The 72,089-nt window shown below is 38.2% G+C and overlaps 1 protein-coding gene across 1 annotated transcript; it reads left to right on the top strand.

The window, feature by feature from the left end:
• The first annotated feature begins 36,255 nt into the window (after positions 1 to 36,255).
• Positions 36,256 to 60,392, top strand: SPRYD7 (SPRY domain containing 7). Its single transcript, XM_016205468.2, has 5 exons — positions 36,256 to 36,396; positions 47,877 to 47,993; positions 50,441 to 50,607; positions 54,673 to 54,775; positions 58,524 to 60,392. The coding sequence occupies exons 1-5, from the start codon at positions 36,291 to 36,293 to the stop codon at positions 58,619 to 58,621; spliced, it is 591 nt and encodes a 196-aa protein (XP_016060954.1). The 5' UTR covers positions 36,256 to 36,290; the 3' UTR covers positions 58,622 to 60,392.
• The last annotated feature ends 11,697 nt before the right edge of the window (positions 60,393 to 72,089 follow it).

The raw sequence follows: 72,089 nt of genomic DNA, 5'->3' as shown, positions 1-72,089 counted from the left end.
ATGTATTGAATTTCGAGTCCCGCCTACGGCTGCCTTGGCAGGGCCAGACCAAATGATTTCACAGGCCATATCGAGCCCGAGGGCTGGACGGTCCCCGCCCCTGGAACAGCCATCACAGCAACCAAAGGCGGTGGATATAATTATGAGTGAGGGCCTTTGACAAATCTTTAAAACAGTTACTATAGAGGGTGCAGCTCAGAAAAATCTATGCAAAGGAAGAAGGAAGGGAGGGAGGGAGGGAGGGAGGGAGGGAGGGAGGGAGGGAGGGAGGGAGGGAGGGAGGGAGGGAGGGAGGAGAAGAAAGAAAAGAAAGAAAGAAAGAAAGAAAGAAAGAAAGAAAGAAAGAAAGAAAGAAAGAAAGAAAGAAAGAAAGAAAGAAAGAAAGAAAGAAAGAAAGAAAGAAAGAAAGAAAGAGAAAGAGAAAGAAGAAAGAAAGACAAAACTGGAACTTCGTGAAAGTAGAGAAAAAGCAAAAGCTGAGAAAGAAGAAAGGAGTTTAGGGAAGCAGAGAAGGATACGAACTGAGTTCGGGCGGCCGTGGGCAGGGGCTGCGCCGTCGTGGACATCTTATACTTACAGTTAAATTTAAGAAATGCATGTCTTTGAAAAAAGCAGGTGGAAGAAAGCAGAACTTCAGTGTTCTTACCCTCCTCCAAAAGGTAAATACGTGAAAATTCAGGCAATACAGAAGTGCACAAGGTAAAAAGTGAAAGCCCCTCTCCCCAGCCCCACGCTCACAAATACAGGCCCACTCACTAGTGAGAGAGGTGCCAGGGAGGGTGCAGGCGGGGGGCTGTGCACACCTAGGAAGAGCACCCACACGCTGAGCTGCCGAAGGCCAGCCCAGGGCACTTGTGGTTTAAACCAAATGTTTTCAGCTAATGGCTTAAAAGAAAGCCTTTAGACCAGCTTCCTGACTGGACAATCCTCACCTAATCCTCCGCGAATGTGAGACCTATTGCCAAGAACAACAACCAAAAATACCACCCCCCTATTATAGCTGATTGGCAAAAACAAATACAAAACCTATATTTTCATGCATGCCTGAAATGTCAGGAATGTACCTCTAATGACCGAGGTCAGCTGACATGTAGTAAAAGCTGACCAGAAGACTAGCCCCGCTATGTCCTGTTTCCGCCTCTCTTATCTGTCCTAGCTCACGACGGTAGGGAGAGGGAGTGAGGATCAGGGTGGAGAGTAGCAGGTGGTGGACTAGTCTTGTGCCTGGAGAGAAATTAAGGCGTGTTGAATTCCCACAGGTATGCCAGTACTTCACATGTCTTGTAGAGAGATTTAGACAGTATTTCTCATACAGCTTTAACATAAAATAGTTAATCTTGAAAAATAATTAACATGTAGCACTTTACCTATTGTATAAATGATAATAAATACCATTTATGTAACAAACAATGAATAATAAATATTTATGAATAATAATAGACTTTCAAGATAAAAGAGCTATGATGTGTTATTTTATTAATAATCCTTTATATAATAATTCTTTAAGAATTATTAAAGTATTAGTTTGGCCTTTAACCTGAATATCTACTAGGTTTTAGCAACGTAAGGACTATACAGTCCTCTTTGTATCTCCCATGTAGTACCTTGTTTGTTAATTGGTTGGTTTATAGCATACTTTGGTTCCACAAGGGATTTAAGATTCCTCTGTGCCTTTCACATCAGAAGTGCTAAATGGCATTCAACTGATAAGCTGTATAGAGAGAATGTGTACCAATTAGAGCAGTCATAATGTTAGATACTAAATACCAAAACTCATGGTAACTGAAACAGGTTTCACACATACACATGCATGCACTCATACATACACATGTACACTTCTTCTTTTTTTTCTTTTTTTACCTTATAGCTTTTCTGAACAGCAATAGAATAAAAATGCAGAAAATATAAAGCCATCCTGCGGTAGATGCTATGAAGTGAGTTCTTTGGGGTCTCTATCAGAGAGATGGATTTCAATCTTTTCATAGTTATCTAGATTAACACAACAGAACAGAAATGGGAAGACTTGACTCAAGAAGATTCAGTCATCTCAACATAGTGATTTTTAAAGAGCTGTCATCAGACTCCTTTTGAACCTAAAGGGAAAGAGCTATGCACACTGTTCTTCTGAGGGAGCTAGTCTTCTATAGTTATAATAGTCAAGCCACATAGCTCTTTACATTTATGGTGTTGTAATTGTGCAGGGTAGAGGTACCAAATGTACTCAATAGATAAAACACACTTTATTAAAATAGAGAAGGATTTCCTGGGGGCACAATAAAATCAAGAATGTCATAGTAAGTTAGTGAACCATTAGGTATAACTGCCAGCCAATAAAAAAATATTTCATAATGTTCTCATTTTCATTAAATGGTTCATAAGGCATTGTTCTGTTGCTGGCTTTGGTTACAACAAAGTCTTTAAAACCAAAATCCCATATCTGTCAGTATGTACTAGATGGGAATCTTTATAATCATGGAATTTTATGTGCAAAAAGCTATCTAGGTACCAGATGGGTGTGCAGGGAGCACAAGACACAGGAGCATCATTGTGGATCAAGGGCCCTAAGAACTGGGTTGATTGGGTCTTACCCTAGGGGCCCTGAAATAACATAGATAAAGGTGGACAAACAGAAGCCAAGGTCTCAGTTGGCAAGATGGGCCTTGCATGGGGTCAGAGAACAAGTAAAGTTAACGATGGGAGGACAGTAGTCGGTTAGAACCTGGGAGTTGAGAAAAAGATAAAGCAAGGCTTCAGGAGCCCTAAATTAACTAGAACAGCTCAAAACTAAGGCTGTGGATGACAAGATGGGCCAGAGTATTCCCCACCTCGCCTTTTTAGTCACTATATTACCAACTTAATTAATACTGAGAAATTTATGGCTACACACACACACACACACACACACACACACACACACGTTTGCCTGAGAAACTACTGTTACAGGAACCAGAAATACTAAAAAAAGAAAAATGCTGCATTTTCTCTACAGACCAACATGCAAATCAGAATGTGGCCTTGTGCAGAAAGAATCAGCCTGAGAGAGTCCAAAGAATAAGTTGCAGTGGCTTCAGGCTCTGATCGTTTGGGCATCCATCTGGCTGTTGGAGTATCCTACTCCCCTACAGCATCAACATTACAGATAGATTTGCCATTGGGACCAGAAATGCTGACTGGCAGTCCTACAGGATTCAGAGTTGTGAAAGGGGAGAATCAAAGGGGCTAAGAGTTCAGTTTCTACAGCTTAAGAGATGTATAGAATTTTGCAGTTTCCTTTTTGTAAAGTGGCGATTATGCTTTCAAACACAAAACATTTTTCACAGACCCCCCCCCCAAAAAAAAAGCTCCTAAGCTTTGGCATGGAGCCTATAGTATTCTATAGTCTATGCTATGGATACAATGGTCTTGTCAGTTATAGCCACAGCCAAAGATTGAGGAACCAAACAAACAGAAAAGTTGAAAGAGTTTTATGGTCAACACCGTATACTTACAATCTGGATTCTACCATTAACATTTTACTAAACTTGGTTTATCACATGTCTATTCATTTCTCTATCCATTCATTCATCAATCCATCTTATTTTTTGATGCATTTCAAAATAAATTGCACGGATCAGTTGATATCCCCCTAAATAATTCAGGGTGCATATCATTAACTAGAGCTAAAGATTTGTTGACTTTAAAAATTTTGAAATGAAATTTACATACAATTAAATACAAAATGTTAAGTGTGAATCATGAGTTTTAACAAATGCCTACATTTAACAAGTACGAAAAATAATAAAACCTTGCCATTTGCAGCAACATGGATGGACGCAGAGGGTATTGTGCTAGTATCTAAAAAGTCATTACTATATACAAGGCCATCTAGATTTTTTTCCAATGTTATCTTCTAGGAGTTTTATAGTTTTCATTTTACATTTATGTCTATGATCTACTTTGAGTTAATTATGAAAGATGTAAGGTCTGTATCTAGAATTATTTTTTGCATGTGGATATCCAGTTATTCCAGCACCATTTATTGAAAAGACTGTCTTTGCCTTTGCTCTGTTATCAAAGATCAGTTGACTATACTTACCTATTTCTGGGCTCTCTATTCTGTTCCATTGATCTAAGTGTCTTCTTTCACCAATACTATACTGTCTAGATTACTGTACTTAGATAGTGAGTTTCAAAGTCAGGTAGTGTCAGTCCTTTGACTTTGTTTTGCTCCTTCAATATTGAGTTGGCTATTCTGGGTCTTTTGCCTCTTTATCAGCTTGTTGATATCTATAAAATAACTTGCTGGGATTTTTCTTACGATTGTGTTAAATCTATAGATCCAGTTGGGAAGAACTGATATCTTGGCGATATTGAGTCTTCTTATCCATGAACATAAACTATTTCTCCAATTATGTAGTTCTTTGATTTTTTTTTTATCAGAGTTTTATTGTTTTCCTCATTTGGTTCTGTACATACTTTGTTAGATATATAATACCTAAGTATTGAATTGTTTGGGTGCCATTGTAAATGGTAATGTGTTTCTTATTTCAAATTCAACTAGCTTATTGCTGGTATACAGAAAAGAGGTTGACTTATGTATATTAACCTTATATTTTGCAATGATATACTTAGTTTCAGGAGATTTTTATCAATTATTTTGGATTTTCTACATAGATAATCATGTTAACTGTGAAAAAAGACAGTTTTATTTCTTCCTTTTCAACCTGTATACTTTTATTTCCTTTTCTTGTTTTATTGCATTAGCTAAAATTCCCGTCCGATATTGAAAAGCAGTGGTGAGAGAGGATATCATTGAGTTCTTCCTGATCTTATCAGTAAAGCTTCCAGTTTCTCATCATTAAGTATGATGTTAGTTTTAAGATTGGAAGACTTAATATTGTTAAAATGTCCATGCTACCAAAGTAATCTCCAGATTCAATTCCCATTAAAATCTGAATTGCATTTTTTTCCCCAGAAATAGAGAAAAAACATCCTAAAGTCCATATGGAATCTCAAAGGGCACTAAATAGTCAAAATAGTCAAAACAATCTTGAGAAATAAAATGAAAACAGGAGGTCTCACACTTCTTGATTTCAAAATATATTACAAAAATACTATAATCAAAAAAGTATGACAGTGACATAAAGACAGACATATAGATCAATGGAATAGAACAGAAAGCCTGAAATAAACCCTCACACATAGTAAAATTATCTTCAACAAGGATGCCAAGGTGACATATAAGAAGGAAACATAGAGGAAAAGTGTTATTACAGTGGATTTGGCAGTGATTTATTGACTACGACACCAAAAACACAATCAATAAAAGCAAGAATAGACAAATAGGATTATATCAAATTTGAAAACCTCTGTATAGCAAAAGAAACCATCAACAGAGTAAAAAGGCAACCTATGGAATAGGAGAAGATATTTGCAAACCATGTATCTGATAAAGGGTTAATATCCCAAATATATAAAGAACTCTTACAGCTCAACAACAACAAAATCCAATTCAAATATGGGCAAAGGACTTGAACAGGCAGTTCTCTGAAGAAGATATACAAATGGCCAAGAAGCACATGAAAGGATATTTAACATCACTATTCATCAGGGGATTGCAAATTAAAACAATGAGCCTGGTCAGTGTGGCTCAGTGGTTGAGCATCAACCCATGAACCTGGGCATCATGGTTCGATTCCCGGTTGGGGCATGTGCCCAGGTTATGGGTTCAAACTCCAGTAGGGGGAGGCAGCCAATCAATGACTCTCTCCCATCACTGATGTTTCTATCTCTCTTTCCCTCTCCCTTCCTCTCTCTGAATCTATTAAAAAACACACATAAAAAACAAACAAACAATGAGTTATCAACTTAGACCCATTTAAATGGCCACTTATTGAAGAAACAGAAAATAACAAGTTTTGGTGAGGATGCAGAGAAATTGAAACACTTGTGCACTGTTAGTGGAAATGTAAAAGAGTGCAGCTACTATAGAAAGCAATATGGAGACCCCTCAAAAAAATTAAAAGTAGTATCACCGTATTACCCAACAATCCCTCTTCTGGATATATATCCAAAAGAATTAAAGCAGGATCTCAAAGAGATATTTGCACATCCCTGTTCATTGCAGCATTGTTCACAATAGCGAAAAGGTGAAAGTAACCTAAATGTCCACCAACAGATGAATGGATAAAAAAAATGTGGTGTGTGTGTGTGTGTGTGTGTGTGTGTGTGTGTGTGTGTGTAGGAACACTATTCAGCCTAAAAAGGGAAGGAAATCCTGTCATATTCTACAACATGGGTGAGCCTTGAAGACATTACACTAAATGAAATAAACCAGTAACAAAAAGACAAATAATATATAATTCCACTTATATGAGGTATCTAAAGTAGTCATACTCTTGGAAACAGAAAGTGGAATGGTGATTGTCAGGGGTTGGGGGAGGGAAAAAGGGAAGTTGTTGTTCAATGAATACAGAGTTTTAGTTTGGCAAGATGAAAAAGTTCCAGAGATGTGTTGGGTAACAAAGTGCATATAGTTAACACTACTATGCTATACATTTAAGAATGTTTAAGATGGTAAGTTTTCTATTATATGTTTTTACATATGGTGGTGCCTAGGAACTGGGTTTGGACAGAAGTGGTTACTTGAAAGATGCTCAAGGTACAAATTTATCAAAACATCGTATTTTCCACAAATAGATGAAGTCACTAGGCAAAAGTGTTTTAAGCCCGCTGAAAGTATTATGATCAAGAGAATACTCCTGAAGCATACTGCTATGAAGCAGTTGTCATAATTCCCTACTCAATATCCCCAAAGCATATTTCTACCATGACTCTGCATCTTTGGGGACTGAAAAACAAATGATCGCTCACATGTGAATGAAAAATGAGAGATACTGAAATGAGGTCCTCAGAGTTACAAGCCTGCCACCGCCACTCTCTAGCTGTCTCACCTTGGACAGCCACTGATCTCTCTGAAATTCATTTGTAAATGGAAATACTGGTACCCGCCCTTTACAGGATTGGTGGGAGGAAGGGGAATCAGGCCCATGGAGCACTCAGCACTATGCTTAGCAGTCCTCAAAAAAAAAAAAAAAATGGTGATAACGATTTGCCTCTTCAGACTCCAGGCCACTTTCAACACACTTAATCTTGCATATGGCCTGAATAGCTTTGTCTGACTTGTCTGGGATAAGGGCATTTTTCTTTCCCATTTCCATTACGTTAATTAGGCACCAGGAGCCTCCATCCCCAAACTCAGTTGGGATAAGTTAATTTGTGCACTAAAACAAAGTGATGGATAAAGAGGAGCAAGGTGACTCTACTTTTTGTTTGTTTTTCAGGGAGTTACTCCGTTTTTCCACTAGAGATTGTTAAATTAATGAGAAGACAAATGAAACCAAATTAATAAAAATGTAGGTCAAATGAACTTCTGTTACCTATTTTTACTCAACTGTAGTTGAGAAATGCAGTGATTAACTGCCAGCAAACCAAAAAAAATAAAAAAATAAAAAAATCATGTGCTTCTCCTGATGCCTAGGTGGTTTTGGTTAAACTACATATGGTGACCGAGACTGTAACTACTTGGTGACACTGCCTATGTGGCTTAACCAAAGTAACGGTGATCCCAACCAAGTTGAACAACAAATCCCAAAGTGGAGTGACCTGTGCTCCCCAGGTTATATTTTTGTATGTGGGAAAGTGTGGGCCATGCAGTATCTCTCTGTTGGGGATGGGGTTGCTTTATGGCCCAACTATTGCACTCTGTAGATCAGCAGGTCAGTCTAAACTCCCTTGTGTGGGTCATAATGGATTGTGGCTTCGTCTTGGACCTTATCTTCGCTGTCTGAAATTGGACCTATTGATCCCCTTTGGGACCTATTCATCGCTAGCTGAGTCTGTGCCCTGGGCCAGGAGGGGTGTGATTGAGGTAAAGATTGCAAGATGACCTCATCCTGCTGCTTGGAGTCCTGTTGATACTAGCTTTGATTAAATGCTAATGAGCCTAATTAAATGAGTTTTCTCCCAGTCTCTGTGGTCAGATTAATCAGAGTGGCTAATGCAGTGGTGTACTCCTAAAAAAACCCCAAGTTCAGCCAAGAATGTTTTATTGTGGGCTGAGGGATGGATTGTTGAGAAAGGCAGTCTGCCACGGGCACTTAGTGTCCTTGCATGTTCCTGCTGGCTATGCCATGAATGCAAAGCCCTGACCATTCTTTACGGGGGCCATTTCTCAGGGCTGTGTTTGTAGCAAGCAATCTTGAAGAATGGGGTAATGTCTCCTCCAGACAAAGGGCAGGCTGGCTTTCACTTACTATACAAACAGGAATCCCTCAAGTCTGTGTTTCTTTTCTTTAATGCAGCCCACTGCATCCCCAGGTGTTAGGGCTTGTGTGGCACGGGGAGCCAACACAAAGGAACATGAAGCTCTGAATAGTACTTTTGTTGTGAGCAATAAAGTCCTTTGTCTATGACTCAGAAATGTTGTGTCTTCTGCCAGTATCCACGAAAAGGAACAGGCTAACTTATTAGCTTGTAAGCAGGGTGAAATGCCAGGCTTTGCACAGGCCTTGACAGTCCTACATCTGGATTTGGCCGATTGCTCTCTAATGAAATCATTTTACTTGTTCTCTGTGACTTTATTTCCTATAGACTGAAACCCTAATCTAGAAGTTCCATCACATTCAGGTTCGGCGTTTAAGGCGGGAGACTGCACTGGTGCTGTGCTCCTCCTATTGCACCACAGTAGAGGACATGACGCGGGGTCTCCCAGCTTTAGTGATACTACATTTGTTCAGGGCTCCCAGTTGGTTTTAGTAATTATGAAGTTCCCATCAGCATTTGCCTAATAGGTTTAGCATTCATTGATGACCATCACCTAGATCTCTTATTTCATTCGTGTTTTTTTAAAGGGTTACATTTTCACCATCCTCCCTGCCTTTATCCACTGCAATTCTTTGGCAAAGGAGAACTTTCTATCATCAACTATTTGTTTGCCCTAAAATCACTTCAGGCTTTGACCCAGACAGCAACGGCTTCTCTAGGACCTTTGTTCCAGGGGCCCCTACACTTTGGAGTGCCTCTCTGAAAATTTTCTAAGTCTCTGTCAGTATCTGGAACCAGCCAGGGGTAGCAGGGCCCTCCAGGTGAGGTACTCTAAGCCCAGGGTATACTTCAACTTCATGTACATAAACTTGGGTTCATTTGTTTCAGTTTTGTTTTGCTTCATCTTGTTTTAGGGATACTTTTTTTGTTTTAATTTTGCTTTTAAATAGATAAAATAGTTCCATGGTTGCCAAGTCAAAACTATAAACTACCACACATTGACAGAAGCCTCCCTTTCTTCCCAGCACTCTCCACTTTGCTTCTTCCTTCCTCCTATAAGTAATTATTTTTATTAGTTTTGTTTATCCTTTCATTATTTCCTTTAAAATGCAGTCATATATATTTATATATTCTTATTCCCATCACCCATTTTTCACACAAAAGGCAGCATACTTTACTACCCTGCAGCTTGATTTTTTCATCTAAGAGTGTATCATGAAGTTTGCATCATTTTAGTATATAGGAATGCTCCTCATTCTTTTTTACAGCTGCATAGTACTTCCTTATGTGGATGTATCGTGGTTTATTCAATCTTCCCATATTGATGGACATTTGGGTTGTTTCCATCCTTTTACTATTACAAATAATGCCACAAGAAAGAGCTTCATACATACATTTTTTGTAATTTTGCTGGTAGATCTTCGGAGTAGAGTTCCATAAGTGGAAATGCTGAGTTAAAGGGGATGTAATATCTAAGTTTACTAAATATGGCCAAATCCTCTCCCACAGCGATTCTACCATTTTGTGTTTACATCAGCAATGTGTGGCAGCAATTGCTTCTCCAAAAGAGTGTATAATTGAAGTTTTGGGGTTTTGGCAATCCAATAGGTAAAAAGTGGTATATTGATGTTGTTTTATTTTTTTGTAAGCTATTCTAAAAAACGTTTTAAGTATAAAATTTTATATAATTTTAAATTTTATTTTTCAGTTACAGTTGACATTCAATATTATTTTATGTTAGTTTCAGGTGTACAGCATAGTGGTTAGACATTTATGTAATTTATGTAGGGATCCCCCAAAAGTCTATTACCCACCTGGCACCCTACATAGTTATTACAATATTATTGACTATATTCCCTTTGCTGTATTTTACATACTGGTGACTATTTTGTAACTACCAATTTGTACTTCTTAATCCCTTCACCTTTTTCACTCATCCCCCAAACCACCCTCCCAGCTGGCAACCATCAGTTTGTTCTCTGTATCTATGAGTCTGTTCCTATTTTGTTTGTTCATTTATTTTGTTCTTTAGATTCCACATATAAATAAAATCATATGGTATTTGTCTTTTTCTGTCTGACTTATTTCATTTAGCATAGTACCTTCTAGGATCATCCCTGTTGTCATAAATGGTAAGATTTCATTCTTTTTTATGGCTGAGTAATATTCCTACACACACACATATACTACTTCTTTATCCAATTGTTTATTGATGGGCACTAAGCTTGCTACCATATCTTGGCTATTGTAAATAATGCTGAAATTGAACACAGGGGTGTATATAGCTTTTTGAATTAGTGTTTTGGATTTCTTCAGATAAATACCCAGAAGTGGAATTGCTGAGTCTTAAGATAGTTCTATTTTTAATTTTTGAGGAACCTCCATATTGTTTTCCACAGTGGCTGTACCAATTTGCAATCCCACCGACAGTGCACAAGGGTTCTTTTTTCTCCACATCCTTGCCAAAACTTGTTTGTTGATTTATTGATGACAGCCGTTCTGATAGGTGTGAGGTGATAGTTTACTGTGGTTTCAATTTGCAGTTCTCTAATGATTAGTGACATTGAGCATATTTTCATATGTCTATTGGCCATCTGTATGTCCTCTCTGAAGGAATGGCTTTTCAGGTTCCCTGTTCATTTTTTAATAGGATTGTTTGATGTTCAGTTGTAATCCAGGCTTATTTTTTAAATCAAGAATAAACTCATACACAGGGAAAGATTTCTTGAACAAATACAAAAAGTATTTACTGTAAAAGAAAAAATTTTGATAAACTGAATCTTAATACAATTAAGAACTTCTGTTCATCAAAAGACAATGCTAGCCTGGCCGGGCGAGGCTCAGCTGTTGAGCATCAACCTAGGATCCAGGAGATCTTGGTTCAATTCCCAGTCAGGGCACATGCCCAGGCTGTGGGCTCCATCTCCAGTGGGGGGCTTGCAGGAGGCAGCCAATCAATGACTCTCTTATCATTGATGTTTCTACCTCTCTCTCCCTCTCCCTTCCTCTCTCTGAAATCAATAAAGATATATTTTAAAAAAAGAGACAACACTAAAAGAACAAAAAACAAGGCCCAGGTGGAGAAAATATTCATATCTTATGTATCTTATGTCTGACAGAGGATTTTTATCCAGAATATATAAAGAACTTCTACAAATCAACATGAAAAAGACAAACAGTTCAATTTTTCAAAAGGGCAGGGACTTGAATGGACACTTCATGAAAGAGGCTATACAAATGGCCAATAAGCACATGAAAAGGTTCACAAAATCCTTGCTCTTCAAAGAAATGCAAATTAAAACCACAACATGTTACCACCATACACCCACTAAAATGGGTAAAATTAAGAAGACTAATAGTTTCAACCAAATGTTTGCAAGAATGTAGATCAACAGGAATTCTCATTCATTACTGAGGGGAGTTTAAATTGGTTCTACTACTTTATAATACTGTTTGACTAAAACTGAACTTGCACCTATTCTGTGATCCAGCAATCTCATTTCTAGTTACAGACCCAACTGAAAACTACCAAAAAGACATGTACAAGACTTTTCATTTCAACTTTATTCATAATAACCAGAAACTGCAGATAACTAAAATGTCCATCTATAGGAAAATGGATAAATAAATTGACATATGTAATATAAAAAATACACAGAAATTTTAAAAAGAACAAACTTCTAATACAACAACGTGAATAACTCTCACAGACATTGAGCAAAAGAAGCCAAACACAAAAGAATACATATGGTGTATGATCCTATTTATAAGAAGTCCAACAACACACAAAACTGATGGATGGTGAAAGAAGTCAGAATAGTGTTACCTCTGGTGTATGAGGAATTGCCTGGGAGGGGCAAAAGTAACCATCTGGGATGCTACAAATTTACTAGATACTGATGTGGGTGATAATTACACAGGTCTATATGTTTATAAAAACTCGAGAAGCTGTATACTTACTACTAGTGCACTTTATGTATGTTACTGTATGTATTAGTTTCCTATGGCAACTGCAACAGATAACAAAAACTTTAGTGGCTTAAAATAACACAAATGTGTTATCTTACAGTTCTAGAGGTTAGAGTTCTAAAATGGGTCTGCAGGACTGCATTCCTTCAGGACATCCCAAGGGAGAATCCATTTCTTTGCCTTTCCCAGCTTCTAGAGACCACTTGTATTCCTATTCCTCGGCCTACATCATTTCAACCTCTGTGCCCATCATCACATCTCCTACTCTGATTCTCATTCCCTTACCTCCTTCTTACAAGGACCTGTGTGACTAAACCGGCCCAATTGGATAATCCAGGATAACCATCCCATCTCAAAATCCTCAGTTTAATCACATTTGTAAAATTCCATTGACATGTTAAATAACATATTCAGAATTTTGGGGATTAGGACAAGGACATCTTTGGGGGCCATTATTCTGCCTAAAAGATATGAATAATAATTTTTTACCTCAATTAAAAAAAAAAGAAAATTATATATGATATATGATAGATTGTTTCACAAACTGCAATGATAATGGGAAAAAATTGAAAACCAAATGTCTTTTCCAAGCACAGAAATAAGAAGCTTTGCCAATGGAAAATATTTGAAAAGACTTTGTTTACTATTTTACACTATCATAGAATTTTTTGATTCAATGAAAACTTAAACATTGAAGTTAAAGTACTGCAAAATTATATGATGTCTTTTTAATATATTTGAAAAATCAAATGAACCCTTTTTAAGTTGAAAGAAAATGAGAACAATGTCACTAAAGGGAAGGATATTATTAAAGATTTTAATGAACATTAAAATACCAAACTGGGTGATTCATATATTTGAAATGAATGTGGACCATGTTATCCAACTTTTCAGGAGCATAAAGATTTTCAGGGACGCCAAAGAACAATTTAATCAATCTAATTATAAAAGATTTCAGATGCAACTAAAACGTTCATACTTTCTTGTAAAAAAGCTAAATTATAGTATTTCAAACTATATAATTAGTTGAAAAGGGACTCTGCAGTTACTATAAAAGCATCAAAACCAACTGAAAACACATAACAAAGGAGATTACAGGGTCATATTAATAGACTCAAAACCAATATTATAAAATTAGTTGCAAGTCTATATACATGCAAGGATTTTATTGAATTTCATTAACAAGGTTGTTTTAAAAATATCTCGTACTACTGCTATCATAAACAAGGGTGGGCAAAAGTACGTTTACAGCTGTGAGTACATGAAACAGTTTATTCTTGTATTATTATTGATTATTGTATTATGTCTTTTTCCATACAAACAACTGTAAACCTACTTTTGCCCACCACTGCATATAAATATAAATTTAATTTTTAGTGTCATGATAAGAACATTATTTATTGAAATTATTTCTTTACTTCAGCATTATTATTTGACTTGTTTTTCACCCTCAAACGAACACTGTCCTGAGAAACCTACTATACAACTTTTTAGCCTTTTGTACTAATTTCTGTTCTCAACCAAGACTCTATTCTCTGGTAGTATAAAAAAATATGATCTCTAAGACATTGTTAAGCACAAAGGACTGAATGCACACCTCTTTATTTTATAGTAAGGGTATGATATTGATTTCTTTGAAATTTCTTTGAAATATATATATCTATAGATTGCTTTTCAGGAGAGAAAAGGGGACAAAGTATTAGTTATATAAATGGAGGCCTGAGGTCTGGTGAGGATGAGAACCCATGAGTTAAAGGTAGAGTTCCTAATGAGGTAAAGACCAAAACCAGGGTGATGAAACTAGAGAACTGGTGAGCAGAGATGGGGTGGGAAAGATGAAAACTGACAAACGGGAGGCCTGCCTGAAGGATCAGGAGGAAATGCAGTCTTGCTACTCACTTTTACAGAAGTAAAAAGCGAGTAGTCAACATAAAAACTCCCAGTAGTCTTTACAACCATAAAGTATGCACAAAGGCATTTTAAAAATCTTGGTATTTGCCTTCTGACTACCCATATTCATTAAGATTAAACCAAGCACAATTATTTCCTGTAAAACCAAATAAAATCTTTGTTATCTGGGTTATAAAAAGTCCTGTATAATTTTCAATAAGGATGCCAAGACAATTCAAGAGGAACAGAATGGTCTTTGCAACACGTGGTGCAGGGACACTTGCATATCTTTGTGCAAAAAAATGAAGTTGAACCTCTGCTTCATGCCACATACAAAAATTAATGTACAATGTATCGAAGACCTAAATGTAAAAGCGAAAGTATATCTCTTAGAAGAAAACAGAGGAGTTGATCTTCTTGGCCTTGGACTAGATATAACACCAAAAGCACAAGTGACAAAAGAAAAAAATGGATAAATTGGGCTTCATCAAAATTGTTTTTTGTGCTTCAAAGGACACCATCAGGAAAGTTAAAAAACAACCCACAGAATGGGAGAAAATATTTGCAGATTATTTAATCTGATAAAGCCTTATATTCAGAATACATAAAGAATTTACAACTCAAAAAAAGATAAATAACCCAATTTTTAAATAGGCAAAGGATCCTAATAGACATCACTCCAAAGAAGATATACAAATAGCCAGTAAGCACATGAAAAGATGCTCAACATCACTGGTCATTAAGGCAATGCAAATCAGAACTACAATGAGATACCACTTCATATCTATCAGGACAGTTAAAATAAAAAAGACAGACAATAACAAGTTTTGGAAATAATGTGGAGAAATTGGAACCCCTGTGTACTGCTAGTGGAATTGTAAAATGATGCAGCCACTTTGTTAAATAGTTTAACAGTTCTTCAAATGTTCAAACATAGAGCTACCATATGAACCAGTAATTTTACTCCTATGTATATAACCAAGAGAATTTAAATATATGTTCACTAAAAAACCTGAATATGAATGTTCATAGGTGCATTATTTATAATAGTCAAAAAGTGGAAACAACCCAAATGTCCATCAACTGATGCATGGAAAACCAAAATATGGCATACCTGTTACACTGGAATAGTATCTGACCATAAAAAGGAATGAAGTACTGATACATGCTACAACACAGATAAACCTGGAAAACATCATGCTAAGTGAAAGATGCCAGAAAAAAAGACCACATATCATATGATTCCATTTATAGAAAATGTCCCAAATAGGCAAATCCTTAGAGTCAGAAAGTAGATTAGTGATTGCCAGGGGTTAGGGGGAGGGCCAGTGGGGAAGTGAGTGCTTATGGGGTGGGGTTTCTTTTTGGGGTGATGGTAATGGTTGCACACCTCTGTGAATATACTAAGAACCATTGAATTATACACTTTAAAGGGTTGAATTTTGCTGGCATATGAATTATGTCTCAATTAAGCTGTTATTTTTTTTTAAATTCTGTTTATAGAGTTCCTTTATATAGCAACCTCCCTTACTGTATTTAATATAGAAATCTCTTTCTAAGAATTTGGTTTAAATGCTACTTTCTGCGCTTTAGATGAAGTTAAGTATAACTACAATGTATTTATTTCAGGGGCTTCATTCATTTGCTGTTATTATAAACATTTACAGAGTGCTGATGAATTAAGAACATATAAAATGGAATTTTATTATTTTTTTTCCTGAAAATTTGGGGAAATTCAAGTATCTTCCTAACTTTTCTATTCCACTCCTTTTCAAAACTTTACATCTCTTTTTATAGAATGTATTAAGTACTTAATGTGGACTGGGGTTTGCATTAGATGTTAGACATGACACCTACAAACACATATTTTAAAAGAAAAAATATATAATCATTTTTAAAGCATCTGGTTAAAAGTTTGGAATGACCAAAATATGAAAAAAAAATTTCAATCATACTCAGTTCTTTACAGGTCCATTTTCCTACAGAACTTCTTACTGAAGTTCTCTTGGCCATAACATATCTCTGGAGCTTTTTTTCATTGTTGGTATTTCAAATTTATTTACTCCAGAGGTTTTGTTCTTTTTGTTTTTGGCAGTTTTCAAATATTGCGGAGTTTTATAAACTTTCACCAACAATTTTAAGTAGTCTCACACTCCCTGTGATTTAGTCTACCAGTGCCTACTAGTTGTGCCCAAAACTACACCAGCCCTACCCATGACAACATATACAATCACAGACACACATGCCCTAACAGATGGAGGTATAATAGCGTCCTCTCAACACAAAAATCTAGGTTCCAACAACCCCTGCACTTGAAATATGCATGTGCAGGATCATCACTGAGGAAAATAGGCTTATAGGTAAAAGCTTATGAAAAACTTTATATTTTTACATTCATAAAAATAAAACCACAGACATTAAATGACATTGTACATATCTTAAATTAATAGTGTTGGGGACATTTTAACTAATAATCGATTTCCCTTCCTTGTTACTAGAAACACTTTAGGATCTTCCTCAAAATTTCAGCAAGATATGTATAATTTTGTGGGGTTTTTGCAGGTATTATATTTACCAAGAAGTATTTTTTTTTCTCTCTCTGATCCTTTTGCAAACATGAGGTCCCTTTCTGATTTCATAATTTGGAGCTGGCATCTTCTTGTTCCCTGGCTCTAATGCAGTCCCAAAGCACAGAATCTTGAAGGTCTGTGATGCTTTGGGAAACTTTTATTTGAAATATTTGGCAAAACTAAGTGTTTTCCAGCCTCTCTTTCATAATACGGATTATGTAGCCTTATCTTTGGCCATGGAAACTTCATACAAAACACTTATCATCAGCCTCTTGAAGACAAGTGGCAGGTTTCGGTACCCTATGTTCCACCAGACAAGGAGTGCAGATCCAAGGGCTGACTGCTTTCCCTCACCTTCCTTTATTTCTCCTGGGAATGAAAAGCTTACTTCACTTTTCATCTTTTTTTTTTTTTTTTTTAAATCCTCAATGTCCCTTTTTCCTCATTGTTGCAGCATAGTACTCAGAATCTAAATTGGTGAGGAAAAGGTCTTTAGAAGTACACTGGGATGCTTGCATTTTGAGTAAGAGAACTTGAGGTTGGGGAGGGAGTCACAGAACTCCCCTCGCTTTATTACAGCCCACCTTCTCTTCCATGAAAGGGAAGGAGGTTAAGGTACAGTCCCTCCAGGTTGAAAGTTTTTGGCAAATCATTTTTTATTCCCTGGGATCTTATTTATAGAGCAGCTGCTACTGGCGTCTTTTTCTTCCTTCTCAATATTAAACAGTTCTGCTTTATCCTTTATTATTCTTATTTTTCTGTACCTCTACCAGGTTCCTTCTTTTTCACCCCATGTTCTCTTTCCTTCCTTATGCCCGATCAGTGTATTTTCCAAGTCTCCAAGCTGGCTTAACTGTTTAAGCAACTGAAAGTACTAACTATCCTATTCTTTGGGTCATTCAGAGACACCCGTGAAGGTTACCCTGCGGAATGTTTGATGGTGCAGCTAACAGAGCAGAGGTGTTGCAGTAGAAGGTTCTCAATGTACATAAAATACTCCATTGATCCGCAAATCCACATTAAATTTAAATGTCAATTTCAGAGGTAAAAAGAAATAAGGAAACAAATAAAAATTAAGGATTTATTCTTTTTTTAAAAATACATCTTTATTGATTTCAGAGAGAGGAAAGGAGAGGGAGAGAGAGATAGAAACATCAATGATGAGAGAGTCATTGATCGGCTGCAGCCCACAACCCGGGCATGTGCCCTGACCGGGAATCAAACCCTGATTGCCTGGATCCTAGGTTGACGCTCAACCACTGAGCCACACCCGGCCGGGCAGGATTTATTCTTAAATGTAGCACCCTAAGAAAGCAGTTTGCAAAATGGCTAAGAACACAGGCCCTAGAGCCAGACTGCCCCACCGTGTTTGAATGCAGTGTCATCTCTGATTGACTATGTGACTTTGAGCACCTTTTTAATCTTTTCTTTGCCTCAGCTTCCTCATCTGTAAAGTAGACGATAGTTTTGTCTCAAGGGTTTGTTACAAGGATTAAATTAGTTTATAAAAACCACTTAGAACAGTGCCTGGCAATAGTAAGCACTATAATAATGTATGTTACTCTTACTTAAAATAACAATAGCAGGGCGCTGCTTCCCTCTAACCAGGCTGTGCACACAAGGGGCTCCCCCCTCCTCTTCCCACTCTGAAGAGAGTGCAGATAACAGAATGCTCCAGTACCCACCTGCAGGGCTGGCCTGTCAAGAGAAAGTGTGGAAAACATAGGGTGTTACGGTGGGCTCACATGAGGCTCTCCCTTAGAAAAACTGCAGAACTAACAAAACACTGTGGTGCCTTCATGCAAGAGTTCCCAGTCCAGAGAAAGTGCAGAGATAGTGGGTCACTGCTGCACACATAAGTGGGGCTCCCCAGCCTAGAAAAGTGTGGAGTTGGAGAGACTTTTTGGTGCCCATACACCAGGCTGTCCTGTGTGGAAAGGGAGGGGGGTGCTGCGGTGCATACACCTTTGCTGGAACTCCTGCCCCACCCAGGGAGAGTTCAGAACCACCAAAGCAGGCTGTGCACAAGTAACACCACTGCACCTGGATAAAGGGGTGGAGCTGGGCAGGAACTCAGCCCTGCCCAGACCTTACACTGACTGTAGTCAATTAAAGCAACAGGACACAAATGCAGGGCCGACCTGTGCAAAGTGAGAGGGGTGCTCCTGATCAAGTACCCATGCAGGAGTGCCTGCCCCTGACTGGAGAGGGTTTATACCAAAGTACAGCTGTATGCAGGCACAAAAGAAATGGAAGAAAGGGCAGGGCCAGTAGAGCACTGAGACTCAGGTATGCAGAGTGGCCCCACCCAGACCCTTCTCTGACTATGCATAATTTAAACAACAGAGCACACATGCAGGGCTGCCTGTGGAGTGAGGGGCATGGCTGGGTGCACAAGGAGCTGTACTGCTCTGAAAGGAAGAAGAACTAGCAAAATATTGAGGTGTATGTATGCAGGCCTGCCCCAATGGCAGATTGGGCAGTGTTACTAAAGCCTTGGCACACAAGATTGCAAAGCAACCCCACCCAGACTCAGCTCAGACCACAGGCAGTTAAAGTAACAAGTGGCACCAGGAGCACATGGAGCAGCCCTGTTTACATCAGGCAACCCCATCTAGATTAGAAGGGCAAGAAAGCAAGCACACACCAAGCTACCCCACCTAGAACTCAGCCTTTCAGGTGACGCATGAGGCACCACACACAGCTGCCCCGACTATAACTGGCTTGCTAAAATTATTCAATACATGGTATACATAGAAATCACTCTTTCAGAACTCGGAGAGACAGCTATTCTATCCAACCCATAGGAACAAACACAGAAAATCAAACAAAATGGGGAAACAGAAGAACGTGCCCTAAATGAAGGAAAAAGGGAAAACTCCAGAGAAAAACCCTAATGAAATGGAGATAAATAATTTGCTTAATAAAAAATTGAAACATTCGTAAGCATGCTTAACAAACTGGAGAATATCATAGAGGAACTCAGAGAACACTTCAACAAAGAGGTAGAAAATGTGAAAAAGAACCAATCAGAGATGAAGAATATAATAGTTGAAATAAAAAAGACATTATAAGAAATCAACAGTAGATTAGTTAATACAGAAGAACAGATAGCAACCTGAAGGACAGTATAGTGAAAATCACCAAATCGGAACAGCAAAACCAGCCCTAGCTGGTGCAGCTCAGTTGGTTTGAGCATCATTCCATGGGGTGTCAGATTTGATTCCCTGTCAGGGCACATACCCAGGTTGTTGGTTCAGTCCCCAGTCGGTACATATGTGGGAGGCACCTGATTGATGTTTCACATTGATGTTTCTCTCTCTCTCTGTCTCTCTCTCCCCCCTCTTTCCCCCTTCCTCTCTCTGAAATCAATAATAATTTAAAAAAAGAACAGCAAAATCAAAAGAGAATTTTAAAAAATGAGAATAGTATTAGAGATTTCTATGATAACATCAACAACATTAACATTCACATTATATGGATTCCAGAAGGAGGAGAAAGGGCAGAAAGAATATTTGGAGAAATAATATTTGAAAACTTTCCTAATCTAGGAAAGGAAACAGACATCCAAGTCCAGGGAGAGCAGAGAGTTCCAAACAAGATGAACCCAAACAGACCCACACAAAAACATATTCTAAAAAGGGCAAAAGTTAAAGAGTCAGTCTTAAAGACAGCAAGAATGACAAAACAAGTCACATACAAGGGAAACCCCATGATGCTATAAGCTGATTTCTCAGAAGCTACTTTACAGGCCAGAAGAGAGTGGCAGGATATATTTAAACTGCACAAAGACAGGAATCTACAACCTAGAATACTTTATCTAGCCAAGATATCATTTAGAATTGAAGGAGAGATAGTTTCCCAGACAAGCAAAAACTAAAGGAGTTTACCACTATCAAATCAGCCTTATAGGAAATGTTAACAGGTCTTATTTATGCAGAAAAGGCCATAACCAGAAATAAGAAAACACAGGAAAGGGGGGAAAAAATCTAACTGGTAAAGGAATACTTTTATTACCTTAATAAATAACAATCACAGTGAATCAAATACTTAAAAGGTTAATAGGAGGATTAAATGAAAATAGTAGCAAAATTAACTATAACTACAATAAGTAATCAGGGGACACATTAAACAAAAAGATATGAAACATGATATCAAACACATAAAAAGGGGAGGAAGTAAAAATGTAGTGCTTTTACAATGCATTTGAACTTAAATGCCTATCAACTTAAAATAGCTGCTGTGAATATAGATGAATATATATGAACCTCAAGGTAAACATAAAAAAAAAAAAATACACAAAAATGAACAGAAAGAAATCCAATCAAAAACTAAAGAAAGCCAACAAGTGAAAATAAGGGAGATCAAGAAAAGAAGAAAGAGTGGACAACACAAACAATGAAAAATAATTAACAAAACAGCAATAAGCACATACCTATCAATAATTACCCTAAATGGGAGGATTCTAAGATGGCAGCAGATTGAATGGAAGCTACACTAAAACTTTCCCAGGATCAAACTGGAATTACAACTAAAGTATAGAAAAACCATCCTGAATAATCAACTGAACACTAACTGGAGAGCACGCTCATAACGAAGGACATAAAGCAGAGACTGCATAGAGACTGGTAGGAAGTGTGGAGGTGTGAGAGGGCTGGCTGGGCTCCCACAGGCAGCAGCTGAAGGTCCAGAGGAATATCTCAGCTGTGGGGGGTTCCCACTGAGAACTCTGGGGGTCTAAACCTCAAGCTGGGCAACTCATCCCAGAGCACCAGAACTAAGAAAGGTGCCCACATAACATTTGGCTATAAAAAGCAGCATTGTTTCTGTCTGCTAGGGAGAGGCAGCTGGAAATGCAGGCACCCTCTTAAAGGGTCAACACACAAGTTTTCTGTGCAGCCACTCACCTTGGGCTCTGGCAGAAGGAGAGCTGTGTGAGGAGAATCCAGGGATTCTGGCTTGGGGGAAAGAATTCAGAGGGCAGCCATCTGGATCCCTGTGCCATTTGCCCATGTGGCAGAGGACACCTTTCTCAGGCAAACATTTACCTGGGGGGAGGCAATTGCCTCACCCTGTTGGAAAACCTCTTGCCTCACCCTGTGGAGTTTCTACAGTCTGAGGCTCATTAAGAGACTAAATAACAATCAGCCTCTGGGTGCTTTGAGTCTTTGCCTGATCTGCACCTGGACCCAGGTCTTGGAAAAGCAGACAATGCTGAACATCCTAGTCCTTTCCAAACACACTCAGCCTCAGCAGAGGGAGTCACAGCTGTGGAGTGTTGAAAGCTTCAAACAGGGTTCTCAAGGCCAGTCATAAACAGCATCTGACATTGGCCTGCACCAGAGACCATCCAAAAGACTGGGAGTCTGAGAAGACCTACCTAATACATAGAATCAAACCCAAACAGGCAGTCAAAATGGGGACATAAAAAACAAGCCCCAAATGAAAGAACAAAAAAATGCCCCAGAAGAGATAAATGAAATGGAGATAAGCAATATATCAGATACAGAGTTCAGAATACTGATTGTAAGGATGAACAACAGCATGAGAAAAGATATAGAAACTATGAGGGAAATTAAGAACGACATAGTAGAAATAAAAAATACACTGGAAGGAATAAACAGCAGATTAGGGGAAGCTGAGGACTAGATCAGCAAATTAGGAGACAGGGTAGAAAAAAACCACTTAATCAGAGAACCAAAAAGAAAAAAAACACCAATTAAAAACAGGAGGACAGCTTAAGGGAGCTGTGAGACAACATAAAACGTAACAATATTTGCATCATAGGAGTGCCAGAAGAGAAAGCAAGGGATAGAGAAGCTGTTGGAAGACATAATGGCAGAAAACTTCTCTAACCTGGTGAAGGAAAAAGTCACACAAGTCCAGGAGGCATAGAGAGTCCCAAGCAAGCAGAACCCAAAGAGGCCCATGCCCAGACACATCATAATTAAAATACCAAAAATTCAAGACAAAGAGAATCTTAAAGGCAGCAAGAGAAAAGCAAGCTGTTACCTACAAAGGAGTTTCCATAGGCTGTCAGCTGTTTTCTCATCAGAAACTCTACAGGCCAAATGGGAATGGCATGAAGTATTCAACATAATGAAAAGCAAGGATCTGAAATCAAGATTACTCTATCCAGCAAGGCTATCATTCAAAATAGATGGTGAAATAAAGAGCTTCCCAGACAAAAAAGGACTAAAGGAGTTTATCACTACCAAACCAGCATTGCAAGAAATATTAAAGGGACTGCTGTAATAAGAAGTAGAAATAGAGAGAAACATAGGCATAAAGAAATAAAATGGCAATAGGTAAGTACCTATCAATAATAACCTTGAATGTAAACGGATTAAATGCTCCAGTCCAAAGACATAGTGTAGCTGAATGGATAAGAAAATATGACCCAAATATATGCTGTCTACAAGACCCACCTCAGAACAAAAGACTCACACAGGCTGGAAAAAAACACACAAACTTCTGGAAGACTTTAAGGGAGAGATTGACAGCAATACAACCATAGATGGGGACTTTAACACCACATTGACTTTAATGGATAGGTCATCCAGACAAAAAGCAACAAGGAAACAGTGACTCTAAATGACACACTAGATCTGATGAACTTAATTGACATTTAGAAAACATTTCACCCCAAAGCAGAATATATATTCTTCTCAAGTGCACATGGACATTCTCAAAGATGGTCTACATGTTAGGAAATAAAACAAGTCTCTACAAGTTCAAGATTGAAATCATATCAAGCATCTTCTTGGATATTTATACCATGAAATACTATGTAGCTGTAGAACAGAAGGATCCTTTATCCTTTGAGACAGCATGGTGGGACCTGGAGAGTATTATGTTAAGTGAAATAAGCCAGTCAGAGAAAGACGAGTTTCACATGATCTCACTCATATGTGGAATCCAATGAACAAAATAAATTGATGTACGAAATAGATCCAGAGACATAGAAACATGTAACGGACTGATGAATCTGAGAGCTAAGGCAGGAGTGGGTGGGTGGACGGTGAGAAATTAACCTAAGAACTTATATGCATACATGCGTAACCCATGGTCACACACAATAGTGTGGTGAAGGCCTGGAGGGGGGTGCAGTGTGGAGGGGAACAATGGGGGGAAACGGGGGACATTTGTAATTCTTTCAACAATAAAGATAAATTAAAACATAAAAAAATAATTACCCTAAATGTAAATGGATGAAATGCTCCAATCAAAAGACACAGGGTGTAATGGATAAAAAACATGACCCATCAATATGCTGTTTACAAAGACTCAGTTCAGATCAAAAGACACAGACAAGCTGAAAGTGAAGGGATGAAGAAAGATATTCCATGTAAACAGAAATGAAAAGAAAGCTGAGATAGCCATACTCAGATTAGACAAAATAGACTTCAAAACAAAGAATGTAAAAGGAGACAAAGAAGAACATTACATAATTTAAAAGGGGTAAATCCGAGAAGAGAATATAACAATTGTAAATATCTATCCACCCAACATAGGAATACCAAGTACATAAAGCAAATGTTAATAGACATAAAGGCAGAAATTAACAGTAATATTATAATAGTTGGGGACTATAATACTTGACTTAGTTCAATGGGTAGATCATTCAGAGAGAAAATTAATAAGAAAATAATGGCCTTAAATGCTACATTAGACCAGTTTGACTTGAGAGACATTTACAGAGAATTTCATCCAAAAACTACACAGATTACACATTTATCTCAACTGCATATGGAACATTTTCAAGGAGAGATCACAAAGTAGGTAAAAAAAAACCCTCAATAAGTTCAAGAAGATTGAAATTATATCAAGCGTATTTCATGACCACAATGGCATGAAACTAGAAATAAACTACAGGGAGAAAACCGGAAAAAACAAATACATGGAGATTAAACAACATATTTCTAAAAAACTAATGGATCAAAGAGGAAATCAAACAGGAAATAAAAAACTTCCTTGAGACAAATGAAAATCAAAACACAACCAAAACACAACCGTACAAAATCCATGGGATGCAGCAAAAGCATCAGGCAAGAACTGTGGGGCAGCTTTCTCCCAGACAAAAGTACTGGCAGAGGTCATTGTTCCTTTGCTGAGATCTCCCTGCCACAGTGCCAATAGGCAGTCACCATATCTGAGTCTCCATCAACCTGACCCACACTGTTTGCCCCTCTCTGGTGATTCCCGAGACCCAGACCCACCCAATTTGCAGCCCCACCAAAGCTGTTTCCAGTGGCTTTTCCATATGAATAGCCTGTCCTAGCTCAGGCTTCAGACTTTGCTAAAATATCTCAAACAAACAGCAGCTGACCTCAGCATTCCCCATACTCTTGCTAAGTACTCCCATGCCCAGCCCTAGCAGCAGCCTGCCTTAGTTCACAGCAAGAACTTGACTTCTCCTCAGCACTTCCAAGCCCAACACAAGTAGCAGCCATTTGCAGATCGCTTTGTAGCTCATGCTGGGTGGCATCAAGCAGGGCACAGGCAGTAGTTGACTTTGCACCTCCCAGGAGACCCCAGAGCCAGTGCACCTGGTGGTCAGGTTCAGACCACACCAGATTACAACCCTACCACATCCATGAGCAACACACTCAAGGGGCAGACTCAGTGAGCACCAAAGCCCCAATGAAGTAAGTCCTTCTCTATAGGGGCATCTCCTGCACAGAAGCTCTTCCACTGTAGTTGCAGTTGGTCCTCACAGCTGGCTGGCCTGTTTGACAATCTCTACCAGTGATGCCAACAGTATTCAAGGCTCAACTACAATAGGAGAGTGCACACAGCCCACACAGTGGCACACCTAGAGTGCCCAGCTCAGGTGACAGAGGAGGCTGAGCCACTTGGGCCCTACAGGACACCTACTACACAAGGCCACTCTACCAATTCCAGGAGACATAGTACCTCTACCTAATACATAGAAACAAACACAGGGAAGCAGCCAAGATGTGGAGACAAAAAAAATGTTGCAAATGAAAGAATAGAAGAAATCTCCAGAAAAAGAACTAAATGAAATGGAAGCAAGCAAACTATCAGATGCAGGATTCAAAACAATGGTTGTAAGGATGCTCAAGGAACTTAGTAAGAAATTCAAGGAACTTAGTGAGAACATCAAAGACATTAAAAAAAGGACCAGTTAGAAATGAAAGATACACTAACTGAAACAAAGAATAATTTACAGGAAATCAACAGTAGAGAAGAGGACGCAGAGAATCAAATCAGCAATTTGAAATATGAGGAAGCAAAAGACACACAATCAGAACAGCAAAAAGAAAAAAAAGAATACAAAATATGAAGATAATGTAAGGAGCCTCGAGGACAACTTGAAACACACCAACATTCACATCATAGGGGTATTGGAAGGAGAAGAGAGGGAGCAAGAAATTAAAAACCTAGTTGAAAAAATAATAACAGAAAACTTCCCTTACCTGGTGAAAGAAATAGACTTACAAGTCCAGGAAGCACAGAGAGTCCCAAACAAGATGAACCTGAAAAAGGCCCAAACCAAGACACATCATAATTAAAATGCCAAAGGTTAAAGACAAAGAGAGAATCTTAAAAGCAGAAAGAGAAAAGTAGTTAGTTACCTACAAGGGAGAGCCCATATGACTGTCAGCTGATTTCTCAACAGAAACTTTGCAGGCCAGAAGCGAGTGGCAAGAAATATTAAAAGTGATGAAAACCAAGAACCTACAACCAGGATTACTCTACCCAGCAAAGCTATCATTTAGAACTGAAGATCAGATGAAGAGTTTCACAGACAAGAAAAAGCTAAAGGAGTTCATCACCACCAAACTAGTATTACATGAAATGTTAAAGGGCCTTCTTTAAGAAGAAGGAGGAGAAAGAAGAGGAGGTGGAGAAGAAATAAAAAACATGAAAAATTAAACGGCAATAAATACATATCTATCAACAATTGAATCTAAAAATCAAAATAAACAAACAAGGAATCTAATGAACAAAACAAACTAATGAATAAAGTAGAACCAGAGGCATGGAAACGTGGAACAGACTGACAAATCTAAGAGGGAAGCGGGGAGGGCTGGCGGGAGGAGATTAACCAAAGAACTTATATGCATACATGCATTACCCATGGACACAGACTATAGGGTGATGAAGGCCTGAGGCAGGGCGGGATCCGGGTAGAGGTGGGCAATGGAGGGGAAAAGAGGGAGATATCTGTAATACTCTCAACAATAAAGATTTTTTAAAAATAGAATATATGAAAAACTTACAGTCAATATCATACTTAATGGGCAAAAACTAGAAGCATTTCCCCTAAGAACAGGAACAGGATAGGGATGTCTGTTTTCACCACTCTCATTCAACATAGTGCTGGAAGTCCCAGTTACAGTGATCAGACAAGCAGAAAAAACAAAAGGCATCCAAATTGGAAAGGAGGAAGTAAAGCTGTCATTCACAGATGACATGATACTGTACATAGAAAACTCTAAAGACTCCACCAAAATATTACTAGATCTATAAATTAATTCAGCAAAGTAGCAGGATACAAAATTAATATCCAGAAATCGATGGCAGTTTTATACACCAATAACTAACTCTCAGAAACAGAAATTAGGAAAACAATCCCATTTACTATTGCAACAACAAAAAATAAGGTACCTAAGAATAAACTTAATCAAGGGGGTAAAACACCTGTACTCAAAAGACTATAGAACGCTGAGGAAAGAAGTAGAGGAAGATGCAAACAGGTGGAAGCATATACTATGCTCATGGATTGGGAGAATTAACCTCATAAAAATGTCCATAGTATACAAAGCAATCTATAGATTTAATGTAATTCCCATTAAAATACCAATGGCGAATTTCACAGATCCAGAACAAGTATTCCAAAAATTTATATGGGACCAAAAAAGACCCTGAATATCCTCAGCAATCTTGAGAAAGAAGAACAGAGTTGGAAGGATCACAATACTGGCTATCAAACTATACTACAAAGCCACTGTAATCAAAAGAGCCTGGTATAGGCATAAGAACTGGCATATAGATCAATGGAACAGAACAGAGAGCCCCGAAAACAATACACCTTTATGGACAATTAATATTCAACAAAGGAGGGAAGAACATACAATGTAGTAAAAACAGTCTCTTCAATAAATGATTTTGGGAAAATTCAACAGGTACATGCAAATAAATGCAACTAGACTACCAACTTACACCACACACAAGAATAAACTCAAAATAGATAGAAGACTTAAATATAAGACTTGAAACCATAAAAAATCCTAGAAGAAAACATAGGCAGTAAAATCTCAGACATCTCTTGGCACAATATTTTTGCCAATCTCCGAGGGCAAGGGAAACACAGGAAAAAAAATAAAAAATAGGGCTACATCAAAATTAAAAGCTTTTGCACAGCCAAAGAAACCTTCAACAAAAGGAAAAGGGAACCCACCATATGGGAGAACATATTTCCCAATAAATCATCTGAAAAGGCATTAATCTCCAAAATATATAGAGAGCTTACACAACTCAACATCAGGAGCACAAACAATCCAATTAAAATTATAATGAGGTATCATCTCACACCTGTCAGAATGGCTACTACAAATAAATCAACAAACAAGTGCTGGCCAGGATGTGGAGAAAAGGGAACCTTAGTGCGCCGTCGGAGGAAATGCAGATTGGTGTGGCCACTGTGGAAAGCAGTATGGAGTTCCTCAAAAAATTAAAAATGGAACTGCTTATGACCCAGTGACCCACTTCTGTGTATATATCCTAAGAATCCCGAAACACCAACTAGAAAGAATATATGCACCCTTATGTTCATAGCAGCGTTATTTACAATAGCCAAGATCTGGATAAGTGCTCATTAGTAGATGAGTGGATAAAAAAGATGTGGTACATTTATGCAATGGAATACTACGCAGCTGTAAAAAAGAAGGATCTCATACTCTTTAAGACAGCATGGAGGGACCTGAAAAGTATCATGCTAAGCAAAATAAGCCAGTCAGAGGCAGACAAATACCATTTGATCTCACTAATATGTGGAATCTAATGAACAAAATAAACTGATGAACAAAATAGAACCAGAGTTCTATTCTATGAATACATGGAACAGAAAAATGTCAGATGGGGTGGGGGAGGGTTGATAAAGGAAGTCGAAAGCATTAACTAAAGAACATATATGCATAGCCAATGGACATAGACAATAGTGTGGGGAGGGTCAAGATGAGGGGGAGAGGGGGCTGGGTTGAGGTGGGCAAAAGGGGTGTGTGTGAATGGGGGACATCTACAATGATGTCAACAATAAATTTTTTTTAATTGAAAATAGATAATAAAATAACTAGGAATAAATTTAACCGAGGATGTAAAAGACCTGTACTCAGGAAATTATAAGATACTGAAGAAATAAATTGAAGAAGATACAAACAAGTAGAAGCATATACTGTGTTCATGGATAGGAAGAATTAACATCATTAAAATGTCCATAACAATCAACAGATTCAACGCAATTCCTATGAAGGTACCAATAGCATATTTCACAGAACTAGAACAAATATTCCAAAAGTATAATGGAAACACAAATGACCCCGAGAAGCTACAGCAATCTTGACAAAGAACAAAGTGGGAGGAATCACCTTACCTGATATCAAACTACAAAGCAAGGTAGTAATAAAAAGAGCATAGTACTGGCATTAAGAAAAAGACATATAGCCCAGCCAGGTGTGGCTCAGTGGTTGAGCGTCGACCTAGGATCCAGGCGATTGGGGTTCGATTCCCGGTCAGGGCACATGCCCGGGTTGCGGGCTCAATCCCCAGTCTTTGCACAATAAAAAAACCATCAACAAAATAAAAAGAAAACCCACTGAATGGAACATATTCACCAATGATACATCTGATAAGGGGTTAGTATCCAAAACTTATAAAGAACTTATAAAACAACACAGAAAAACAACAACCCAAAAATCTAATTAAAAAATGGGCAAAGGATCTGAATAGACACTTCTCCAATGAGGACATACAGATGAGATGGCCAATAGACATATGAAAAAATATTCACCCCCACTATTCATCAAAGAAATGAAAATTAGAACCACAATGAGATATCACCCCACACTTGTTAGAATGGCTATCAATAAATCAACAAATAACAAGTGTTGGAGAAGATATGAAGGAAAAGGAACCCTTGTGTACTGTTGGTAGGATTGCAAATTGGTGCAGCCACTATGGAAAACAATATGGAGTGGAGTTTCCTCAGAAAATTAAAAAAGAAACTGCTTTATGACTCAGGGATTCTTTCTCTGGGAATATATCTGAAGAAACCAGAAATAATTATTTGAAACAATATATACACCCCTATGCTCATTGCAGCATTATTTACGACAGCCAAGATTTGGAGGAAGCCCAAATGTCCATCAGTAGATGAGTAGATAAAAATGCTGAGGTACATTTCTACAATGGAATATTATTCAGCTGTAAAAAAGAAGAAAATCTTACCTTTTGTGATAGCATGGATGGACATGGTGAGTATTATGCTAAGTGAAATAAGCCAGTCAGAGAAAGACAAGTACTATATGATTTCACTTATATGTGGAATCTAATGAACAAAATAAACAAACAATCAAAGTAGAAAGAGATTCATAGATACAGAGAACAGGTTGACAGCAGTTGGCTGGGGGGGGGGCGGTGTTGGGGTGCTGGGTGAAAAAGTTGAAGAGAGTAAGCAAAAAACAACCCCCCCCCCCCACACACACACACTCAACCTAATCTCCAGCAAAGGGAAAGCAGCTGGAAAGATGCCAGGGAAATTCGGGGAAACTGAATTGTGTGGCTTCAGGACTAGAGCTGGAGGGGCAGCCACCATTGTTCCTATGTTGAACCCTCCTCCCTACACAGCCTGTAGACACAGATGGGCACCAAATCTGAATCTGCATTAACCAGGTGAACACTGTTCTCCCTATCCTGGTGACTCCCTGAGACCTTGCCCCACCCAACTCTCACACCACCTGAGCCTCTTTCAGTGGCTATTCCTCACAAGCAGCTGGCCTCAACCTGTGCTGCACACTCACCTGAAAACTCTCAAAGGTCTGCGGCTGGCCTCTGAATGTTCTGTGCCTCGTTCACAGCATGGCCTTTCCCACTTGCCTGCAGGTCCAGCACAGGCAGCTACCAACCATGGATTGCTTTGTAGCTCCTCCTAGGTGGCCCTGGGTCAGATACAGGCAACAGCTGACCTTGGCCTGCAACAGAGCCCATGCTAAGAGGCCTTAGAACCAATACACTGGTAGCTACCTTCAGACCACACCAGAGCACCACCCATCAACAGTGTATCCAAAGGGCTGGAGGTATCATGCTACCAAACATCAAACTATACTACAAGGCTATAGTAATCAAAACAGCATTATACTGGCATAAAAACAGACACATTGAGCAATGGAACAGGATAGAGAGCCCAGAAAAAAACCCATACCTAAATGGTCAATTAATGTATGACAAAGGAGGCAAAAATATACTATGGGGCAAAGACAGTTTATTCAATAAATGATGTTGGGAAAACTGGACAAATATATGCAAAATAAATAAATAAATAAAGACCTCCTTTTTATAACATATACAAAAATAAACTCAAAATGGGTTAAAGACTTAAATATAAGACCAGAAAGCATAAAGCTCCGAGAAGAAAACACAGGCAGTAAACTCTTTGACATTGCTCTTATTAATTTTTTTATATATTTCTCCTCAGGTAAGGAAAACAAAAGAAAAAATGAATAAATGGAACTATGTAAAACTAAAAAGTTTTTGAGCAGCAAAGAAAACTATTAATAAAACAAAAGGATGACCTACCTGAATGTGAGAAGACATTCACCAATGATACATCAATGATAAGGGGTTAATATCCAAAATATATAAAGAACTCGTACAACTCAACACCAAAAAAACAAACAATCCAATTACAAAATGGGCAGAGGACCTGGATAGACACTTCTCCAAAGAGGGCATACAGATGGCCAAGAGACATATGAAAAGATGCCCAACATCACTAATCATCAGAGAGATGCAAATTAAAGCCACAGTGAGGTATCACTTCATACCTATCAGAATGCCTACCATCAATAAGTCAACAAACAACAAGTGTTGGCGAGGATGTGGAGAAAAGGGAACCCTAGCACGTTGTTGGTGGGTGTACAGATTAGTGCAGCCACTGTGGAAAGCAGTATGAAGTTTCCTCAAAACGTTAAGTTTCCTCCATACTGTTTTCCATTGTGGCTGCACCAGTTTGCATTCTCACCAACAGTGACAGCAGGGATGGATCTTGATAATATCATGCTAAGCAAAATAAGTCAGACAGAAAAAGTTAAGAACCATATGACATCACTCATATATGGGATGTAAAGCTGAAATCAACAAATGAACAAACAAGATAAACAAACAAGAACACATAGACACAGACAACAGTGCGGTGGTTACCAGAGGGACGGGGGTAGGGGGTAGTAAAGGGAAAGGAAGGAAAGAAGGAAGGAAGGAAGGAAGGAAGGAAGGAAGGAAGGAAGGAAGGAAGGAAGGAAGGAAGGAAGGAAGGGAGGGAGGGAGGGAGGGAGGGAGGGAGGGAGGGAGGGAGGGAGGGAGGGAGGGAGGGAGGGAAGGAAGGAAGGAAGGAAGGAAGGGAACAACAAAATTGACCCAGCTATACCACATCTGGGTATTTGTCCGAAGAAATCCAAAACACTAACTTGAAAAGATATATGCATTCCTATGTTCATTGCAACATTATTTACAATAGCTAAGATATGGAAGCAATCTAAGGTTCCGTCAAAGGATGACTGGATAAAGAAAAAGTGGTACATATATAAAATGGAATATTACTCTGCCATAAAAAAAATGAAATCCTACCATTCGAGACAGCATGGATGTACCTAGATGGTATTATGCTAAGTGAAATAAGTCAGATAGAGAAAGACAAATACCATATGATTTTCACCTATATGGGCTCTCAAAATCAATATAAGTGAAGAAACAAAACAGAAATAGATTCATAGATACAGAGAACAAGCTGATGCTTGCCAGTTGGGAGAGGGCTTGGGGACTAGGTGAAAATGATGACAGGGTTAAATAGTATAAAATAGCAGTTACAAAACAGTCACCAGGATGTAAAGTAGAGCACAGGGAATATACTCAATAATGTTATAATAACAATGAATGGTGCTGGGTGGATACTAGATTTATCAGGTGGATCACTTCATAAGTTATATAAATGTTTAACCATAATGTTCATATAAATGTTCAGCTATAATGTATACAGTATAGCTAAAACTAATATAATATTGAATATCAACTATAATTGAAAAAAACTTTCTACTTTTTTATTGAATTTATTGGGGTGACATTGGTGAATAAAATTACATAGGTTTCAGGGGTAAAATTCTATAATACATCATCTATATATTGTATTGTGTGTTTACCACCATAAGCCAAATCTCCTTCCATCACCATTTATCCCTACTTTACCTTCTCCTCCCTCTCCCCACTGCCTTTTGGAAAAAATTTTTAATTAAAAAATAAAAATAAAATCCTGATATGATGTTACACTCAACTCGGAAATACATGCTTTACGTTATTGTCTTAGCAGTTGTAGAGTTCCTGGCATATGTCGCTAAAGCAAACAGACTTTGCATTTTCAAATAGTCATTCTCTGTTATTGCTTTTGACTTAACCTTCTAACTAACTATTGGAAAACTTTTTTGTAGGTTTTATTTGTGGTTGTTATTTAAAGTGATAGCTGTAAAAGACTGTCAAAAATACCTTTAGCACTGTGCTTTTCAAAAGGAAAGGGTAATTCCTTTGAAAATAATAATGAAAGGATAATAGAATCCCAGATTTAAGAAGGAATAAGGCCTGTGAGCTCATGGATGGCAATCATCTGTCAAGATAGGGAAGTCGGTTTCAGGAGCTAACATATGCTGAGAACACTTGAATTGCTACAATGGGGGCAAAGTGCAATGCACTGGGCAATGCTCCAGCAGATTATTTTTCTAGCCAGGGAAGACTATGGCAATTTTGCCTGTATAGTAATGGTCAATTCACAGCCATCTAATAGTCTGGCTTTCATTGAAGATAGGACTAACTTAAATGACCTGAATGTTTATTATATATTTAATACATGTACTACTTCAAATAATATTTCCGAACAAGTATTTCACCTTATAAATACTAATTTTATTTTATTGTCTATACATGAACTATGGCAGTTTGTAGCCAATATGGAGATTAATGAGCCATACAAAAATGAAGTGTAAATCTGCATTCTGCTGAGAGAACATTTTTAGAGGATTGTAGCATTAATTACAAGATAAATTCAGAATTTGAGAAGCAGCATGATCTGGTGGAGCAAACACAAGCTTAGGAGTCATATTGACGCCTTTGAATCCTACCTTGTTTATTTCCTAGTCATCTGAACCTACATGAGTTATTTAATCCCTCTAAGTCTATTTCTTCATCTATAAAATGGAGGTAGGAGGACAATATCCACCCAGAAACCTTTCAAGAATCCAATTAGATACACATGTGAAAGAGTGCCTACCTCACAGTCAGACAGAAAAATTTTCTCTACAACATTCTATTCAACGTTCCTCTCCCTCTCAGTGGAAAAAAAGCAGAACATTAACACTTCTCCAAATAGTAGTCAAGGATGTCAGTAAAAGAAAATTCCATGTGTAAAATGATTACAAGATAGGACGTTATAGGCAGTGAGGGAGGTGTACTGTCAAGCAGTTCAACAATCACCTTGATTATTCTATGGTAACTAAATCTCAAAGTGCAAAATACTATTTGTATAGACAGCAAAGAGACACGGAAGAAATTCTCTTATTCTGTGCAGAAAAATCCTTCATAAAGGATATTTGTACTCAGGTTACTAAAAAGTTATGTATAGGAACCCATTACATGTTAAGTGGGCATTTTATGGTCGGTTTTCCAAGACTTGAACCCTGGGAAAGCCTTCAGGATGAAAACCTTATTTAGGAACAGTGGTCTGAGCCAGCTTAATTCTAGAGTTTGTCCATTTTAGGCGCCAAGTATCTCAAGATATTAAATCGACCAGGGACGGATGATAAAATAGGCAAGGAGGTGATAGGTGACAGCCCTGTGAGCCTCTTACGTGGAAGCAGAAAAGAACAGGCACAGGGAACGGAGGGCTTCTTTTGGGGGCCCAGCAGCCTTCTTGCTGCCTCCAGGCTTCCCTTCACCCTCCCTGGAACCCTCAGTCCACGAAGAGGATGAGCTTGGAAGAGGCTGGTCAAGAATCACCCTCCTGAGATCCGTCCCGTCCTGGAGTGGTCTCCTGCGCGCTCCTGACTGCGTGGCCTTAAGGGCCAAGAAATGCGTATCTCTGCACCTAAAATGCATCCGGGCTGACTTAGAGCCTTGGGAGCACACCCACAGTGCAATTAATTACTCCTGGGGCCTGTGCATCTATTCAGGATTTGAGGAAATTCTTCAGAAACCAGCCTTCGTAGGGGAACATAGGCTCTCCGTGGAGGCTAAATTCTCTCAGCCCAGCGCGCGCACGGGGTGGGATGGGGGAGGTGTTGGGTTTCTTCGGGGCTCTTTCTCATCAGCTCCCACTCCTCCAGCCTGATTTGTCTTTGTTATTCATCCCTAAACATAATGTTGAAGTGGCAGGAGCAGAGTTTTAAAAACACAGCATCCGGACTCCGGCTGGTGTGGCTCTGTGGTTGGAGCGTGGGCCTGCGCGTCCAAGGGTCTAGGATTCTCTTCCCTGCCAAGGGCAGGTGCCTGGGTTGCAGTTTCCATCCCCAGCCGGTTGGGGCTCCTGTAGGAGGCAGCCTGTGGGCGTCTCTCTCACATGGATGTTTCTCTCGCTCTCTCTCCTTCCCCCTCCCTTCCACTCTCTCTAAAAGCAATGGAAAAAATATCCTCAGGTGAGAATTTAAAAAAATATATATACTTAATATATAAATAAATACTTATTTATATATTTAATAAATATAATAATATATTTATATTATTTATAATATATTAATAAATATAATAAATATAATAAGATATTTATATTATTATTAATATTATTATTTATAATATAAATGTATATATTTAATATATGTATATATATGTATATCCATCCTCGAGTGAAGATTAAACAAAAAAAACCCAAAAAACAAAAAAACAGCATCAGAGGACCCCTGAGGATGCAGAGGTAGCGAACACCCTCGCAGACCCGTCAGTATAGGGGCTCACACTCGAGGCCGCCCCAAGGGAGAAAACCCCCTGCGCAGGCGCCAGGCCGCCCCCTCCGGCCGCCCGGCAGTCTAGCCGCTTGCTGCCCTCCCTCCGGCCCCGCCCGCCTTCCCCGCGCCGCCCCGCGCGTCTGGCGATCCCCGGGCTCTCGGGCCTAGGCCGCCTTCACCTCAGCCTGCGCTGCGCCCTCCCAGCCTGGGGCGTCGCTGTCCCTGCCTCCGCGCTCCACACGGACACCTCCGGCGCTCTGGCGGGGCGGGAGGTGGGGGGAGGTGACACCGCGGTCTAGGGCCGACTGGCGGCGGCGGAGTCGGTGGTCCCTGCGCGATGGCCGCCTCGGTGTTCTGCTGCCTGCCGTGCTGCAGAGACGGCGGAACCGGGCACATTCCTCTGAAGGAGATGCCGGCCGTGCAGCTGGACACGCAGCATATGGGTAAGGGCCCTCCCCTCGCCAGACCCAACGGCCCACACGCGTCGGTGGGCGCTGAGGGGTCGGGAGGCCCACCTACGGCCCCGCCCTGCCGGGCCCCGCCCCCGCTCCTCCCTGGCGACCCAGCCTTGACCCTGTTTGGTCTAGTGAATCTCCTCCGGACGCCTGCCAGCTCCACCTCGGCCCGGCTCTGTGTTCACGGCGACGCAGCTCCTGTCATCGGGAGGTGGGTGTGTGGACCAACCCATTTTCTCTGGAATTTCGCCGGAACCTCCTTGGAGCTGCTGCCTCCCGAGACTCTTCAGAGTCCCCAGGCGAGGGGCGCGGGGAGCGGCTTGGTGCTCCTCCAATCAAAACCTGAACATTTTCAGAGTGCTTTAGGTCTTACCCTGCTCCCCGCTCCTTCTGCCCTGACAGTCAGGTTTCTCTTTAGCCCATCGTTTATGGTTGAATCTCCATTTATTGGAAGTGATTTTCCTCTCACATTCTAAAGTCAAAACGAGGCAAATTGCAGCAGCCTGAAGTCGCGTCTCAGATCCCATCCTGCCACTTAAGCTAAAACCTCCCATTACCTGACTCCTCCTTAGTCACGGTTAAAGGTGGTGTAATTTCATCTGACTAGCTTCTTCCCAGCAGGTCAGGCTATTGCAAAACAAAACAGTTTGCTCCTTTTGCATCCATGTTTTTTCCTCCCAGTTTCAAATGGGTGTATAACTTATCTAACATTCTTCCTCTCCCCTCTGTAGCCTCTTTCACACATTATTTCTGTTCTTAGACTTTTCCCATATAGTTCCATGTTTCTGGAGTTTGGTTCTAGAAGCAGAGATTTCCCACTGTAATTATTTCAAATAGAGTACTGTCTTTTTGTATATTATTCTATTCTAAATATACTTACACACTTTTGATTTTTCCCACATCTCTCATTGGCTAAAGGACAATGCACTGAAATAACAAAGGCAGTTCTTAATATTTATAGCAAAATCCTCCCCTGCCCAGATTCTTTATAATTCTGGAAACTCTCTGGCCATTATATTTTTATATTTCTATAGCATGTACTAACCCACAAATGTGATAATTGTATACCACTTTGTACGTGGTTATTTATTTTTAACTCTTTGGATTTTCCAAATGTAATACAGAGCCTTAACACATAAATATATGTAGGTATGTATGTATATGTATATCTCTTTAAATTATTTCTTATCCAGTATAATTTATAGACAGGGATTTTCAAATTCTGTAATTTCAGAAAATGTTTTCATTTTATTTATTCATTCAAGTGATATTTATTGAGTGACTATCAGGTGGCAGGCATTGTTTCAGGTGCTGGGAACACAGTAAAGGACAACCATATGTAGTTCCTGGAGCTTATCAATTAGCTTTTGCTCTTTCTGTCTACTGCCAAACTCCTGATTTACTGCAGTCTGCTGTTTGGAGCATTACTTTTTTCTAGTCTCTATGAAGAGCTAGTCACTTGTATTTATTCTACCAACCTTTTCCACATCTGCTCAGCAATTTCAGTAAAATAATGTCATCTCCAAATTTTCTACCTGCATGGAGATTTTTTCTTAACCTTTCTTCTATTAAGTTCAAATTTTTTAATCACAGAAGAAACCTGATTTTAGAAACTGAATAGCATGAAAGAGAGGAAAGGTTTGTTGTGTTAGGAATACATTTCAAGCATAAATTCAACTTAAGTTGAAAATATGAGAAACATACTGAGCAAGCATGCATGCATTTGGATATGTGAAAGGTATATTAGATAACCTAAAGAATGTGATTGCTTTTTTTTTTCTTTAACAAAATAGTCTCTACATTTTATATCCTAACGAATGTTTTCTCTTTTAAAGTTATCACTTATTTTGGTGATGTCACATTGCTCAAAACCATTTCGGAGTTCCTCTATTGGGATTTTCTGTGGCATACCTTTTGTAAATATTTGCATTTTTGCCATATCTTCTGCATTAATTGTGAATTGACTTTTTAGAAATGACTGTCTTCCAAGGTATCCAAGGTAGCTGCTTTGAAAAGGATGCCATGCATTTGGAAATGTCTGATGTTTCTTAAAACACACTCTTTAAAAAAAAATTATTGTTGAGAGTGTTAACAGATGTCCCCCTTTTTTCCCCCCATTGCCCCCTTCCACCTGGTTCTCAGCCTGACCCATGCCTTCACCACCCTATTGTCTGTGTCCTTGGGCAATGAATGTATGCATATAAATTCTTTGGTTAGTCTCTTCCTGCTCCTGTTCCCACTTTGAGATTCACCAGTCCTTTTGATGTTTCCATGCCTCTGGTTCTATTTTATTCATCAGTTTATTTTGTTCATTAGATTTCACAGATACGTGAGATCATGTAATATTTGTCTTTCTCTGACTGGCTTATTTCACTTAGAATAATAATCTCCAGCTCCCTCCATGCTGTCTCAAAGGGCAGTTGATCCTTCTTTTTTACAGCTGCATAGTATTCCATTGTGTAAATGTACTGCAACTTTTTTATTCACTCACCTACTTGGGCACTTGGGCTGTGTTCAGATCTTAGCTATTATAAATAACACTGCTATGAACATAGGGGTGCATATATTCTTTCTGATTGGTGTCTGGGGATTCTTAGGATATATTCCTAGAAGTAGGATCACTGAGTGAAATGGCAGTTCCATTTTTAATTTTTTGAGGAACCTCCAAACTGTTTTCCATAGTGGCTGCATCAGTCTGCATTCCCACCAGCAGTGTACTAGGTTTCCTTTTTCTCCACATCCTTGCCAGCATTTTTCATTTGTTGATTTGTTGATGGGAGCCATTCTGGCAGGTGTGAGGTTGATACCTCATTGTCACTTTAAATTGTATCTTTCTGATGATTAGTGATGTGAGCATTTTTTCATATGTCTTTTGGCCATTTGTATGTTCCCTTTGGAGAAATGTCTATTCAGGTCCTCTGCCCATTTTTTAATTGGATTGTTTGTCTTCCTTTTGTTGAGTTGTATGAAATTGTTTATATATTTTGGAAATTAACCCTTATCAGATGTATCATTGCCAATTATGTTCTTCCATGCAGTGGGTTCCCTTTTAATTTTGATGCTGGTTTCTTTTGCTGTGCAGAAGCTTTTTAGTTTGATGTAGTTCCATTTGTTAATTTTTCCATTGTTTCTCTTGCCCTAGACGATGTATCAGTGAAAATTCTGCTACATGAGATATCTGAGATATGCTGCCTGCATTTTCTTCTAGGATGTTTATGGTTTCATGAATTACATTTAAGTCTTTTATCAGTTTTTGAGTTTATTCTTGTGTATGGTGTAAGTTGGTGGTCTAGTTTCACTTTTTTGCATGTACCTGTCCAGTTTTCCCAGCACCATTTATTGAAGAGACTGTCTTTACTCCATTGTATGCTCTTGCCTCCTTTGTCAAATAGTAATTGACCTTAATGGCTTGGGTCAATTTTTGGGTTCTCTGTTTGTCAGTTTCTGGGTTCTCATTGATCTATATGCCTGTTCCTGTAGCAGTACCAGGCTGTTTTGATTACAGTGACTTTGTAGTGTAACTTGATATCCCATATTTTGATCCCTCCAACTTTGTTCTTCTTTCTCAAGATTGCTGTGGTTATTCGGGGTCTTTTTGGGTTCCATATAAATTTTTGAAGTATTTGTTCTAGATCTGTGAAATATGCCATTGTTATTTTAATAGGAATTGCATTGAATCTAAAGATTGCTTTGGGTAATGTGGACATTTTAATGATGTTGATTCTTCCAATCCATGAACACGGTATATACTTCCACTTGTTTGTATCTTCTCTATGTCTTTTTCAGTGTCCAGTTGTTTTTTGAGTACAGGTTTTTTACCTCCTTGGTTAAGTTTATTCCTGTTTCTTAATTTTATTGTTGTTGCAATGGTAAATGGTATTTTTTTTTTTTTTTTTAGTTTGTTTTTCTGAGAGTTCATTATTGGTGTATAAAAATGCCATCAATTTCTGAGTGTTAATTTTGTTTCCTGCTACTTTGCTAAGTTCATTTATTATATCTAGTAGTTTTTTGGAGTCTTTAGGGTTTTCTATATACAATATCATGTCATCTGCAAATAATGACAGTTTCACTTCCTCCTTTCCAATTTGGATGCCTTTTATGTTTTCTTTTTGTCTGATCGCTGTGGTTAGGACACTGGAAGTGTACTATGTTGAATAAAAGTGGTGACATCCCTGTCTTCTTCCTATTGTTAGGGGAAATGCTTTTAGTTTTTGCCCATTGAGTATGATATTAGCTGAAGGTTTGTCGTATATGGCCTTTATTATGTTGAGGTATGATCCCTCTATTCCCACTTTGCTGAGAGTTTTTTTTATCAAATATGGGTGCTGGATTTTGCCAAATGCTTTTCTGTGGCTATTGATATGATCATGTGATTTTTAACTTTCAGTTTGTTTATGCATGTATCACATTTATTCACATGTGAATACTGTGTGAACCTTGCATCCCTGGAACAAATCCCATTTGGTCTTGGTGAATAATTTCTTTTAAATATATTGCTAGGTCCGATTTGCTAGTACAGTGGCACCTCAGTTTTCAAACGTCTCTGTTGACAAACATTTCTGTTTACAAACGTCGTAAAAACAGGGTTTTCCAACATGCTCAGAAGTCGAACATGCCATGTGGCTTCCGCTGAGTGCAAGATCCTGAGGCCTAGCTGTTGGCTATTGAGTCTTCGGTTTTCGAACATTTCAGAACTCGAACGGTCTTCCGGAACAGATTACATTAGAAAACCGCAGTACCACTGTATTTTGTTGAGAATTTTAGCATATATGTTCATCTGGGATATTGGTGTGTAATTCCTTTCTTTGTAGTGTCTTTATTTGGTTTGGAATTAGGATAATGCTGGCCTTGTAAAAAGCGCTTGGAAGTGTTGCTTCCTCTTGGGTTTTCTGGAATAGTTTGAGGAGGATAGGTGTTATTTCTTCTTTGAATGTTTGGCAAAACTCCCCTGTTAAGCTGTCCAATCCAGGACTTTTGTTTGCTGGGAGTTTTTTGATTACTGCTTCAATTTCATTAGTTGTTATTGGTCTATTCAGGTTTTCTGAATCTTCCTGGTTGAGTTTTGAAAGATTGCATGTTTCTAGGAATTTGTCCATTTTGTCCAATTTGTTGGCATATAGTTGTTCATAGTATTTTCTTACAATCCTTTGTATTTCTGTGGTGTCAGTTGTTACATCACCTCTTTCATTTCCAATTCTGTTTATTTGAGTCCTCTCTATTTCTTAATGAGTCTGGCTAAAGGTTCATCAATCTTGTTTATCTTTTCAAAGAACCAACCTTTGGTTTAATTGATGTTTTGCACTGTTGTTTTTGTTTTTTTAGTCTCTATGTCTTTTATTTCCACTCTGATCTTTATTACCGAGTAGATGCTTGATATGACTTCAATTTTCTTGAACTTGTAGAGACTTGTTTTGTGTCTTAACATGTAGTCTATCTTTGAGAATGTCCCACGTGCACCTGAGAAGAATGTATACTCTGCAGCTTTGGGATGAAATGTTCTGTAAATGTCAATTAAACCCACCTGATCTAGTGTGTTGCTTAGGGTTGCCGTTTCCTTGTAGATTTTTCACCTACAAGATCCATCCAGTGATGTCAGTGGGGTGTTACAGTCCTCTACTATGAAGGTATTGCTGTTGATCTCTCCCTTAAAGTCCTCCAGAAGTTTTTTTATATATTTAGGTGCTCCTACATTGAGTGCATATATGTTTTCCAGGGTTATATCCTCTTGTTGGATCGATCCCTTTAGTATTATGTAGTGATCATCTTTGTCTCTTTTTATGTCCTTTGTTTTGAAGTGTATTTTGTCAGATATGAGTATTACTACCCCTGCTTTTTTTTATTTCCATTTGCATGGAATATTTTTTTCCATCCCTTCACTTTCATTCTGTGTGTATCTTTTGTTCTGAGGTGGGTCTCTTGCAGACAGCATATATATGGGTAATGTTTTCTTATCCATTCAGCTACCTTTGTATTTTGATTGGAGCATTTAATCCATTTACATTTAAGGTTATTATTGATAGGTACTTATTTATTGCTGTTTTTATTCTTTATGCCTATGTTTCTTTCTCTCTATTTCTTTTTCTTACAGTAGTCCCTTTAGCATTTCTTGCAGTGTTGGCTTGGTGGTAATAAAAATCCTTTAGCCTTTTTTTGTCTGGTAAGTTCTTTATTTCACCATCTGTTTTGAATGATAGACATGCTGGATAGAATATTCTTGGTTTTAGGTCCTTACTTTTCATTACTTGAGTACTTCATGCCATTCCTTTCTGTAATGTAGTGTTTGTGTTGAGAAATCAGCTGACAGCGTTATGGGAATTCCTTTTTAGGTAACTGTCTCTCTCTTGCTGCCCTTAAAATTCTTTCTTTGTCTTTAACATTTGCAATTTTAATTATCTCTTGCTGTGTCTCTCTTAGGGTTGATTTTGATTGGGACTCTCTGTGCTTCCTGAACTTGTGTGACTTTTATGTTCACCAGGTTAAGGAAGTTTTCTGTCAATATTCTTCAGATTCTCTATCCTTTGCTTGCTTTCTTCTCCCTCTGGCAGCCTTATGATATGAATATTGTTTGGTTTCATGTTGTCCCACAGTTCCCTTACACTGTTCTCATGCTTTTTAAGTATTTTTTCTTTTTGCTGTTCTGAGTGATTTTTTTTACCTTGTCTTCTAATTTGCTGATTTGGTCCTCAGCTTCTTCTAATCTACTGTTGATTCCTTCCAGGGTATTCTTTATATCAGTTATGTCATTCTTCATTTCAGATTAGGTCTTATTCATGGTTTCTATATCTGTTTTCATGCTGATGTAGTTCTCATTGAGTTGCTTGTAGTTCTCACTAAGATGTCTGAGTATCCTTATAATTGTTACTTTGAACTCTTTGTCTGATAAATTGCTTGCCTCTATTTCATTTTGCTCTTTTTGTGGAGATTCCTCCTGTTCTTTCATATGGGGCCTGTTTCTTTGTTTCCCCATTTTTGCTGTTTCTTTGTGTTTCTGTGTATCAGATAAGAGTGCTATACCTCCTGACTTGGTCAGTTTGACCTTCTTGTGTGACCCAGTGGTGTATTCTCCTTGATCTTCTGGGCTGGGTGCTCTGGGAATGACCCTTGTGGGGGTTATGTGGACTCTCCTGTTGAATTTGGGTCTTGATTGTTGTTGTACAGTTTGTTGGTGGGATCAGCCCTTGGGCTTGTTGATTGTGAGTCTCAACCCCGACCACATCGTGCCAACTGTTATACAGGTGCTAAACAATAAAACCAGACCAACCCCAAAACAACACGAAAACAAAACAACAATAATAAAACTAACAGCCACAACAAAAAGACTAAAAAACAAACAACCAACACACACGCACAAGAGTATGAGAAGACAAGAGACCAAAAGAGTTAGAGGAGAAAAAAAAACAAAAAAGAGAGAATATGGAAACAAAGAAGGAAGAGATCAGAAATAGGGTAAGTTTAAAAATTAAAAGATAAGAAAAAATGAATGAAATGTTAATAACTTTAAAAAGTAATAATATTGAATAAAATAAAATATAGAATAGGAAAAGAAAAATGGGAAAATAAAATAAAAATTGAATTAAAAATTAAAATTAAAAAATTAAAGAGAATGAGAAAAAAAACCCAGACTAAAATGAAAGATAGCAATACAAGAATATGGAAAAAAAAAAAGAGAAGAAAAAGAAAAAACAAACAAAAACCTTGGGATCTATTTCTGGAGCTCACTGGATTTTGCTCAGTTATTGCTGGATCTGGACCCTTGGTGTTTGGGTTCTGGGCCTTTCAGGCAGTTTTCTGGTGCAGGCCAACGTGAGTTGCTCTCCATGTCTGGCCCTGGGCAACCTGGCTGAAGCCCTACAGGGCTGATCTCATGTAGTTCAATGGGCAAGGCCTCCCTATCCCATAGGCTGGGTCTGCTTTGGGACTGGCCCCTTGAATATACTTGCTCTGAGCTGCTTTCCCTTCCCCCACGGAACTGGGCTCCGGTGAGGTATCCAGTCGGGTCAGGATGGTTAAACAGATTTGCATTGGGGGTGGTGCCTGTAGCTAGCAGGAGGGGCAGGCAGGTGCTTCCTCTGCTTCCAATCCCTCTGCTTTGCCTGGGTCACAGGTGCCCCCTTTTTCCACCCCAGGCAGGAGGGGACAAAAATCACACACAAAAAAACCCCAGCCTGGCTTGGGTCTAATCTTACAGCACCGCTGGTTCTCACTATGGGGGGCTTCTGCCCAGGCTAGATATCCAAGTCCTCTGCGCTGCCAGGTCCAGCCACATGGGCCCAGATTTCCAGCTCAGAACCATTCCACATGTAGAGGAAGGGGTGGCTCCTCTTCGCTGGAGGTGGGGAAGATCACACCTGTTTCCCAGGGCACCCTTACTGGCCCCGGTCCTGCTCGCTGCCCAAAGTTCTTTCGAGAATAGCCGCTCAAATTCATTGCCAAGTGATCCACTCAGACCTCTGCTGGTCCAGATGCTGTCTGAGTCACCGTGATCCCCCACCCGCCCGCGGACCAAATCACCGCTGATTCCCACTGTCCAGTGCTGCGTGGGCTCCCCTTCCCTTCTCTGTTGCTCTGGTTTGGGGATCCCTGCATGAGACTGAGACCCCATGCTCCCTGTGGGCAGAATCTGCGCTGCTGCACTTTTCCTCCAGCTTCCCAGCTGTGCTGTTCAGCTGCAGAAGTTGGCTCATCGACTCCGTGTCTTTTCCTGTCCCCTCTCTGCATTCGGCCTTCCGGTCACAGTTTTCAGATCAGCTGTTTTTTAGCAGGTTTTTCAAACTGAATGTTCTTCAGTTTAGTCACAAGTCTGGTCCGGTGCTGGGAGCAAGCAGACAGAACTTCCTTAGACTGCAGCCATCCTGCCCTCCCTCCTTAAAACATACTCTTTGATTATGTTTATTTTGTTTGTTTGCTTTTTTAAATATGATTTTATTGATTTCACAGAGAGGAAGGGAGAGAGAGGGGAACATCAATGATGAGAGAGTCATTGATTGGCTGTCTCCTGCACACCCCCTACTGAGGATCAAGCCCACAACCTAGGCATGTGCCCTGACCGGGAATGGAACCAGTGACCTCTTGGTTCATGGGTCAGCGCTCAACCACTGAGCCAGGCCCTCTGGCTTTGATTATGTTTACATGTGCTCCGACTGTACTCATATTTGCCTTGACTTTTTGATTAATAAAACTATGCAAATTACATAGACCCAAATATAGGATATTTTTGTTCTGAAAGAAATGGAATACACCTAAAATAATTCCTTAATTATTCACAAATACTCCAGAATGTTCCCTGAATATTCGTCTTTTTATATAAAACGTCTCAGTAGCTAGCAGAATGCCTTGGAGATAAGAAATGATATTGAAGTTAGAGAATAATAACTATGCTCATAGTTGGTTTTGTAGTTCCAACTGAGAGTAGACTATATATTGTATTGAGGGTCTTCTGATACTTCCATTAACAGCACCTTAGGGTGATATCCAAGATAGTAAGTTATCTACTATAGAAGCTTGGTATTAGAAGATTTTAGTATGTATGGGAACCATAGAGTATTGCCAGTTAAGGAAAACAATACCATTTATTTGTATAATTCTTTGAAACGTGTTTTACTTAGAATGCTTTTAGTTACAAGTAGTAAAAACTACAACTCAGAATTGTTTAAACAATGAAGGAAATTTATTGGTACATGTAACTGAAAAAAGTACAGAGGCAGCACAAGCTTCAGGAAAGGCTGTTTCTTTTCTCCTCTGCCTTCTGCTGTTTAGTCCTGAAGGCTGGCTTCCATGATAACTTGCAGGAGCTCCCTGGGCTTCCCCATTTAGGTTCAGCGAGAATGAGAGAGTGTGTCTTTATCCCTTTGTTTTCTGAAAAAGTCCTGAGACTGTCTTTTATTTTAGTGGCTTAGGTCATATAACCATTTTTCACTCAATCACTGTGGCCAAGAAATGTAGAATGCACTGATTGACTTAACCTAGGTCAAAGCTGTACCCCTGAAGCCAGAGATTGAGTCAACTTCCTTGGAACTGTTTTGATCGCCAGAGGGAAGGCTGTTGGGAAAGGGAAAACAGATGCTACATGTCCACTACAAAGTGCTTAGCAGAGCATATTTATTCATTCATTTCTATATCAGTTATTTGCTGAGCATTTGCTAGATGCCAAACACTACATGGTCTTTGCCATCAAGGAGGAGCTGAGTCCTGGGTGCTCTTCCGTTTAAATTGCTGGAGGTATATTTTGCAGCCAGATGTAAATTATTTATAAAGTTACTCAGATTTTGGAGTTTAACATTTATAATGAGAAATAAATGGATGCTAGTGAATTTTTAATAATCATATAATAGGATCTTAGTTTTACTTTATTTAAGAGAGAGTGTCTGTGATAGAGTCTGAAAATTTAGAACTGTGATTGAGGTTGAAAATTTTGCATTTCTATTATGTATGTATCCCAAATAATTTTTGTTTAAACATAAATTCAGTAGTGAGTTAATGAGATAACTGCCTCCCTGCTAATACTTTTTGTTGCTATGCCCTAGTTTTATTTAACCCCCTCAGAAGGAGTCCCATTAGTCCTAAACCAGATCTTCTTGGCTTACACACTTATTACAAGTGTAATGGTTATACTGGCCACAGATCTTGGGAGTCACACACCTTGGTGTTATGGTATATTTCTTACATAATAGAATTATATGAAGTCTCTTCATGTTCTCTGATATACAGTCTTTCCTTGATCAAGATTTGGAAAAGAATTGGTATTGGGGTCACACTATCAAGAGACAGTTTTTCTTAGTTTCATCTATCAATGTTATTTGAGCTAAACTGAAAATTTCCATGAAAATAAAGTGCTTTTAATGATGTTAAACCTTTATTACATATTTGCAATATGATTGACAATAGCTATCTTATAAACATTTTTAAGATCCTAAAATTAGCATTTTTAATGTTACTTATTTCAAGAACAAAGATGTATGTTTTTTTTCCATATTCCATGTACTCTTCAGTTCTTACTCGACTAATGTACTAGCATAGTACTTTGTACCTAGAAATTATTCAGCGAGTTTTTAGTAGAGTTTTAATTCATTTGGATTGAATTAAAAATTATACTAATTTACCATAGTCTCTAAGTGTTTATGCTTTTATTTAAGAGATTTATGAAATCAAATTGATTTATTGGCTAAAAATTAAAGAAAGGTAATCTATTTTTATTTTTAAAGTATTTGAAATATTCAGCATAATTCAGAGTTTCAAACTGCCTAATTAAACAAGATTTCTAGGTACAAATGAATATTAAATATAAATGTTCTCTCAGGAAACAATAGTGAATTAAATATTTAAATAATTTATCATTATTTTCATATTTCAAAGTATATGTAGTATACTTGTTTTTTGTAGACCAAGAGCTAAAAGTGATACAGAAATTAACGTTGATTGTTGGATAAGAAAATATAAAACTTTACACAGTTTCTGCATTTTTTGTTTAGGAACAGATGTTGTTATTGTAAAAAATGGAAGAAGAATATGTGGGACAGGAGGTTGTTTAGCCAGTGCACCTTTACATCAAAACAAAAGCTACTTTGAATTCAAAATCCAGTCCACAGGTTGGTATAATGATACTTTACTATTATAGTACTAATTGTTCTAAATATTAGGAGTAATTTTCAATATATGAAAAAGATTAATGAGGTTATGAAAAAGGTCTAAGCTCTTACTTAGTAGATATTTCCTTCCACCTCTTGTTGTGTGATTCTGGTTTAATTAGTTAATTTAGTTAAATTAGATTCAATTTTCACATCTATAAAATGGGATTAAGGGAGCTGCCCTTCCTGTTTCACATGAGCTATATTTATTAAAGTGTTTTAAAGACAGGACGTACTAGATCACTGTAAGGCACTAGCATGATTATTAATATAGTTAATTATTAATGGCAGCTAGGTGCACCATTTCATTTGGTCAAGCATATAAGGTATAGACTTTTACTATTTATTTTAGGATAAAATCAATCTTATGATCCTGAGTTTTTTTCTTAACTCTTGTTAAGATACCCTGATTCAGTATTATCTGAAGCAATCAGCAGATTTAGAATTCTGATAGAATTCTAAAGTCTATGCTTTCTTGAAAAATTTATGGAGTTTTTTGAATTGTATAACAATTCTACGTTGAGTATCATAATAGTTAAAAATTGGTTAACTTGTGGCAATATTAAATATGGCGAAATTTTTTTTATTGTTTGATTGATTTTAGAAAGAGAAAGAGAGAAATATCAATTTATTGTTCCACTTATTTATGCATTCATTTGTTGATTTCTGTATGTGCCCTGACCAGGGATCCAACCCTCAACCCTGGCATATTGGGATGATGCTGTAACCAACTGAGCTACCCAGCCAGGGCATGGGGAAAATTTTTTTTAAGCTTTATTATGAAGAAACTTCTAGTGAAATACAGCAAGAGTAATATAGGTACATAATAGGAAAACTAGAGTGGAGTAAATCCTACTCTTACCTGACTGGCTTGAATGATATAAAACATTCCTCTGGATATTGTTTTCTTATTAGTTTTAAATACTGATTTTCTTAAGTGTATGAAATAAATATAATCTGTCCTCCATTCCAATTCTAAGTTTACTGACTGGCTGCAAAATGTCTCTGGTTACTGTGATCTTCTGAAGTAAAATGTATCTTTTCTCAAGAGAAGCAGATATTTTCTTGAGCCTTAAATGTAACATGAATTTTTATGTGGATTTTCTGTAAAAGGTGATAGCCCTAGGATAAATGTGCTATTGGAATTTGTTGCATTGATCTCAATGAAAGCTTGAGACAACTGTGCCAAAGTATATCACAGCATGCACAGTTCTTTAGGAGTAAGGAGACTCTGTAACCCTGTTTAGAACTGTTGTGCTGTGAAATTAGTTATATTACCTCCTGTCACTCTTAAAATTATCTCACTTTGGAGGATAAATTATAATAGTCAACTTATTTAGGAGGACAAGACAGTGAAGTTCAGACATGCAGCTTTTATTTAAAATATATCTTTATTGATTTCAGAGAGAGAAAAGGAGAGGGGGAGAAAGAGAGAAACATCAATGATGAGAGGGTCACTGATAGGCTGTCTTCTGCACTCCCCCCATTGGGGATCAAGCCCACAACCCTGGCATGTGCCCTGACCGGGAATCGAACCAGGATAGCCTGGATCCTAGGTTGATGCTCAACTGCTGAGCCACACCAGCAGGGTGACGTGCAGCTTTTTGATGGTCTCACTCAATCCAGAAAAATTGATTGACAACGTGGTCTTCAGATTTTCCATTTATAGTATTTGTCCTAACTGATTTTGATTAAAAAAAAAAAACTGGGAAGGAAACAGCTTGAGACAAAATTCAGAGATCTAGGTATTCTGTTTGGCTGAGCGCTATTTATTCTGAGGACTGCTTGCTTTAAAAGTGAGCTTAGGCCAAAAGGTTTTAAAGTCACTGATTTAGGTATTGGATAAGAAAATAATTTTACACTTCATCAATAATTTTCTGTCCATGATATTGACCGGGTCATATGTAATTTGTCACATATTAAAGATGTAAAAACTAAAGATAGTAATTTCCCACTTCTCAGAGATAGTGTGCTAGAAATAGAACCCCAGGCCCTTTAAATTCAATGTGTAGCTTCTAAAAAATCATTTTTAGAGAAGAATGAAAGTAGCTAGTATATTTTTTAATATTTACTTACATATTTTTTTGAATTCTTGCACAGTTCCAAGTGCTTTACTTGAATGATCTCACTATATCTTATAATAACCTTGTGAGGTAAGTACTGTTAGAATCCACAATTCACAGGTGAGTAAGCAGAAAGAGGTTAAGTAATTTATCCAAGATGACATCGCTACATCAGGATGTAAACCTAGGCAGTACAACTCCAAGGCCCAGTCTCATCTCCTAGGCTATGCTGTGTCTGCAGAGAACCTAGTATAATTTGCAAACTATTTTTTAAAGATTTTTTTGAAAATAAAGATTAACAAAAAATAGTTCATTACATTTTTAGGAATCTCATTATGTTTTTAGGAATCTGGGGTATTGGTGTTGCAACTCAGAAAGTTAACTTGAATCAGATTCCCCTCGGCCGAGATGTGCACAGTCTGGTGATGAGAAGTGATGGAGCTCTGTACCACAACAACGAGGAGAAAAGCAGGCTGCCCGCCAACAGCCTTCCACAGGAGGGAGACGTGGTGGTGAGTTTTCTTGTGGAGTTGTCTTCCACTGTATGTTATTAAACTTGAACTGCTTTTAGTATATGTACTTTTTGCCTGTGAGTTTGTGGTTTGAATTTCAAAGCACTGGGATTATATCTAATGAGGTGGTACATTTTCCAAAGGGAGCACTTGGTGTAGATGCTGCCTCCTTACGGAACTGTCTGCTTTCTACAGCTGTTGCTGGTGAGGGATATCAGTGTGAGCCCGTATTTCCATCCAGGAGAGTTAATGACAGATTGGCTGCTGATCAACATTTCCTGCTTCTCTAACATCAGAGAAATCTTGGCCCACAATTTTAAAAGTTCATTCACCCTTATATTAGGAAATAATAGGTATTTTTGCAGCTGGAGAGCTCTTACAGAAAATTTTGACATTTATTACTTAATTTGTTATGAATTTCTGTTAAAGAATAACAACATTTTATCAGGAGTGTTGGTCTTCATTAAATTTAATCTTATTAAACTTACTTCACTTTCAGAACTCTTCAAAGAAATGGACTTGAAATCCTAAGACTTTACCAAAGCTGCCCTATTGAAAATGTTATCCAAAGATCCCTTTCTGGCTTTTCCAGATACTTCCTGTCATATCGTGTTATCCAAGAACCTTATACACTGAGTTCAGGCTGTCAGCTATTGATTGAGAACAGAGTTCTTGATTCTCCTTTAGCAAAGGTGCCCTTAGACACAGAACTGTAAGTTCCTGGCTCTGGTACCAAGTTGAAAGGAATCTTTAAGTAATGAGGGAAAGTTTCTAATAATAAGATGACACATGCAAGGTAAAGTCAGGCTATTGAATTAAAGAAATGCACAGTATTTTGGAGAAAATGAAGAAAGATGTGGAAAGATTTTAAATTATGGTCTGATCTCTTTTCTGCAATTTAAAAAATATGAAGAACACTTGGTTTTTAAATAGGTAAATTGTTAAAGTGTTTTCCCCCCTAAATTGACTAAAGAAAAAAGATGAAAGACAAAGTTTTTTTTAAAATCTGACTTTTTCTCTTCTTTTGAATAGTTGGTTCTGTATTAGTAGATCATTGCCAGATGTTCATAATATGAAACACCGTTATTCAAATGGTTATTTCTTGAAAGAGAATCTTGAAGTCAAGTTGATGCTGTCAACCTGTTTACACTAAAAGATGAAATTCGAACACGAGAAAGGATAATCAGTAACAAATGTTTTTCTTTGTTAATGTACTGAACTTCTGTGTGTTATTCTTGCCTTCCTATTTCATTCATTGAGATGACTGGTACCACAAATTGACAGATTTAAGAATGTCATTTTTAGTCTGTCAGCATTATTAAATTAGACTTTGATTTTCATGCCCATTTGATAAAAGGAGGACTAAAAAAGATGAAATATATGCCAAATCAAGAAAATAAAACATTACCCTACCATATTAATTTTATCTTCCTAGTTCAAACACTTGAGAACAAATTTCATCAAATTGCTGACAGTGGCATAGGAAAGAAGAATGGATTATAAGCCAGGAAAAACATTCTCATATGTGTAGAATTTCAGTCATATACCATTCTCTGAGGAGAAATCAAGAAAAATAAGCTTTCAACATTTAACCAAATGATTATATTCACACAATAATCGTACAATACCAGTAGCCTACTACAGCACTAGGAAAGCTTACCTGAAACAGTCTATGCTTATTTTTTACTTTTATAAATAGTTTTGAAAAGTGCAAATTACATTCTAAAATTACATTTTTCAGTTTAATTGTAGAGAAGTTTGATAAAAATTCTATGCAATAATAATGGCCAACACTTCTCTAGCATTTTTTATGGGACAGGCACTGTTTTAAGTGCCTGTCCGGGATTAAATTGTTTAATCCTCATAATGACCCTATGAAATAGGTAGAATTATTATCACCATTTTACAGATTAGGAGAAGTTAAGTAACTTATTGTGCAGGGTCATCCCAGGGTTATAATACAGACAGTTTAATTTCAGAGTCTGTTCACTAAACCTGCAAACAATTATTGATAAATGCATCATTATGTCAAAATCAAGCCTAATATCTAGATCATGTGAAAGGACAGATTAAGTTTGAAAATATTTGAACCAAACGCTACTGATGGGGGTTGGGGTTCTCATATCCTTCTTCACTTCTTTCTTTGGTATTGGGAAGTATTGGGATTTTGCCCTTCTGCTGGAGGCTTGGGTTTAAAACTTGCTTGCTTGCAATAGGTTATGCTGCCACCAGGTGGTGAAGGGTGCCTGGATTACAACCTGATTTGAACTGCTAGATTTCCTGTAGTCCTATAGAGAGAGTTAATTTTAACATTTTGCTTTTTATGTAATTATGTTTTTGTTTTTTAAATGAAAACAGACCTTTTCATTAAAAAAGCTAATCTCAGCTATTAGTTAGCTTTATTATTATATTTAAATACATATACTGAAATGAAACAAAGGCAAACTGTTTATCTTTCTCAATATTCCTTAACTTTTAATAAATCATTGTTTAACCTTGGCATTGCTAAACTTTTAAGAAAATATCTTATTGCACTTAACACATTGACTTATCTAAGCCTTTGCTGTCTTAACTGGAAAGTAAGGGAGTAAAGACTAGATCATCTGTAAGATCTTTTTCTACCCCTAAAAAGCTTTTAAGTTGGTATAATTTATCCACAGTCAGAAATCCTTGAAGTGGTTGCTTCTTGGTCTGTGGTGATTTCTCTGTTGAAAAATCTCTGCTTTCTATTTTAATTCTTCCAAAGAAAGCTCTCTTTTTTCATCAGTCAGTAACTATTGTGTAAAGTTTTAAAGAGTGTTTTAAAAGTTTAAAATTACATGCCAATTAAGAATAAGTATTCCAAAACCATTCCACATAGGTTTAAATCCCATCTCTGCCACTTGCCAGCTGTGCAGCCTTAGGTAAATTATTTAACCTCAGGGTGCTTTAGCTACCTCATCTGTAAAATGAAGACAATAATAGTGCCTATCTTGTGAGGATTAAATGAGTAAATATGAAGTGCCTAGAATGGAGCTTGCTATCTAAGTGTTTTCCAGCATTTTAATAGTAATAATTGTTATTAATTGTGATTTTCATACCACTAATGCACAAAGTAATATTTTTTTATACCAGTGTTTTGTTTTCAATCTTTTGAACTGCTACTTTTCTATTTTTCAACTTGATTGTAATTACCAATTATAGTTGACCCTTGCACAATGCAGGGGTTAGGGACACTGACCCTGCACAGTCGAAAATCCACATATAACTTTTGATTCTCCGAAAATTTAGTTTTCCCTCAGTATCCATGGAGGATTGGTTCCAGGACCTCCTGTGGATACCAAAATCCACGGATGCTCAAGTCCCCTGTGTAAAATGGCATAGAGCGATGCATACAGTTGGTCCACATTTGCAACTCCCAACCATGGATTGAAAACATTACTTGTATATATTGAAAAATATCTGCATATGAGTGACCTACACAGTTCAAACCATGTTGTTCAAGGGTCAACTGTATATTTAGTTGTAAATACCACTTTTACCTTGGTAGTACACTTGACACAATTGAAACCAAGGTAAGAAATACAGAAATGCATTTCTTTTTGGAAATAAGTTGTATCAAGACACTTGATACAACATGAAAGCAGTAACAGATAGTAAGCCCTAATGGTGAAAACTTCAGTGTTTCCCCCACTTCAGATAAAATTCTGCATATAGAAAACAGTGTTTCTGTATGAGTTAAAAAGTTCTCTCTGTTCATAGTATGCCAGTAGTTGTCATATTAAATATTCAAAATATAAAATCCAGATCATCTAAATATAATACTAGGATTTAAACTGATGTCATTTGTTTTATCTCTAATGTAGACTCTTGGGATTTCACCTCCCCTTACTTTCTCATAATCACCGCCGTATTTTTTAGCTCAGTTCAAGTAGAAGTCTACTAATTTGTAAACCTTTAAGGAAAGCTATTATGACCCTGTTTAGTTTTTGGTGTTTCATGTTCCACAATTAGTGCTTTCCAACTAGTCAGGCTTTTAGAAACATTTATATTTTTACCATTTTTAATATTTTCTTTTGTTCCTAGGGTATTACATATGACCATGTAGAATTAAATGTATATTTGAATGGAAAAAACATGCATTGTCCAGCATCAGGTATACGAGGGACAGTGTATCCAGTTGTTTATGGTAAGCTAAAATATTTCTAAATATTATTAGATATATGTAAACTTCTTCTAAGTACTTTTTATAGGGAATGTATTCAGTAGGATATCATAGTCCTAATTTGTAGAAGTAAGGAAGGTTTTTATTCCCAATAAAAGTGTATCAGTATTACAGTTTCTGTACAAGTATGTCCTGCAAGAATTGGGTTATTTAAGAGATAACCTTATACCACTTAATTACTTTAATTTTTATTATGGAAAATTTCAAACATGTTTAGAAATAAAGAGAATAATATAATGAACCCTCATGTACTCATCACCTATCTTCAAACAATTATTAACTTGTAGCCAATCAGATTTCATCTAACCCCAACACTCCTAATGATTTCATCTCCTCTCCTTGATTATTTTGAGACAAATGCCAAATATTATATCATTTTATGCATAAATATTTTATGTGTATATCTAAAAATAAGCTATCTCTCTTTAAAACAACCAAAACAAAAACCCATAGCCAGAATGCCTTATTACTCTGTTCTACTTTATTTTTTATGTTACCAAGTTTAAGTCAACAGGTGTATGGTTTTAGTAGATCTAAAAGTATTTTCTCATTTAACTGCTTTATTTAAGTTCTTAGATTTGAGCCATAATGAAAACTAATTATTAACTTTTTGTAGTAATTTCATAGAAAATTAGCAATGTTAGTGAGGACATACTGTTTGGGATGTCAGAAAAATAAACAATAATAAATATAAATATTTAATAATATGATAATAACAACCAAAGCCTGTGTTTTACTTTTTAATGAAGGTTTTTATTAGTCTTCTTTTCTCTAAAAATTACTTTTCATTGATTTTACCTTCTGTATCTGCATGTAAAAGTGTTTTTTTTTAATTCTCACCCAAGGATGTTTATTGATTTTAGAGAAAGGGAGAGAGAGAAAAAAACATTGATGTGAGAAAAACATCAATCGGTTGCCTCCCATACATGTTCCAGGGATCAAACCAACAACCTAGGTATGTGCCCTGACTGGGAATCCACCCCGCAACCTTCTGGTGTAGGGGACAATGCTCCCACCAAGCCACCTGGGCAAAAAGTGTATTTTTCAACTCAATTTAGGTTAGTTTTCTTTCCATATTGGGTACACCTAAAAGCAATTCCTTTATTTACTTAAATAGATGGAAATGTAGCTTAATATTCAAAATAGTTTCGCCTGAGAAATGAGATGAATATCAGTAGAATGACTGAGTTATATAAATGAGTAGCAAATAAAATTATTACTCTAAATTGTTTCTTTGATTCGGCATTATTTTTAATGTAACAAAGTTATAGGTAGTAAGTTAAATATAGTAAAGTATGTTTTGTAAGTTGGAATTGATAAATCAGTCCAGTTAAATCAAGTGGTGTAATACTGTCACAGATAAAAGTAAAACTTGGGCTCCTTATCCTTTGTGCTCATCCCATCCCTAATTCCAGATAATCCAGCCATTCACTGTGTCTCCTCTTCACTCAGTCTCTGGAGAGAGAAAAACCAGATAACACTGAAGAGAACTGTCATTGCAAAGTTGAATTCCAGTGTATCTAAGCTCTCAATATTTTTTGGCAATTCCTTTACATCTTTAAACATCTTGGACCTTCACTGTGCTTCTTGAATTTCTACTCCATTCTCGCAGATGACCTTGCCCTCTAATTTATAAAGAAACAGGCTATTGGGAGTGAATTCCACTTCCCTCCCTTATCCTCCTGAAGCTTTTCTGGATCTACTCCAGTCTTGCCTCCTTTCATCCCTTCTCAGATGAAGTCATACCCTTCATGTTCAGAAAACTCACTGTGTAATCTAGATTTCAAACTTCCCAACTCTGGGACTTCACTTTTTCAGCTCTTTCATCTTTATCTTATGTCATCCACCTCTCTCTTCAATGCCTATAAACATTCTGAGTCATTCTCATCTGAAAAACCCCTCCCTTAAACTCTGCCCCTCACTATCCTATGTTTATTCTTCTCTATATGGCTGCATTTTTATAGAATAGCCTATCCCACTGTCTTTACTGCATCATTCATTTGTTCTTTAACCCAGTTTGGCTGCCTTTACCACCACTTCACTGAAACCACCCTTGTTAAAATCACTAATGACTGCAAGAACATCAAATCCACCACTTAACTTTTCCCCCCAGCATTTATTATGAAATATAAGATATTTAGTAATGTTCGTTAAATATATCTGTGCAATTTGACAGTAGCTATACAGTGATCACCCATGTCATTACCACAGTCATCATAGCCAACATACTTATCACCCTTAAAATTTCTGCCTCGCTTATAATCCTTCCTGCTCACCTCTCCCCATTCCAGCCCCAACCAGGCAGCCACTGATCTGCTTTCTGTCACTACAGATTATCTTGCATTTTTAGAGTGTTATATCAACAGAATCATGCAATTTGTATTACCTTTTTTTTTGGTCTGGTCTGGCTTCTTTTACTCAGCATAATTATTTTAAGATTGATTCGTGTTATATGAGCAGTAATTCAGTCTTGTTTATGTGTGTGTGTGTTTTGTCAAACAGTATATAGTTCATTGTGTGGATGTATCACAATTTGTTTTCTTTCATCTGTTAATGGATATTTAGGTTGTTTCTAGTTTTGTGCCATTAAAAATAAAGCTGTTACAGCCCTGGCCAGTGTGGCTCAGAAAGGTTGTGGGTTCAATTCCTGGTCAGAGCACATACCTAAGATATGGGTTCAATCCCCAGTTGAGGTGCGTACAGGAGGCACCCCATAGATGTTTTTCTCTCACATCTCTCTCTCCCTCTCTCCCACTTTCCCTTTTTCCTTCTCCCCTCTTAAAAATCAGTGAGCGTGTCCTCAGGTGAGGATTGAAAAATAAATAAATAAAATAAAATAAAAAAATAATAAAATAAAATAATAAAATAAAATAAAATAATAAAATAAAAATAAAATAATAAAATAAAATAAAATAGCTGTTACAACATTCATGTCTAGGTCTTTGTATGGCTATATGCATTCGTTTCTTTTGGGTAAATGTTGGTAAAAACATGTAGATGGTAAATAAGGCCTAGAGTCTAGTTAACAGTATTGTATCAATGTCATTTTTCTGGATTTAATATTGTACTGTAGTTATGTAAGATGTTACCACTGAGGACTTTATATTATTTTTGCCACTTTCTGTGACTATAATTTTTTCAAAATGAAACTTTAAAACAAGTAATATATGTTAATTGTAGAAAGTTTAGAAAATACAAGTTGGCAAATAAGGAAAAATTAAAATTACCCATAGTCTGCCCCGGCCAGTGTGGCTCAGTTGGTTGGGCATCATCCTGTGCACAAGAGGTTGCCACCTGGATTCCCAGCAGGGCACATGCCCAGGTTGCAGGTTCAATCCCCAGTAGGAGCCGATCAAAGTTTCTCTCTCACATCAATGTTTCTCTTTCTCCTTCTCCCTTCCTCTCTCTCTAAAAAAAAAAAAAATCAATAAAAAATCTTTAAAAAAAAATTACCCGTAGTCACACCCTTTAGAAAATATTGTTAATAATATTTTAAGGTATAGCCTTTCAGTGTTTTTGATAGATTTTGCTTTTTGTTGTGACTGTTTTTATCCAGTGGGATCATTTTTGTAACTTGGGCAGATGTGTTTATTCATTTTGCCTAGTGATATTATAGTATTATGGAAATCATACTAGTTTATTTTATAATTATGTGTTCATAGAAATTGAGGTGTTTGCTTCTAATTTATTTTCTATCTTTTTCTATCTCTAGTTGATGACAGTGCAATTTTGGATTGCCAGTTCAGTGAATTTTATCATACTCCTCCACCTGGTTTTGAAAAAATACTATTTGAACAGCAGATCTTCTGAATGTATTTGTTTTTGAAACTTGTATTTCTGCACTGTTAAAAGTGTTTACCATTTAATAAAGCTTTATCTGACCTATAGATGAAAATATATTGTTAAAAATATGCTTGTTAATATTGTTTTAGGAACCAGTGTATTCAGTATATCACCCAGAAATTGTGATTTAAAACACTTATGTTTTGTGATATGAAATCAGCATTTTGGGCAATTTAATTCTTATTTAAATAAGTATAACTATGGGTATGATTAACAGTATTAAGTGGAAATATATATAGATATTTAAAAGGGAATCTTTCTTACATAAAATATTTGTTTTGATAGAGATGTAGTGTTGGGTGGGTTTTTGTCATTCTGAAGTTTAGATCCCATTAACTATTTTAAGTTTGCAGTCCAATAATTTTGTGTCTCATGTCCTTTTTTATATAGAGTATAACAAAGTGACCGAAATTTATATTATTGGCAACTTCACTTTTAGTAATTCACTGTAATATGTACCACTTAAAGTTTAAATTGCTTATTTTGTTTGTATGTCATTGCTTTTGATTTGCTTTGTGAAAGGAGATAAGTGTTCTAGTAATTGTTAGAGTATTTTACTGAAGACCATTATGCTGTGTTGCTTCAATACCAGAGTAAGTAGTGGTTGATTGGTGATACAGTGCACACTGGCAGACACTTAGAATAGTGTGATGCTTTAAACTTAAATGTAAATGAGATTATTCTTTTAAAGACTTTTATTTAAATGTGTGTTTTTCTGTAAGGAATAATAAAATAATAGTAATTAAGGAATATTCAATACTATATTAAATACATTTTTTTCCTGTTCTGTTAATTATACAGTAAATTCACTTTCTCCTTGATTATTTCAGAATTTTAGAGATAAATGAATCCTTTCCATCATGCTGAGCCTTTACCTAGTTTTCAGCAAGAATCTTTTAGTTTACACCCTACTAACCCAAACTGTACACATCTTTGGTACAGTCTCCTTTTCAAATGAACATGCCAAGGATGCATACATTTCACTCCTTCATCAACAAGGGAGCAGTATATTGTACCAAAAAAAAATGGGCATTAGAATCAGAGATCTGAATTGTAGTTTTACCTGCTAATTGCGTTATCTCCTCTGGAGAGTTTTTCAGTCTCTCTGAGCCCAGGTACCCCATTTACAAAAGGGATAGTCATACTTTTTGATAAGGTTTTATAACTAGTTAAATAAGGTAATATATGTAAAACACCTTAATCATCAAAGGCACTAATAAATGTAGCTTTCTTGTTGACTCTAATGCAGTAGTTTCCATAGTGTGGTCCTCAGACCAGCAGCATCAGCGTCACCTGGGAACTTATTAGAAATGCACATTCTCAGGCCCCACCCCAGACCCATTGAATCAGAAACTGCTGGGGATAGTGCCCAAGAACATATGTTTTAACAGCCCTTCAGGGGATTCTAATACACACTAAAGTTTGAGAACCAGTGCTCAAGAGAGAATTCTTTGAGAATGTCTGCTATAAATTTTCTAAGGAGTTCAGACTATTTTTGACCTGTAGACAAGAGAATCCTGTATAGTATTTTTTTATTTTATTTTTTGCTTATTTGGTAGACAAACACATTGTGCTTTGAAAACATCGATATATTTGATTAACATTCATTTACATAAATCACAAATTTTACTTCTGCAGATACAGGGTGGGTCAAAAGTAGATTTATAGTTGAGCAGTATTCTCCCAAACTCAAGGTCATCAAAAACAAGGGACCTGGAGAGTATTATGCTAAGCAAAATAAGCCAGTCAGAGAAAGACAAGTATCACATGATCTCACATGTGGAATCTAATGAACAAAATAAACTGATGAACAAAATAGAATCAGAGATATGGAAGCATGGAACAGACTGAGGATACTCAGAGGGAAAGGGAGGTGGAGATTAACCAAAGAACTTACATGCATATATGCATAACCCATGGACACAGACAATAGTGAGGTGAAGGCCTGGGGGAGTGGGGCAGGAGCAGGGTGGAGGAAGTCAATGGGGTAAAAAAAGGGGAACATCTGTAATACTTTCAGCAATAAAAATTTTAAAAACCAACAAAACAAAAAACAAGGAAAAGTCAGAGAAACTCACTCCCAAGGAGGAGCCTAAGGGGACATGACAAGTAAATGTAATGTGGGATCCAGGAACAGGAAAAGGATATTAAGTAAAAACTAAGGAAATTTGAATGGACTATGGATTTTAGGTAATGTATCCATATTCACCTATTACTTGTAGCAAACATACCACACTAATGTAAGATTTAATAACAGGAGAGACTTCAAGAGGATATATGAGAACTCTAATACCTTCTCAAATTTTCTGTAAATCTAAACTGTTCTGAAAAACAAAGTCTATTAAAAAAATTACATTGGCCCGGCCTGGCATGGCTCAGCGGTCGAGCATCGGCCTCTGATCCAGGAAATCTCGGTTCGATTCCCGGTCAGGGCACATGCCTGGGTTGTGGGCTGCATCCCCAGTCAGGGGCGTGCAGGAGGCAGCCAATCGATGACTCTCTCATCATTGATGTTTCTCTCTCTCCCTTCCTCTCCCTGAAATCAATAAAGGTATATTTGTTTAAAAAATTACTTTTCTATTATTAGTTCACTGATAAAATTGCTGCCTTACAAAGAAATGAACTTCTGGCCCCTGGAATTGTTCTAAAGGGTGTTTTAAAATGTACGTTTTATTATTATTCAAGTATGGGGAGCCAACAGATCAGGAGACAACTGCCACTGAAAAAGTTTGTTACAGTTCAGAAGAGGAGAGGGCATATCATGCCACAGGAATACACTGGCAAGCACTGGGGTTGGTCAGGAGCCAAACAGAGCAAGGGGAAAGCATGGGCATGAGCCTTTATTGTGGTTTCCACACACAGGGCAGGGTACGCATAGTTAGGATTGGCTAATTTGGATAATTTTAGCAGACTCTGAAGTAAGAGGCTGTCCCCAGTTGTTTGGTACTTAGCCCTGGGGTGATTAGGACGGAAATATTGATGTGGAGTGTGAGAGCCTGGTAGTGGAGGTTGGGGCTCTGAATGGGTTGGTTTGCAAATAAAAGGCAGGCTCCTGAAGGGAGTGTTTTGCTGTCTCTAGGAATTAGCTAACCCTGGGTGGGGCAGCCCCTCACCTATTGGTAAGGCCCCAGATGCCAGAGCATCAAGAATATAGAAAATAAGAAAACATAATTGATGCACAAGCTAGATGACAATCCCAGAGATCTTGTAAATATGGTCCTTCCTTGGATAGAGGCTGAACTAGATGTTTTCTTAAAACTGATGCATTCAGACTGTTCCCAAGTCTCCAAACAACTTAAATTGAAAACAAGGGATGGAGGATGGCGGATTTCCAGGGATCTCGACTAGGATTTGTCATATTAAAATTGGTGTTAATTCTGGAAAGGGGAGATGATATTCAAGTAAAGTAGAAATCTAGTGCTAGCTTAACAAGGTAAACTGGAGTTCTCACATAGTGTTGTGAGTAGACAGAAGTGACTTACAGGTGATGAACAAGAAATTGTGAGGTTTGGGGATAAACAGTCAAAACTATGAATATGATGGTTTCCTTGGTATTATTTAAGCTCAGAAAGAGATGTCTGTAGGTACCAGTCCAGTGTGTGGTCACAGTCAAAAGTGTCTATAAAATGCTGATATTAGGAACGGTTTTGAAAATTAAGCAGAGAATCTCTTGAACCATTGCAAGAAACAAGGCACAAAACTTGTCCCTCCTAATCTATGTATAGTTTGCTTATTGCATTTCAGGTGAAAAGGTGAGTTGAAAGCCCAAAGAAGAATAGTGAAAGTGACCCAGAAAAGGCAGGCCACTAGACATGTGGGCCTTTCAGGCTAGAAGTCAAGGCTGAAAAAGAATATTATCCAAATCTATAAAATCATGGTGAGTATGGATGGGTATGGTGAAGTTGGACTTGCTTATCAGATTCCTGGATGGTAATAATTAAGGCAGCAACCCTTGAATCTTAAAAACAGGAATATTTAGAGGCAATAACTTTGTTATTTTCATGCTGTGTAAGAAACAGTGATTGTTCTACCCAGAGTGGTATAGGAAGACATAGTTTTGAAATGGAATTATTAAGCAAGAAGGCATCTTGGAAACCATTTGTCTAAATCGTCACTTCACACATAGGGAAAGTGGCCCAAGAGAGAGGTTTCTTGGCCAAAGTGACATGGTTAGCAAAATCCAGGTAATTCAGCATTCATTAAATGAATATAAGCAATTACCCTGCCATGTGATTAGATAAATCCAGTAAGAGTTTCTAAAGATTTCTAAATGGTTTTTAATGGAAGCCTGAAATTTACGATATATCCTTTTTAACACTGACAGCACGGATGACAGTTTAGCAGTCCTACAAAACTTATCCTCATATAAACTGTTGGAGACAGAAAAAAGGCAGGAGAGACCATTAGATAGATTCATATTTGATTACCCTTATTTAGTGGTTGGTGACAGAAATGATGAAATAAATTCTTACCTTTTGGCTATGTGACAGCTCTCATTAGCACAAATAGACAGCAGTTAATGATTCACCCACTGTCATCCCTGGGTTGTGTGCAGACATGGGGGTGTGGCTCAAAGGCAGATAATGAGAAAACACTTGAATTTTGGTTTTGCGTTATATTCTTATAATGAGGTTGGATTATGTATACCAAGCCTCAGAAAATTCACAACACTTTAAAGAAGTTTACTACAACATATCTTCTGTAGTTGGTGTTCCTGAATTTTTCTCTAGATTCTGTATTAACAAACTCATCTTTTAAAAAGTCTCATTATTTTCTGTATTTTATAAATTTAGATTTTATGAAGAGTTAAACTCTGAAGCTCCTTTATTTTTTATTTTTGAAGGACACTTTAAAGCAAATATAATAATATAAATTACAGGAAAAATGCTTAAACTCATCACAAGAACAATTTTCCAACATTTTAGAAGTATGTTTCTTCCTATAAGTAATTGTCACACTAATTATAAAACTGTTCCTGCCTATTTGGTAGGGATCTTGAAAAATAAGACTGACATATTTAATTGACATAAATTAACTATTATGCATAGCTCTTCTCAGAAATAGTGGTAGAAACAAAGTAAACTCTTAAAATACCAACATTATACAGTATATTTTATTTTTTATTCTTTTGGAGGTACTGGACTTTTGCATTCAACAAATATTTTTTAGCAAGTTTTATGTGCCAAGCACAAGGCTGGGCTACACATGCTAGGATGGGTGAGTCTTCGCCTTCAAGGAGGTGCATGGCTATGCTCATGGCTGCACAGCACTTTGGCTCCACCAGCAGTAACAGAAGGAACTTGATATAAGCTTGTCTTTTCTAGCATCACAGTGAAAGATTTCATAGTAACAAGAGTAGAATCCTTGGGATTTTATTTTACGCAACTTTGCTTGGGGAATTTGTGTTGTTCAATATATATATTGTTCTTTCTGCAGAATTAAATTTTTAGAACAATGATTCAGAAGTATTTATGCCATAAAAAGGAAAAAATGAAGATTTAAAGCCCACAAAAGGCAGCTTTATACAAGCACAATTGCTTGAGTAATTACTATAAAAACAATATCTTTGCTTTAAGTATTTAAATAGAGTAATTGCTTCACCCTTCTTTACATATTGATTGTTTAAAAATGGCTACTGGGCCTTCCAGTCAAGATGGTAGTATAAAAAAAACATGATACTCAAATCCTCCCATAGCCACATCAAAATTACAACTAAATTTCAGAACAACCATCAGTCAGAACCACCTGAAATCTAGCTGAATGGAAGTCCTACAACTAGAGAATTAAGCCACATCGAGATGGGTAGAAAGAGCAGAAACACCGAATGGGCAGGTCTGACACCATGTGTGGTAGTTTATAATCAGGAGGTATATCTTGGCTGTGGAGGTCCCCTCTGAGAAGCAAGGGGTCCCAGCCCTACACCACACCCCCAGCCAGGGTTCCAGTGCTGAGAACCCTGGAACTTCAGACTGTAAAGACCTGTAACACAGAGGCTGCTGGAGTGCTGGGCAGCTTCTCCTAAAGGGCTCATGCATGGACTTATTGAGACTCACTCTCTCTGACCTCCAGGCTGGGTCAGCAGCTGGAAAGGAACAGGGGACATATGGAGAAGAACTAATTTGGGGGCTTCAGGGAAAGCTGGCAGAGGCCATTGTTTCTTTCTGAAACCTCCCCCACAGAGCTGACAGGCAGGTGCCATAACAGTCTCCATCAACTTGACTCACACTGTTTGCCCCACCCTTGTGGTTCCCTGAGACCCCACCCCACCCAATTTGTAGGCTCATCCAAGCCATTTCCAATGGCTTTTCCATACAACTGGTCTCACTTGCTTCATGCTTTGGACTTTTAATAAAATCTCTCAAACAAGCAGCATCTGACCTCTTCATACCCTGTACCTCTTGTTAAGTGGCCCCAGGCCTGGCACTAGTGGCAGCCTACCTTGGTTCATAGTGTGGCCTCTCCTGGGCACCTCCAAACAACACAAGTAGCAGTCGTCTGCAGATTGCTCTATAGGTTGTGCCAGGTGGCCCCAGGCAGAACATAGGCAGCGGCTGACTTTGTACCTCCCGAGGCCCCAGGGCCAGTACACCAGGTGGGCAGCATTGGACCACGCTGGGTTACAACCCTACCACCTCCACGAACAACACACTCAAGGGGCTAACATGAGCACCAAAGCCCCATTGGAGCAGGTCCTCTTCCTAGGGTCTGCACCTGCACAGCAGCTCCTCCGCTGTAGTCACAGCTGATCCTCACGGCCACAATTAAGGCTCAACTACAACAGGACAGTATACAGAGCCCACACGGGTGCACCTGGAGCACCCAGCTCAGGTGACTGGGGAGGCTGTACCACTGGTCCTACAGGACACCTACTACACAAGGCCACTCCACTAGGTCCAGGAGATGTAGCAGTTCTGTCTAATACATAGAAACAAACACAGGAAGTAGCCAAAATGCAGAGACAAAGAAACATGTCCCAAATGTTAGAACAGGAAAAATCTCCAGAAAAATAACTAAATTAAATGGAGGCAAGCAAACTACCAGATACAGAGTTCAAAACAATGGTTATAAAAATGCTCAAGAAACTTAGTGAGAACTTCAACAATATGAAAAAGGACATAGAAAACATTAAAAAAATCGAAATGAAGGATACACTAACTGAAATGAATAATTTACTGGAATCAACAGTAGAGTGGAGGATGCTGAGAATCAAGTTAGTGATTTGGAATATGAGGAAGCAAAAAACACACAATCAGAACTGCAAAAAAAAATGGATCCAAAAATATAATGATAGTATAAGGAGCCTCTGGGACAACTTCAATGTAGCAACATTTGCATCAAGGGGGTGCTGGAAGGAGAAGAGAGGAAGCAAGAATTTGAAAACCTAGTTGAAAAGAATAATGACAGAAAACTTCTCACCTGGTGAAAGAAATAGTCATACAAGTTCAGGAAGTGCAGAGAGTCCCAAACAAGATGAACCCAAAGAGGCCCACACCATGACACATCATAATAAAATGCAAAAGGTTAAAGACAAGAAGAGAATATTAAAGTAGCAAGAGAAGAGCAGTTAGTTACCTACAAGGGAGCACCCATAAGACTGTCAGCTGATTTCCTTATAGAAACTTTGCAGGACAGTACGAAGTAGCAAGAAATATTCAAAGTGACAAAAGCAAGGACCTACAACCAAGATTATGCAGCAAAGCTATCATTTAGAATTAGAATTGAAGGTCAGATAAAGAGCTTCCCAGACAAGAAAAAGCTGACGGAGTTCATCACCACCAAGCCGGTATTAAATGAAATGTTAAAGGGTCTTCTTTAAGAAGAATGGAAAAAGCCCTGGCCAGTTTTGCTCAGTGGTTAGAGCATCAGCCCCCAGACTGAAGGGTCCACAGGTTCAATTCCAATCAAGGGCACTTACCTTGGTTAAAGGTTTGATCCCTGCCCTGGTCGAGGCCCATGTGAGAGGCAACCAATCAATGTGTGTCTCTCACATCAGTGTTTCTCTCTCTCTTCGTCCCCTTCCTCTCTCCCCTCCACTCTCTCTAAAAAAAAAAAAAAAAAAAAAAAATGGGGGAAAAAAAGAAAAAATATGAACAATAAAATGATAATAAATACATATCTATCAACAATTGAATCTAAATAGTAAATGAAAACTCCCCAGTCGGTTTGGCTTAGTTGGTTGAGTGTCATCCATACACCAAGAGGTCACCAGTTCGACTCCCAGTCAGGGTGCATGCCTGGTTTCAGGGTTGATACCCAGTAGGGGGCATGCAGGAGGCAGCCAGTGGATGTTTGTCTGTCATCGATGTTTCTATCTCTCTACCTCTTCCTTTCTCTCTAAAAATCAATAAAAACACATTTAAAATAAAATAAGCAGAACAGAAGCAGACTAATAGATATAGAGAACATTTTGATGGTTGCCAGATGGGAGTGGGGTGGGGAGGATGGGTGAAAAGGTGAAGAGATTTAGAAGTACAAATTAGTTTCAGAATAATTGTGGGGGTATAAAGTACAGCATAAGAAATATAGTCAATAATATTCTTGATTCCAAGATGGCAATGGATTAAGTGGAAGCTACACCCACATTCTCCCAGGACCAAACTGGAATTACAACTAAAATATAAAAAAGTCATCCTGAATAATCAACTGAAGACTAGCTAAAGACAATCCTTATGACCAAGGATGTAAAGAGGAGGCCACACCGAGACTGATTGGAGGGCTGGCCAGGCTCCAACAAGCAGCAGCTGAAGTTCCAGTAGGATATCTCAGCTTCATGGGGTTCTCTGTGAGAAATCTGGGATCTAATCCCCAAGCTGGGCTCCCCGGACTAGAGCATCAGGACTGGGAAAGGTGCCCACACAACATCTGGCTGTGAAAACCACTGGGGTTACTATTCCCCAGGGAGAGATGGCTGAAAATGCAGGCACCCTCTTAAAGGGCCAATGCACAAACTTTCTTGTGTAGCCACTCCCCTTGTTATCTGGCAGAGTGAGGGCAGAGTGGACTAGAGCTGTGTGAGGAAAATCCAGGGTTGGTGGCTCTGGAGATAGAGCTCAGAGGACAGCAGTCTGCATTCCTGTGCTGAGTCATCTTTCTCAGATAGACCTTTACCATCAGGCAGCTTTAGCTTGGGGGTGGGGTGGAGTTTATGCCGTGCTGAGCTCTACAGCCTGAGGCTCATCAAGTAACTGAGACTAACAATCAACCTGCAGGCAAAGGCAGATATTTGGGTACTTTGAGCCTTTGCCCAAACTGCTTCTGGGCCAGGAGTAGGAAAAGGAGAACTTGGTGCACATCTTGGTCCTTTCCAAATGCACCCAGAGCCAGAAGAGGGAGCCACAAGCTATGGATCACAAATATCTCCAAACAGGGTACTCAGGGCCAGTCACAAACAGAGTCTGACAATGGCCTGCACCAGAGACCCTATGAAAAGACTGAGATTCATTACCATTAGTGACCCACTAGCAAAATCTCTGCTCGTGGGTCACTAAGGGTAATAGTGAGTGGTGCCACTTTCATTTCTACCCCTTGGTTCCTGGACTCATAAATCCTGGCTATAAGAGAACCAATACCATACGCTGAATGCTGATTCAAACCATGTACACCTTTCTGGAGAACCTTGCCCCAGCTCTACAAGAGATTGCCCACCTAGTTGGTGCTGTAACTGAGTCTTCAAAAGGCTATTCTACCATTCTATCAAGCCAGCTGCTTCAAGATGATGGGATCATGGCAAGACCTATGAATTCCATAAAAATGGGCTCATTGCTGCATTTCATTTGCTGAGAAATGAGTTCCCTGATCAGAAGCAATGCTGTGTAGAATACCATGATGGTGGATAAGACATTCTGTAAGTCCATGGTTGGTAGTTCTGTCAGAAGCACTGCATGCAAGGAAAGCAAATCCATATCCAGTGTAAATATCTATTCCAGTAAAAAAAACCCAGAAATACACTGCTTCATTTTGGGCTCAATGTTGGCCTCTGCTCTGACAGATTGGGCACTCAGTGGTTGCCATAGCCAGGTCAGTCTTGGTAAGTGGGAGCCCATGTTGCTGAGCCCATGCCTAACTTCCATCCCTGACACCACCACTTTGTTCATGAGCCCTCCGGGTAATGACAGTCACCCTCTGGGGAAAGGCTGATTGGTATCCATAGAATGGTTCATCCTATTCACTTGATTATCAAAAGCCTCCTCTGCTGAGGTCACCTTTTGGTGAGTATTCACATAGGACACAAATATCTTCATATTTTTTGCCCATTCAGAGAGCTATTTGCCCATATTGTTCCCCAAATTTTCTTGTCACCAATTTCCCAAGCAGGTTCCTTTCAAATCCCTTACCATCTGCTGAACCATTGGCCACAGCCCATGAATTGGCATATAGTTGCACATCTGGCTATTTTTCCTTCCAAGAAAAGTGAACAACCAGGAGGAGCATTGCCTAGAGTTCTGCCCACTGGGAGGGTTGCCCTTCACCAGTCTTCAGGGATGTTCCAGAAGGAGCTGTAGTGTTTTAGCTGTCCACATTCAGGTGGTGCCTGCTTATTGTGCAGAACCATTTATAAACCAGGCCCAACTTTTCTCTTCCTCTGTCAACTGGTTGTGGGGAACTCACTGTGAGGTCATAGGTACAGGCTGAGGGAGAGAAGATAGTGTAGTAGGAGTGGGGACCAAGGACATTTGAGCCTCTTCATGTAACTTACTTGTGCCTTCAGAGCCTGCTCAGGCCTAATTACATATATACCACTTCCATTTGATGATGGAATGCTGCTGTACACGCCCAACTCTATGACTTGGTGGGTCATACAACACCCAGTTTATGATGGGAAATTCTGGTTGCATGTTAATTTGGTGGCCCATAGTTAAGCATTCACTTTTTACGAAGGGCCAGCAGCAGGCCAACAGCTGTTTCTCAAAAGGAAAGTAGTTATTCACAGATGATGGCAGAGTTTTGCTCCAAAATCCTAAGGGTCTTTGTTGCAATTCACCTGTAGGGACCTGGCAAAGGCCCTAAACAGCATCCCTATCTGCCACTGACACTTCAAGCACTGCTGGACCTGCTGGATCTTATGGCCCCAGCCACAGAGAAGCTTGTATGGAAGTCTAGACTTGTTGCAGAACCTTTTCTTGTTCTAGGCTCCTCTCAAAATGAGCAGTGTTTTGAGTCACTCAGTAAATGGGCTTCAGTAACATACTCAAATGAAGAATACATTGTTCCCAAAATCCAAAGTGGCCCTCAAGGTGTTATTCCTCTTTTTGCGTGCAGGAGGGGATGGATGCAATTTGAGTAGCAAAGAGTTATGCTCCATCTCCTAGAGGACAGAGTAACTACATAATTTATTTGAAAATTTTCAGCTCAGGAAATTTGTCTGTTCTCCCCATTATCTATTTATTCAATCATTTACATCAGTATGGACTCATGGATATTTGTTTATATTTTGGCTTATAATCCAATACTACTTGATTAATTTTGTTGCTCATACTGTTCCAGCTCTGGACTTTGGGACCAGTGCTTTATAAGGCAGCTTGGATGATTCCAATGTGCAGCCAAGGCTGAGAACCACTACTTTAAGTAAAACATTGTTTAGAATTATACCACCATGAAAGCACTGATTTCCCTTAAATTAGGACAGATGTAAACTGAAAGTAAAAAAGAACCTCAGATAGAGTCATGTGTGCCTGTGGATACTAATTTATATCCACAAAGGACAGTTAGTAAGAGTTTCTCCCATTCACCTCCCTTTCCAGTGTAGACTTTGGGAATACACAAAATAATAATACTTGTTTCTTGTTAGGACAAATTTTAAGTAAGTATCTCAAGACTCTGGAATTCAGGTCTTGAATCAATAAGATGAGGGTTACCTAGTTGCCCAGAAAAAGAGAAGACAGTGAGCCATGGCTGGTGTGGCTTGGTGGTTAGAACATTGGCCCATGCACTGAAGGGTCTCGAGTTGATTCGCCATCAAGGGCGCATACCTGGGTTGCAGGTTCCATTCCCAGCCTCGGTCAGGGTGTATGCAGGAGGCAACCGATCCATGAGTCCTTCACACATTGATGTCTCTCTCTCCCTTCCACTCACTCTAAAAATCAATGGAAAAAATATCTTCGGGTGAGAATTAACAAAAATAAAAAGTATAGAAGACAGTGACCCTCTGATAACCTCAGTGATTAGAACTCTGCTGTGTTTCTGCAGACACAGGTGGTTAGTAGTCTTGGCACCGGAGGCTTCAGAAGCTTCACCTTCAGGGAAATCTCCATAGCTGACTACATCTAGGTCAGGCATTAACAGGGCTTCTCCAAGGATCCCTGGGTGGTCTCAGCACACAGGAAGTCACTGTTTCCTTATTCTGAGGTAGAATGCCTTTCCCCAAGCACGGGCCCAGCCTAAGGGATAGCTCATTTCTAGCTTTAAGAGTTATAATTTGGGTTTGCTATTGAGACAGCCAGTCATTTCAGCAATCTTTCAGTAACATCTAACAGCAATAGCTGTCATATGAATTGGGACGGTTAGCTAAGAAGGACAAGTGGAGGAGAAGGAATTTTCCTAGACCAGCCCTGGCATAATTTTTATAGAACAATGGCTCTCCAAGTGTGTCCCTAGACCAGCAATTTCGTCTACCTGGGTTGTTTTTCCTTCAGGTCTTAGAATGGCAGCTCCTTTTAATCATTCAGGTCACAGCTCACCAGTAAATGCCATTCCTTTGAGCTGCTGACTCATGATTAATCAAAAGTGGACACTCAAACACATCATCTTACTCAGTATCTTATTTTATTCCTCCATACCACTTTTTACTATATGATACTTTGTTCAGAGATTTGTCTATTGGTTTTCTTTCCTTTGAAAGTGCCATGAAGGCAGTGACCTTGACTGTCTCATTCACCACTGTATCCCCAGAACTGAGGTCAGTGCCTCGCACATCACAGATGCTCAGTAAATATTGGTTGGACAAATAAACGAATAAATGAGCCTCGGCATCCTTACCTGTAAGATTGGGGCTTCCATTCATGCTTATTGCTCTGCCTGGATGGCTTGTTTCTCTTTGCCTGGCTGACTTCTACTTGTATAAGATTTTTGCTTGTCACTCTCTCAAAAGTACCTTCCCCCTCTTCAAACCAAGTCAAATCTCCTTGTTCCTTGCACATTTCAGTAACTAGTACTTAATGTCTGCCTCTCTCATCAACATATCAGCTCCAAGGTTGCTGGAACCATGTACATTTTGTCCAACCCTCTATTTCTTCTGCCTAGCACTGTGCTTAATGAATGTTTTGAATGAATTAATTTTGCAAAATGAAGTTAATACTTAACTGGATTTTTATGAAGAGTTGAGATTTTATGTGTAATATGTTTAGCAGAGAGTTCGGCACATAGTAGGTACTCAGTCATACCAGCAATAACAATAATAAACAAATGTTAGAGCTAGAAGGGACCAGACCAGTCACTC

Source organism: Miniopterus natalensis, chromosome 2, assembly GCF_054644295.1.
Source record: "Miniopterus natalensis isolate mMinNat1 chromosome 2, mMinNat1.hap1, whole genome shotgun sequence".
Lineage (NCBI taxonomy): Eukaryota > Metazoa > Chordata > Mammalia > Chiroptera > Miniopteridae > Miniopterus > Miniopterus natalensis.
The sequence above is the reverse complement of the archived record's forward strand: the minus strand, read 5'-3'. Positions and strand labels throughout refer to the sequence as shown.

Excerpts from the sequence above, each read along its gene's own strand:
- SPRYD7 (XM_016205468.2), top strand. The coding sequence starts at position 36,291 with ATGGCCGCCTCGGTGTTCTGCTGCCTGCCGTGCTGCAGAGACGGCGGA. Across the intron at positions 50,608-54,672 it reads CACAGGAGGGAGACGTGGTG|GGTATTACATATGACCATGT; the intron begins GTGAGTTTTCTT and ends TTTTGTTCCTAG. Across the intron at positions 54,776-58,523 it reads AGTGTATCCAGTTGTTTATG|TTGATGACAGTGCAATTTTG; the intron begins GTAAGCTAAAAT and ends TTCTATCTCTAG.